The following is a 71,930-nucleotide window of genomic DNA, read 5'->3' on the forward strand; positions in this document are numbered from 1 at the left end:
CCAGGGTGGAAGCCTTGGAGGTGATGAGAAGTGGTCAGATTCAGGATATTTGGTCAGATTCCAAAGGTAGGATCACTTGGAATTGTCCATGGATGGACATGGGGGAAAAGGAGAAGACAGGAATTAAGAACAACACCTGGGCTGTGTGCCTGAGCATTGGATGAATGGCGGTACCATACTCCAAGTGAGTGACACTGAAGGAGGGACAGGGTGTGAAGCGTAGATTTGGGTGATGATAAAAAAAAAATCTCTAGAAAGGATAAAATTAGGATTGAAACCTCTACCTCTTTTACAAGACAGTGTTACATGGCCTCAACAAGCGTGGAACTCATTTAAAAACGACCTGTTTGCTCCAGACCCTCTCTGTTATTTGTTGACTGACACTATTTAACTTCATTGATTCAGACTTGGGTGTTTACTCCATGAGGCAGGCTAGCAACCTTGAAGATCTGGAGTTTCCTCTGCTATTCTTTGGGTCAAAGTTCTTTTTTGCTTCTCCAAGCTGTCATCTCTAGATGGTTGGTGACCCCTATGGAAGATGGAACTGTTCGCATAGCCTGTATCCTAACCTGTTCACAGGTCAGTGGCCAGGAGTCATGGGTTTCTCAAAGATGTTTGTTTATAAAGGGAATGTTTATAAGATGTTGGTTTATAAAGGGCACCTCTTCCAGAAACATCTGACCTGATTCACCATCAGGTTCCTCTAAGAATATGTAAGCTACCCTTGACCACAAGGAAACCCAACACAGGCAAAGAATAAGAAAGTGAGTATTTATTCCAGAGAAAATGAGAAAGCCTCATTTGAGATCACACAGGCAAAAGATATATTTGTGCTAGAATGTTCCACATGACCTCCAGTATTCTCCAAAGAGGTTCATAGCAGTGCAAGATTAATGTGTGTTCAATGAGATCCCACCTCATACCAGTAAGAATGGCTAAAATTAACAAGACAGGAAACAACAAATGTTGGTGAGGATGTGAATAAGGGGGAAGCCTTTTGCACTTTTGGTGGGAATGTGAACTGGTGCAGCCACTCTGGAAAATTGTGTGTGGAGGTTCCTCAAAGAGTTAAAAATAGAACTACCCTATGCCCCAGCAATTGCACTGTTGGGGATTTACCCCAAAGATACAGATGTAGTGAAATGAAGGGACACCTGCATCCCAATGCTCACAGCAGCAAGGTCCTCAATACCCAAACTGTGGAAGGAGGCTCAGTGTCCATCGAAAGATGAATGGATAAAGAAGATGTGGTTTATGTATACAATGGAATATTACTCAGCCATCAGAAAGGATGAATACCTACCATTTACATCAACATGGATGGAACTAGAGGGTATTACGCTGAGTGAAGTAAGTCAATTGGAGAAAGACAGTTATCATATGGTTTCACTCATAGGTGGAATATAAGAAACAACTCAGAGCCATATAGGGGAAGGGAGGGAAAACTGAAGGGGAAGTCATCAGAGGGAGAAACACCACGAGAGATTCCTAACTCTAGGAAACAAACTGAAGGTTGTTGGAGGGCTGGGGCGATGGAGTAACGGGGGGGATGGGCATTAAGGAGGGCATGTGATGTGAACACTGGATGTTTTAGGCAATTGATAAATCATTGCACTCTGCATCTGAAAGTAAGTATGTACTTTATGTTGGCTAACTGAATTTAAATTATAAAAACACAATACATCAAAAAATATTCACGTGTGTTTTCATCTCTCTTCCTTTTCTTTCTATTTCATAAGCTCTCAATCTGTTGAATTGAGGTAGCATTTACTTTTTATTTTATTTTTTTAAAGATTATTTATTTATTTATTTATTTGAGAGAGAGAGTGAGAGAGAGCACCAGAGGAGGGTAGGGAGGGGAAAGGTGGAAGGAGGAGGAGGAAAAGACTCCCTGCCAAGCAGGGAGCCTGACATGGGGCCTGATGAGGCTCTATCCCAGGACCCCGGGATCATGACCTGAGCTAAAGTCAGACGCTTAACTAACTGAGCCCCCCAGATCCCCAGTGTTTACCTTTTCAATCACTTAACTATAGCGAGCATCTTTCCATGCTGATAAATGGCAGTGACACTATTGCATGGCATTTGCTGGGTACAGGTCTATGTCAAATTCTCTGCCTAAGCATTTTCTAGTATTGTCTCATTGTTTCCTTGCCCAAACCCTATGAAGATGGTATAATTGTCTTCATCTTACAGATATGGGAACTGAGGCAGAGAAACGTGAACCAGCTTGCCAAGGTCACATGGGCTTGTGAGTGAAGTAGAAGCCAGGCTGTATGATTCTGAAGAGTGAACACTTTTAATAATTATTATTTTACCACTTAAATATACTAGATCCTTTTTGTGTGATTGTATCATATTCTGTTGTAGACACACCATGAATTATCTCACCAATACCATAATGTTGCACACTTTGATTGGCTTCAGTTTTCACCACTGTAGACTGTGTTGCAGTGAATGATCAAGTTTGTTTCTTTTTTAAGATTTTATTTATTTATTCATGAGAGACAGAGAGAGAGAGAGAGACAGAGACAGAGACAGAGAGAGAGGCAGAGACACAGGCAGAAGGAGAAGCAGGCCCCATGTAGGGAACCTGACGTGGTGGGTCTCCAGGATCACACCCTGGGCTGAACTGAAGGCAACGCTAAACCGCTGAGCCACCCGGGCTGCCCCCTATGATCAAGTTTTTACAGGTTCTATCATTTCCTTAGATTGATAAGTCTGTCTTTCCTGTATCCATTTCTATGGCCTTGACACATACCACCAAAGTTGCTTTTCAGAAAGGCAATACATACCCAACTGTACTATAAAAAAGATCTCTTCACCGTCCACCTGCAGCATTGGGTCTCATCCACTTGTAAATCAGTGGTATTCTAAGAAAGTATTGATATCCCATTATTTTTAATTGTGAGTTATAACATTTCATTGCACATTTGCTGTATTTCTCAGGTGTATCTCAAGTGCTATCACACTTTGCTCTCTGAAGTTTGTCTTTTTCTTATAGATTATAGAGCTCTTTATAGGTCTTATTTTTGGAAATTAATGAATTTATAAGTAAATCTAATAGACAAAAGTAGACTTATTCTGTGTTTTGGCCTGCATTTTTATATCTTCCTCTTCCTCAATGTTGATTATAAACCCTAGGGAATGACTTGTGTGGCCAGCAGATGAAAGCTTATGCATTTTAACAAAAAGTCACTTGGAAGCATTCTCCTTCTCTAAATGAAGCCCCTACCATCTCTCCTTGGTCTTCAGTCTCAGAGGAACGGGGCCTATCAAAGTGCCAAAACTCCATCAGCAGTGGGCCACATGATCAGAAAGCTGGCTTGAGGGGCACCTAGGGGGCTCTGTTGGTTAAGCATCTGCCTTTGGCTCACAGCATGATCTCAGGGTCCTGGGATGGAGCCCTGCACTGGACTCCCCACTCAGCAGGGAGCCTGCTTCTCCCTCTCCCTCTGCCCCTCCTCCTACTTGCGCTCTCTGTCTCTCTCTGTTTCTCTGTCTTTCTCTCTCTCATTTGCACTCCCTCTCTCAAATATATATATATGTATCTGGCTTGAGCAGACTCTGTGCCATCATTTGGTGAGTCAAGAGCATTCAGGCCTGGTGTATGAGTTCTGGACATAACTCAAATGTGGATAGCCTGAATTTATTTATACTTCTTTTCTTTTTCCTGACATTGGCATTATTCTTGATAATGCCACAGTTTTAAGCTGGAATTTCAGTGCCACTAAACTTGAGCTGTTCAGTTGCACACAGTTGATTCTATACAGCTTTCATTTTCAAGTGACCCAGGTCTGCCAGCATGACCAACCCTGGGGATGTTGAGAGACCCTATTATGGGTCCAGTGGTTCCCAAAGGCTGGTGACAAACTAGTAGTGGAGATCTGGGAATGCAAAGCTTAGGAAGGTTGCTGTTCAGAGTCAGTGGGCTGAGTGAGACCAATGGCTCGTTGCTTGTACCTTAGGTCTTTCTTAGAAGGTTGACCTCCCATCCATGCCTAGATATGGGCAGGGTTTCTCAGGGCAGGAGGGTTTCTCAGGGAGCCGGCTCTGAGATGGAATGTAGCATGCCAAATGTTCATTCAGGAGTGCCCTTGGGACTGAAGTGTGTGGGAGGGTAGGGAAGGAAATGGGAGTGAGCAGAGGGAAGAATGGAGCCCTGACTCAGGTCCAAGGATGGCCTCCGCCAGCTGACAGGGAGCTAGCTCCACAATAGGAGAGTCTTTCTGAGTTGTTCCAAGATGGTATAGATGTACTTTGTACTTTGTACTTCCACGGTAATGGCCATTGGGCATGGGGCATAGAATGTGGGGCAGCCAAGGCAAGTGTGTGGATGGGGGCAGGCAACTCTCTGACCCAGACTCAAGTCACGGTGTTTACCACATCCTCTCCTTCCTCTCTGTGGCTGTCTCTGTTCTGGGTCTATGTTTTCTCTATCTCAGAGAAATCTTTGCTTGACTCTTGCTCTCTCTCATTCTTTCTGCTTCATATATGCCTTCACTCTGACAGCATTTTGGCCTCTTGCTATCCAGTTTCTCCTTCCATTCCACTGAAAATATTTCCCCAATCACCAAAAGGATGGGTGTCCATACACCCCAACACTCCTCTGACCTCAGCTGCAGCTGGAAGAGACCATTGCTCACCCTCCCTAGCCTCAGCACCAGCTGTGCCTCCCAGATTTTGTGCCACAGGTTCTCTCCTGGGTCAACAGGCAGGCTATGGCTCCATCCCTTTCCTTCTTCCTCAAGGAAAGCAAGCAAGTTTCACAAGCTCAAATCTGCTCTAGTTTATGAAGAAAAGTTGCTTATTAGAAACTTGTCAATATTTCAACAACTATTAGTAATGGAGTCCTTGTGACAAACCTCTAAACTGATACAGACCAAAGAGTGTGTGGGGCTGGCAACAAGTTATAGCACCCAGGGCAAGAGAAAAATGTGGGAACCCTAACTGGGAGCAGGGAAGTTGATGTTCCTTCCTGCTGGTCCACTGCCCAGCCCAGAGCTACTAGGTGGACCCCAGGCGATTATAACCACCACAATGCTGGGACATGGTGGATCAGCAGTGGGCAAGAGGCCCTACTAACATACACATCCAATGCACGTGGTGCTGCCAGCCTGTGGTGTGATGGCTGCCACTTTGCCCTGCCCTGAGACACCACAGAGTGGCACATCTCATCCTAACCTCCCTTTGCCCAGGCTCCAGTTCCTCCTGCCTGTTGAGACCAGGTCAGTGCCTTAGGCAGAGGGTCGCAGGAGCCAGGGGGCAGGGAACGGGTGGCCAAGTCCCCATCCTAGGAAGGTGGGGAGCTATGGGCTGGGGAACTACATGCGAGGTAAAGTTCTCAGGCTCTTTTAATCTGATTAACCCTCCCTGCACCTATCATCCAATCAGATTTTTGTCGTCTATCTATCACATGGGAAAGGCTGGACAGCTCCTTCCAGGGTGGTGTAAAATCCTTTTGAGGGTGGTTTCTTCTTAGGGAAGGGCCCCTTGTCCCTGCTGGCCTGCCTTCCAACTGTCTTTCATCATTCCCCACTCTGAAGAGGTAACCCTAATTGCTGTTAGGGAAAAAGAGCGATAGCCGATTGTAGCTGCGTCCTGGTGGTCAGGGCTGTTGGTTGGGGTGGCTGTCAGGGTTCCTCCCGTCCTGACCTATCAAGGGGTCCTCTGAAGATGTCCGGTTTGACCATCCTGTGAAGCTCCATCTGAACCACCATTTAGAGTTTGATGACCTTTATTCTGGAAGATATAAAGTGGATTAAAGGCATTTAGGAGGCAAAGCCCAAACAATGTAAGATCGAGTATAGTCAGGGATCCTTGCAAGAGAGAGGAAGTTTTACTGAACTCCCCACATACTGTGAGGAGAAGGTGGGTGAAAGGAATGCAATAAGGATTATGATTTTGATGGGATATAGGGAAGGGAACTTTTATGAAAACTTACCTGTGTCTTGACTTCAAGACTAGTTTGAGGTCCTCTCTGGGTACACAGAGGTATTTCAGTTCCTTATTGTTAGGCCATACGGGGGACCAGGGTTTGACTCTGGAATGGTGGATCCAGGCTTCAAATTTAAGCACTCTGACTGCTGTTGGAGTGGCTAAAATCATTGTATGTGGGCCTTCCCAGATAACCTCTAAAAAGCACTTGGTCCTCAGGGGTGAAATGGGACAGGCTGGTTATTTTGGGGGCTGGCAGTTGGGAAGCTCCTTGCAAGAGGGATGAAATGATTTATTAAATCAAAGACTTCCTTGTCTATCAGTAGGTCATTTATGGGGAAGGGTCTCCCATAGAAGACCTGGAAGGGGCTCAACCCCTTTTTCATGAGGGTGTTCCTAATTTGGAGTAAGGAAATAGGGAGTAGAGACACCCAATTTTGACTTGTTTCTTGTGCTTCTTCACTTTTCCAAGGACTGAGGTCTTTAGGTGCAGTGTAAGTAATAGATAAGGTCCAAAACCTTGGAGCTTCCTCTGTTATCACTGAAGGGACTAGGGGAGGTCAAACCAAAGGATTTCCCAAGTGCCTTTATCACTTCTGAGTCTTTTTCAGTTTTACAAGGGCTTTAAAAGCTTTTTCTTACTCTGGATTCCACATTGATAGATGGGTGCCAGCCATCTGGGTGTCCTTGATCAATGGATAGAGTGAGCATGCTATTTCTCCATATCCTCCTATCCATGAGTGGCACTGTCCTGTTATGCCCCAAAAACCTTTCTGACAAAAGAAAGTTGTGGGATCCTTAAGGTGAGCAGTGACCAGAACCCCACGTTTTTCTGCTTCAGTGAGAGTCTGCTTTACCAGTCAAGTTTGGAAAACTGTGAGGTCCTTCCTCATCTCAGGTCTTATAGCAGCACCTCCTCTGGTCTCTGTTCGAGCGCTACCTGTTCTTGCAGATGAGAAGGCCCTCGAGGACTGGCAGAAGTTTCAGGATAGAGCAGGACATGTAAGGGGACCTAATCTTACCCTAAGAAGGATGGAGCCAGGGGTGGAGATTCCCCTGCGGACTCCATTTGCTTATCTACTTTTGATGTGGGTGTGGTATGCTCCCCACCCTAGGGGAAGAGGGTCCAGAAGAGAGCAGCCAGGAGGCTGGTATCAATCCTACATTGCTGATATCAAATCAAAAGAAAATGAGCCAAACCAAGAAGGCAAAGTCCCTCAGATGGCCACGTCTCATCTCCAACTTGTATTATGGCCATGCCCCAGAGCAAAAGAAAATGAGTTCCCTTCGCCCACTTAAAACCAGGAAGACATCCAAGCGATTGAAAGATTTATGGGTCTCATATCCTTCCTCTAGCCTATAGTGCCAGGAAGGGACTTTAAAGGAGTAAGGGTCTTGGTCAGGGAATTACCCATCTACAAGGAGACAGGAAAAGGCATCCCTTACCTCAGTTTCTTATAGATGATCACACAGATTTGGGAAGAGAGGAAAAGGTGTCCCCCCCCCCTCAGTTCCTCACTTTTTTTGATATGCAGCCCTAGCTACTCATGTGACTGACAGCCAGAGCCCCTGTCCTCTCTGTGAGGTTGGAAGTAGTCGTGCTTTCCCAGGCTTGCTCTACCTCCAGAGAACAATTCCAGTTTCCTCACCCTCAAGACTCTCTAAGAAGTCAATGGATACACTAGACTATAGTTCTGTCTGGTACAACCACTTGATCATCTTTTAGAATTGTTCTGTCTGGCAGAGCTACGTGGAGGGATAAGATGAAGCACCCAGGGAAGGGAAATCCACCTGGAATAAGCCCGGATGGTGGAACCGAAAAGTTGAAAATCCCTTAGATCTTAATTCTTTTGCCCTGCTTGGCCAGTCCTTCACATAGGTGGTGTAGCCAGTCTGAGTGGTGTCCTAGTAAAGCCCGGGATAGGAGGAGTCAGAAACAGGAGACTGTTCCTCACTGTAACAGAGAACTGTGAGTGAGATCCCTCAGAGGCCACTTGAACCACTCACAAGAGAATGTCCAGGGGACCATCCTGCAGTTTCCCATTAATTTTCCTAGGGCAGAAATCAGCCAAGAAAAGGGTAGTAGAAGGGTGTCTCTGATTCCCAGATGGGCAAGTAAGGAACTAGGTCCTTCCAAGAGCCTTTGGATGTCCAAAGGGTAGCCTTGGTCAGGCCCTTCTTGGCTTTCTCCAGGTCCTTCACATCCAGTGATCTGTCCTGAAAGGAGTTCTGAGTCCTTACCAAAATGACATTCCCAACTTCTGTTGGGGGATCAGTTGGAAAGGAGCCCAGAGGGCCTGTCACCCAATACTTGAGAATGGCAACTGTGCTAATCACTCTTACATGGCTGAAGGGTGCCCATTGTTCCATCAAACAAAATGAGGAGAGAGAGAGAGAGAGTTGCTGCCCACTACTCCTGGCTAGTTGTCCTCAACAATGGTGGAGATCCCAGACGAGCCCCCATAATGTTACAGGACTCTTTCTCCTTCAGTGTCCGCAGTCCTTGGTCACGTGGCTTTGAAGAATGAAGATGTAGACCAGACAGAGCAGTAGGCAGTCAAACAAGGTTTATTGAGTGATAGCAAAGTGATAGTACAAAGCTCCTGAGGAGGGAGGGGACCCAAGAGGGTTACTGGAAAAGTCACATTTGAATGGTATGATTCACAATGTAAGGTGGTGTTATGATTATTACTAGGAAGAGTTATCAGTGTGGGTACCTATCCACGTTGAGAATGTAACTTCAGCTATTGGGTGGTCTTTGTGAATGTATCAGCAGCTCTGCTCTTTGTGATATCCTTCCAATTCTGTATCAGGATGGGTTAGGATCATTACAAGAATGCCAGCACAAAGAGTCAATGTCCAGCTTTTGTCAGATCAGGGAAGATGGTTTAGTTCCTGACTCTAATACTGAAAGTTAGGCTTTGGCGGGGGCAGGGGGCACAAATATTTTCTAAATTTCTTTAGCTCCATCAGCATATCATGGGGAACATCATGAAGTTTCACTGTAAGTTAGAGCTAGAGAGGCAATTGCAAGACATACATGAGGGAAGTCTATGCAACAGAAAAATAAGGTAAAGGATGATACACATATTATTTTTTAAAGATTTATTTTTATTTATTTATGATAGACACACACACACACACACACACACACACAGAGGCAGAGACACAGGCAGAGGGAGAAGCAGGCTCCATGCCGGGAGCCTGACGTGGGACTCGATCCCGGGACTCCAGGATCGCACCCTGGGCCAAAGGCAGGCGCGAAACTGCTGAGCCACCCAGGGATCCCCGATACACATATTAGCATGGGGGCAGGGGAGGAGGCAGGTGCAATATTCTGGTTTTCTACTTCTGAACAAAATCCTGCCAAGGATGTGTTGAATATTTTGAAAGATTAAACTAAAGGCAAGAGGACTTGTTTCCTTTCCCACTCTGAGTGCCAGATAGAGATCCCTTCGCAGGGTGGCTTGGTGGCTGCAGAGGTGCAAGAATGCATGGTGCAGCAGCAGGAAGCGAGGTGGCCAGACAGATGACCCTGGCTGTGCATTTCCAATCCCCAGTGGCCTCTGCATGGCACAAAAGAAACCACAAGTCCTCATATGCCCAAGGGGGTGGCGATTGTTCCAGTTACCTGCTGTTGCCTATAAACTACCCCAAAACTTGGTAGTATAAAATAACAACCATTTTATTATGCTCAAGGATTCTGTGGGTCTGGAATTCAGAAAGGGAACCAGGTGATCACTTGTCCCTATTCTGTGACATCTGAGGTCTCAACTAAGAAGATTCAAAATTCAGAGGTGTGGAATCATCTCAAGACACCTGTACTCTCATGTCTAGTCCTGGGAAGCAAAGCTGAAGGATGGGAGCTGTTGCCTGGAGCACTTGCCTGTGACCCCTCCATGTGGTGTGGGCTTCCTCCTGACACGGCTGCCTCCAGGCAGCCAATTTCTAACGTGGCAATCTGTGCTTTTAACAGTGAGTATTCCAGTAAGACAAGGAAAAGCTCGGGCAGCCCCAGTGGCGCAGCGGTTTAGTGCCGCCTGCAGCCCAGGGTGTGATCCTGGAGACCCTGGATCGAGTCCCACGTCGGGCTCTCTGTGTGGAGCCTGCTTCTCCCTCTGCCTGTGTCTCTGCCTCTCTCTCTCTGTCTTTATGAATAAATAAATAAAATCTTTAAAAAAAAAGACAAGGAAAAGCTCTCATCATTTTTTATAACCTGACCTCAGGAAGCACATAAACCATACTTCAGCTATAATTGAGTGATCCAAGTAGCCATAAATCTGCCCAGATTCAAGGGACAAGGATAGAGAGACTGCTTCTCATTGGAAATTATCAAAGAATTTGCAGCTATGATCTTTTAAAAATATATTTATATATTTACTTGAGAGAGAGAGAATGCACACATGTGTGTGAGTGGGAGGGGGGACAGAGGGAAAGAATCTTTAAGCAGACTCCCCACTGAGCACAGAGACTGATGCAGGACTCGATCTCATGACTGAGATCATGAGATCATGACTTGAGCTGAAATAAAGAGTTGGATGCTTAACTGACTGAGCCACCCAGGCACCCCTGCAGCTGTGTTCTAAAATGGTCACAGTGATGTGTGACCAGGGAATTTATACCTAGCAAGGGGAAAATGCCAGTAAATGAGAAATATAGGGCAAGTAACCAGACCAAAGACCGATTGAGAGCAAGGAACGGGGCAAGGGAAGGGGGCAGTCCCAGCAAGAGTCAACATTGCTGAGCCAATAATGGCAGACCACCTGATTGTGGGAGAGTCAGAGGAAGACCGTGAGCTCCCCAGGAGCAGACACTGGCAGAGGACAACAGCAAGGCTCCCAGAGGGGGCCACCATGAACCATACCTCAGCCAAACCAGCTGGTGATGCCCTTAGCCTCACCACATAATGTTAGGTAGGAGTTGAGGGAGATCTGTCTGACTACCCCATCCCAGATGACATCTTGAGAAGGAGGCAAGGAAAGAAATGGTGAGTCCAAATTTGGACTCTATCGAATATTTCACTGAAAGAGGTTCTTTTAGATAGAAAGTGATTATAATAGCATGGGGTGTACCTGGAGCACGAACACAGTAGCAGAGGAGATTGCCATATGTTCTTTTCCTGCTTACCACTTCCTATAATTTTAAGGATTCACATTCATGTTTAGACTAGTATCTATTTAGTGTACTGTAAACTTCACCAGGGCAGGTATGGTGGTTGTAAAACATGGTCAGATTTTTATTTTTTATTTTTTAAAGATTTTTATTTATTTATTTGAGAGAGAGACAGAGAGAGCACAAGCAGGGGAAGGGCAGAGGGAGAGGGAGAAGCAGGATCCCCACTGAGCAGGGAGCCTGACTTGGGGCTCAATCCCAGGACCTTGGGACCATGATCTGAGCCGAAGGCAGACACTTTACCAACTGAGCCACCCAGGAGCCCAGCCACAAATTTTTATCTATCTATCTATCTATCTATCTATCTATCTATCTATCTATCATCTATCTATCTATCATCTATCATGTATCTATCTATCTATTTATTTCCAGCCACAGATTTTTAAACTCCTCCATGGAGAGGTAAGGTCTGTGTATTCTTCTCTGGAACCTAGGTGGGCTTCTGACTTCCTTGTAATCTACAGAATGTGTGAAAGCGATGCCATGGGACTTTTTTTTTTTTTTTTTGGCATGGGACTTTTGAAGTGAGGTCCTGACAAGCTGTGCAGCCTCCAACCTGTGCATTGGAACACCTGGGTCTTGAGCCATGTATATGAAGTCCAGACCTCCTGAGGCCGCCGTGTTGTGAGGAAGCCCGAGCCACAAGGAGAGGCCTTCCCTGGGCCTTCCAGTCAGTTGCCTTGTTCTTGGAGTCACCCCAGTCTGGGCAGCACACTCAGGAGTGACTACACCTCCAGAAGATTCTAGTCATTTGAATCCTCCTGGCTGAGGACCTAGATGTAGAAGGGTAGGCACAGGCCACCTTCCCCTTGCCCTGCCCTGCCCAAATTCCTGACACACAGAATCCCTGAGGAGAATCAGTCGATCCACAATGGATATTGTTTCACACCACTAAGTTGTGGGGTGAGTGCCGCACAGCAATAAACAACAGAACACCAGTAATGCAATCATCCTTTATAGGGGGTTCTCAATCCCACAGGATACCTGGGACGAGATGTCCAATTAGTAACTGGGAATTTGGACCAATCTGTTTTCATCTGAGCATTGAAAAACCTGAGCTACTCTACCTAATGGAGGCCTATTATTGCTTAGATGCTGCCTTTAGTTTGAAGGCATTTGTCAAATAAAGTAAAAATGCCACAATGCCATACTATGGATAATTTCTTTTTCTAAAATTTAAATTCAATTAGCCAACATCTAGCACATCATTAGTTTCAGATGCAGTTTTCAATAATTCATCTGTGTATAACAGGTGGTTATAACAGTGCTCATCACATCATATGCCTTCCTCAATGCCCATCACTAAATTATCTATCATCCCCTGCCCACCTCCCCATTAGCATTGTGGATAATTTCTGATTGACTTATTGGGAGGTCAGTTTTCTTATTTTAAAAAATCATGGGCTTTGGTAACCAGGAACTCAAAGCAGACACACACACACACCTCCGAGGTCATAACCTCTCTCTTACTCTAGCCCTACAGGAACATATTCATCTAATGTGACTACAGTTAGGTGAAGTAATAACTGAAATTTCTCAATAAGAAAGTCTTCTAACCCAGATACCTAGGAGAAAGAAACACAGTACTGAAAACCTGTCTGAGGTAGCCTGTCTGCCTTGGTGTGTCCAGGCTCTGGGTGCCCCCATCCCTACCACTCCCTGGTGGCCTCCCGGTCCAGGTCCTGGGCTGAACTCCTTACTTGCCTTCCCCCACATCATTCTTCAGTTTGGAGAGGGATTTAGGGGGTACAGGGCCTGCAGAGACTTGAAGGAGAAGCCTGAGCAGAGCAATTGGTGGGATGTGAGTCTCGTGTGCATGGTGGGGGCTGTGGGAAGAAGGCTGGTGGGTGGGATGGTAATGAGGGACCTGGGCTGGGAGTGATGATAGAACTGGGCCAACCCAATAGCAACCCCACAACACAATGCTGAGAACAATTTCCTGGAACTGTCTTTGAAACTCTAGTGAGATTTGAGATTCCAGCATCCAGAGAAATGTGATAAGCAATGAGCACAAGTTCCCCCTCCTCTCCTAAGCTGGGGAATTTTGGTGAGGGAGTCTGCAGTCCTGAATAAGAGTGTAATGTGTCTGTTAGGGACCTGCCTTTCATTCAGAGTCAGCATTTTTAGGCATCCCAGAGTGCTTCTGCCTGAGAGGCACCCTCCTCCGCCTTCCCATTCCAGTTGAAGAGTGGGAGGAAAGGTGTCCCTAGGTAGGAATCCAGATGTCCTAACATTATGAAGCCTTTGCCTTGCCAGCTCTGTCTCCACACAAGGTGAGTGGGCATGTGTGGTTTGTTAACCATCCTAAAGGGGATGTCTGCCCAACTGGCTTCCTGTCTGCCTTGGAGCAAAAGCTTTTGGGATTTTCTCCACTGGCCCTCTCTTTGGTTAGACTTTTCCATTGAAAAGCTGCCTGAAGTAGATGCAATCTTCCCTCTCCTGACCTTTTCCAATGTTATTTTCAGTGTGACTGAATCCAGACATGGATTCATGGAGGGTACATGCTATTACCCTCCTTTTACAGATAAGAACACCTAGGCACAGAGAGGTTAAGTGCTTTCCCCAAGGTTACACAGCTAGTAAGTGGCAGAGCAAGATTTGACTGGACAAATTCATCAAATTGTATACATTAAATACATGCAGCGTTTTTTTTGGGGGGGGAGTCATATAAATTGTATGTCAATAAAACTGTAAAAAGAAAAAAAAATATTGGAGTACAAGGAGTGTGGCTTTAACATTCATGCTTTAGTCAAACATCAGTGTTGTCATACAGCACCATCCAGCTGTGCTCATCATTTTGATTTTGAACTTGTTTTGCTACAGGGTTAATCTAATTTGCTCACAAAGGCTTTTCCCCACCCCACACCTTGATTAACTTCCTTTCCTGATAGCTACCTTTTTTGGGGTAATATTATTATTTATTTTATTTTCCCTGATATCTATTTGTTGTTTCAAGAAGATGATGATCATTCCCGAGACAGTACTTCAAATATTGTTTTTCAGCAAAGACATTCCAACACCATCCCTGGCTTCTACTTCTCCAGGCACAAAATGATCAGAAAGGCAATATCCGAAAGAACTGTCATAGCCAGAGACTTCCAATATTTATGTGTGCTTCTTGAAAGAAAAGAAGGTACATTCTGGTTAGGATTGTGGTTACATGACTATGCATTTTAAACTCACATAACAGGGATCCCTGGGTGGCGCAGCGGTTTGGCGCCTGCCTTTGGCCCAGGGCGTGATCCTGGAGACCCAGGATCGAATCCCACGTCGGGCTCCTGGTGCATGGAGCCTGCTTCTCCCTCTGCCTATGTCTCTGCCTCTCTCTCTCTCTCTCTCTCTCTGTGTGTGTGTGTAACTATCATAAATAAAAATAAAAAAAATTTGAAAACCTTGTTTTAAAAAAAATAAACTCACATAACCATATACCAAGATGATAGAATTTTCCTTAGATATGTGAGGTAGAACATTTTAAAAGTTAAAATGAGAGGGTATTTGTACCAGTAATTCAAAAGGAGAAGAGGAATGTTCAGAGTCCTCTTAGAAGTGTCAGGCTACAAAATACTATTAATGTCCTCTCCAGTATTCATAAAAAAATTATACCATATGCAAATTCATCTTGTATCCTAGGAGATCTATGACAACCTTACCATTCCTTACCTACTGAAGGTGTGAGCTTCACTAAGCACATTTAGTCTAGTAGCTCTAGACCTGCCCAGTGTTCCACATTGAACATGGCTTTCCGTTCCCCTTGGAAAAATCAAGGAGAAATAGAACTGGAATCATACTGGTAACAACGTGGAGCTGTTCGGAATTCAAGTGTGAAGGGTATTGTCATGTCACCTCAGATGAGTATTTCCAAGCCACCTGTAGTTTGGTTTCAAAGAAAATGACATGTACAAGTGAGCAACATGCCTCTGAGTCTTTAGAAACTGCATGGGGAAAAGATGCATTTATTTGTGGCTGTGATGGCAAAATCCATGGCCTTGACCTTTGTCAGTGAAAGTCCTGAGCGGCCCTCAGGAGACACACAGTGTGGAATCTGTCCAAGTCATTTTCTGGCAACCCTGGCCTCAATTTTCACTTTGAGTAGTAGGAGAAATGGGATTATAAGAAGCAACTTCTGATTAGGAATTGACACACAGACATTGTCAAAGAATGTGAAGAGAAGCAAATTATTTCTTTTTTTTTTAAGCAAATCATTTCTACAACCAACATTCAGAAATAACTTCTTTAACATTTCACCAAAACAGAATTAAATCAAACTTACTTTAATAATTTGCTATGAATATCATTATCTGCCTTCTTACCCCTGTGTTTAAATAAAAGTTATCAAGTACACAGAAAGGTCAAAAGAATTTACAGATGGTAAAGACCTGTGTATCTACCATTTATTCTATAATTAACTTTTTTCCTGCATTTGTATTGTTAAATATTTATCCATCATTCTATCCACCCATCAATCTTTTTATTTTACAGATTTCAAGTAAGTTGAAGATGACAGTACACTTCTCGCCTAAACACCTCAGCATGCATGTAACTAACTAGAGGTCAATATTTGTTCATAGTTCTTTAAGGAAATTTACATGCAGTGAAATGCACAGATCTTAGGTGAACCATTCATGGACTTTTGACAAACGCATATGCCTGTATAATACAAACCCCTACTAAGGTGTAGGGCGTACTACCAATCTATAAAGTTCTCTCCCGCCTGGTTCATCCCTTACCCCACACCCCCAAACCAGCACTGTTCTCATTTCTTTGCCACATATTAGTTTTCGGATATCATTTTTATTGGTTGCAGTTTATTCCACTGAATGGACAAATTACAGTTTGGTCAATTTCCAATCATTGGACACTTGGGTTGGTGCCATTCTTTCACTGCCGGGGGTATGCTATATGGACATTTTTGTAGCTAACCTAGTGGGCACCTGATTCTGGGGGATGGTATAAAGTCAGTGTAAGAGACTCTCCTAAGTCAAAGAGGAGGCCAATTTTCAAACCTTCAGACATGCTGTCCAGTTCCTCTTCCAAAGGCTGGACCAATCTACCCTCCTCCTGGCAATGTTTGTGCACTGACCACCCCCCTTTCATTCACAGTTGGCTTTGTGACTTGGCCTTCATCCCAGCTGCTCAGCGGGCACTTACATCAAGTATTCACCAAGGCTGCCTGAAGAATGGGTGGGTAATGTTATGGATCCAAAATGCACCATTCAACAGGGAAGGGAAGCGGTATGGTGGTATAGAATAATGTCCCCTCTAGACCCCTCTACAGCACCACAGAAGAACAGACTGATGTACGGTGCCTTTTTACAGGGTGAAAACAGGAAACAGATTTATTTGTTGAGAATGAAAGAAATACTGAATTCTCTAAAGTTTTAAGACACTAGAATGGAATAGAGAAATTCGTATCACCATCATGAAAAAAGATGCTCCATTTAACTATATTTCAATATCCTCGACTTATCCATATTTCCAGAGTTTGAGCTTTACTCTTTGAAAAATCCCATGTTCTGGGGATGGAGGTGGTAGTCATTTTGTATCATAAAAATATATCAGGTCAACATGTTACACACCTTAATTTACACAATAAGTTAAAGTGTCAAGTATACTTCAGTAAAAGTGGGGAAAAATATCCTATGTTCTGTTGATAGACTAGGTCTATGATGATGATTTTAAAGCCCAGTGACCTGGGATGCCTGGGTGGCTCAGTGGTTGAGCGCCTGCCTTTGACCCAGGGTGTGATCCTGGAGACCTGGGATCGAGTCCCACATCGGGCTCCCTGGAGCCTGCTTCTCTCTCTGTCTGTGTCTCTGCCTCTCTCTGTGTGTGTGTCTCTCATGAATAAATAAATAAAATCTTTAAACAAAAAAATATAAATAAATAAATAAATAAATAAATAAATAAATAAATAAACCCAGTGACCTGTAAATTCTTGCAGCCATCCTTCTGCTTCCATGGGCGCTGCGTTGGTCCCATTTTACAGATGAAGATTAGAGGTGCTGGTTGTTAATAATGTGCTCAGGGAAAGCTTGGGGGTGAGTGACAGGGATCCTGGAACACTATATCCCCTTGCCTCCCTCCCAAAGAACGTGTAGATTTTTTTTTTTTAAGAACATGTAGATTAAAATAAAATGAACCTGACAGAGGTTTTCTGAGTTCTGGACCATTGCCTCTCCCTATAGCACCATCTTTGAAGACAGCCACCTCCATGGGAAGGAAATTGTCGGGTGGAGGGCGGGGGGCAGCTAGTTACAGGAATCTGCTCCGGTTACATGAGAAGCCAAGGTGAAGACATTTTTGCATTAAAATAATTTCTGCTTTCAAAACCCTCTGGACATGCTAAGTAGCCCACCCAGCAAATGCACACAAGGATGACCCTCATCTGTCTTGCAGATGAGACAGCTGGGGAGCGGAGAGAGGGCTGCAGCCCAGGGGCGTGGAGCCTCTCTGCTTTCCTTGAAAGTTATGGAGATGTGCATGCAGCCTGTTGAGAAGTCCCTTCTAGGGTAGTCAGTCTGAAAGGTGCTCACACACATGCTTTTCTGGGGCCTGGAGCTGGGAGGGGGCTCCCTGGATGCTGACGTCTAGGAATGTCTCAGGCAGCTGATGAAATTTGCTCTCTGATTCCTCCTTCTGCCACTTCCAACTTCTTCACTCTTGGATCTACCATCCAGTTCAGACACTTGGTCTTCGGTAGCTTCTCCCAAGCCAGTTGTGTGTGCTGGGGAGGGCTGGCCTGGGCCAGGATGGTGCAAAAACCCAGCCTTGCCGCTGCACAGTGTTCTCACTCCCCCCAAGCAGTGACAGCCTCTTGGCCCACTCTGCCGGCAACGGCTGCCTTAGGGTTCCACCGATTCATCACATCTCTGAAGTGCGGTGGCTGCAGGCAGCAGGTCTCCTGGCGCTCCACTGGGGCTGCTGCATTTGGAAGTGATTTGGGATTGAGAAAGCCTACAGAATGAGGAAACTCAGAAGGGCTGCTCTCTTCTCTCTTCCATTTGTGGCCACCCACTTTCTGAGCCAAGAAAGCAGGATCTGGCCAAGTTGGGGTGAAGCAAAACTGTCTGAAGTCAAAAAAGATGGTATTCAACATGATGGGAAGGGGTGGGTGAGAATCTCCTCATCTTTCACAGTTTAGTGGACTGTCAACTCACACGCCTGGGATGGGGCTTTGCCAGCACCTCCTGCCATTCTGTCTGCTGGGCCTGGCATCCGTTTTCCACCTTAATATGATTGTTTTCCCTGAGCCCTGCAAGGGCCTGACACATCTCCTGCTTCCACAGACATCATGATTTCTAAAGGTGGCCATCGATTTGATTTCCTTGCGGCCTAAAGACCCATCATCTTCTCATGAGCTCACGTGTCCCTTTGCCAAATGTAAAGAGAGGTTCTTTGCAATCCTCTTTCCCTTGAGCCACTGTCCCCTCTTTCAGTTCCTATTCCTCAAAATCAACTAGATGTTGAACTTTCCCATCCTGTATTTCAACTGCACATCACCAACTGCATGTGAAATGGTGATGTTAGAAATGACTTTCCCTAATGATCCAGAAAAAGTCCAATTTTTCATGAAGTTTTTCTCCCCAACCTAGTTTTACATATCATTATTGTTTGCTATATAAAGCCCAAGTTTTTCAATCAATCATGCTTCCTTTCTGACAGCCCCTCCCTGAGGTGCTGTCTCCCCTTCCATGTTCATCTGCCCTCCCCCACCCCCGCCCTCTGTGGACCGTGCCAACAGTGCAGCAGGAGGAATTTATGGAAGGAGGCCAAATTTGGCTTCAGATCATTTCTCTTCAACACACACTGGCCTCTGAAAACCAGATTCTGTTTGTCATTTGGTTTGCTCCCCCAGCATTGTGTCATTCCGATGGTAATGCTGATGGATTTCAAGCTTGCCTGGTAGAGTAACGCACAAGGTTTTCATAAGCACATTAATCTTAAAAGAAAAACTGTCAGATGCAAACAATACCCATATGACTGATGTTGTAAAGACACAAACTAACTCCTAACATCCATTCCCAAAGAATATTATCTTACGGGGGCCTTATGTTGGCTGTAACTTCCTTCATACAACCGTACCTGTGTGGCAGGGGTTTGTAGCACCTAAAAAGCTTGCTTTCCACACCAAAAGGCCAGGGATTTGTGGCATGTCTGTTCATTTGCCAAGTCCAAATAATAGAGGCTCGGTCACATGACCATGTAAATAAGACCACGATTACAAGAAATAAGTAATTTCATTACTTTTCACAAAATGTAACATAAGCAGTCCTTATGAAAACCAAATTGGAAAATCATTATACCACAAGTAAAGGGACTCTGGTCTCCTTGAAACGCTAAAAGCTCATTAGTAGATGGGATGCGCTGCACCTACCCTCTCCCCAGTTGAAGTGTTCCTAACTCACAATTGGATTTGTGGAAGGCATTTTCCCATTTTGTTCTGAAGTTAACAAAATGTTTGGTATAAATTAAATATCTGATATTGCTGTAAACGTCATTTGGAAGTATGCCAGGCCACAATCAAGAATGAACTAGTAGCTTGTTTTAATTTAATGGTGTTGAAGAGTTCCACTGTAATTAAGCATCTGAAAATTAAATAGAAACAGTCATTAGACTTAGTGATACAAAGCCTCCAGACCAAGGAATATATATTTTTTCAAATAGAGAACCCTGAAGCATTATGAGGTCTAAAAGGGGATTCTTCAACAGGGACTCGATTGATCACTGGACTTTTGGGCCATTGAAGTGAATGAGCATGGGCAGTTCATTTCAGGGTTGCAGCTGTTGCCAGGGAAGCCTGAGTGTGCAAGCAGTGGCCTTGTATGGTTAATAATTTCTGGGCAAGGTTAGGCCCAGCCCAGGTAGTGTGACTCCATCTTACTCCTCCATAGTCAGTGTGAATCATAACTTGGGATTGAGCCATGGCCAAGCAGGATGACTCCAGAAGATGAAGGAGACCGAGTCTTTCACAATCCCTGTCATGCCCTCAGCACTGAGGATTTCCTTTCTCTGCAGCCAGCTATATATCACAGCTCTTGGGTCACTGGGGAGTCCAGACACCTTGCAATCTGAGAAAACAGTAGTGTTTTCCAACTTCCAACCTAAGTAAGGACAAGTGAATGTCTTTCCAATGCCCACCTTTCATGGAAGTGAAAGATCTATGGGGTATTCAGTGAGGCAGGATGAATTCTTGTCCTTCATCACTCTACAAAGCTTAGGGCAGCTTTGTGTATCAACTCCAGAACACTCACAGGGTCAAATTACTTCCCAAGGCAATTACATATTTTTTAGACCTACAACTGAACCACTACGGTTGGTAGGTAAGGCAGATAGATATTGTTATGCTCCTTCACAGAGAAGCTGGCTGAAACTGAGAAGTACAAGACTATCCTTGGGACACAGGCTGGTCAATGGCTAAGCTGACATGATAACCTCAGTCTTCAGATTCCAAGTTCAATGGGTTTTTGAAAAGGCTAAGTTGACTCCTGGTAAGAAACAATAAAACTTACTGTGCTACCCCAAGGGATTTTTTTATTTGCCACCAAGCTTATTTCACAATATACTTTCATTCATCCACAAGTTTGAATAACAAAGAAAATAATGATTATAGATTTTTTTTTTAGGTTAACCTCTTTGACAATATAATGAAAACCAAAGATACTCTCCAAAGAAAATATACAGATGCAGTTTCCCAATCAATCTTAGGGGTTTGTGGACCTGTTGTCCATGGGACCCAAGACCTCCAGTTAGAAAGTAACAGATGTATAATGGAAATGTTCAAATTATCCCAGGTCTTCACTTTATAAATCAACTTCAAGCATCTTCTCTACCAAATAGTTTTGAAACCAGGTTTAGCCAAATTTCCCAATTGCCTACCATCACCTGGCTTCCCTCCAGCCACCTCCCGTTGGGTACACTGGTGAGCAGTCAATACATCTCCAGATGAGAAGAGGGAGGGTGAGGGGGGTGGGGAAATTGGGGTGTGGGGGTGGGGCTGCGCAGGAGACACTCAGGATATGGATGGCCTACTGGCCAGAAATCAGTCCTGGGGAATTCTGAGCGGACTCTGTAATAAAATCTCAGAGGAGGGTTGAAGCCTCCTGGATTGAGAAGAGAGTGTTCCTCACTCTCAACGTTTCCATCTGCAGAGCATGGCAAATAAACGCACGCCCTGGAGGCAGATGCCATGTTGAAATCCTGGCTCAGCCACTTTCTGGTTTGTGTGGCCAGGGGCACATTGCCCTCTGCGTGTCTCAATGTTCTCATCTGTACAATGGGAATAACTCCACATTAGTTTAGTCTCCAAAGGCTGTTGTGAGACTCATAGAAGATAATATGTACAAATGCTTAAAATAATGTCTGGCATAGAAGAGGCACATAGAAAAGGCAGAAATGTTCTCTCTAAGCATCCTTTTAATTTAAAAGCACCTCATCTTCATATTTTTATTTTTTCATTTCTTGTCAGTCTTTTTTTCAATGTTAGGAAGCTTTTCAACTCTTAGGAAATTCAGAGTTCCAAGTCCTGAATTCCATGACTTGAATTGTCAGTATAATGCAATGCAGGGTATTCCTAACTGGAATATTAAAGAACATCTCCCCCCATCCCCCCACTGTTCCTGGGACTGTTGCGAAGCAGGCTTACAGGAGCACACTTCATTTATTGGGTACCACTGACCCCCAGGACACCCAGCTCGGTGGCTCTTTCTCAGAGGGTGCTCTTGGCTAGGGCAGCTCTGGTGTGGGAGTGGAGATGACCCAGGACAATTACCGTGCACATGAAGTGAAGCATCAGGAAGGAATCTGAGGGCTGCTGACCTGAAGGCCTGGTGCACAATGGCATTGCTATATCTGAGCTCCATACCACACCATTGTTGCTGCCTTCCTTCACTGTGGAGCAGTAGGCAGGATCTGCTTGTGCTTGTCAGGACTAACATGGTGCTCTCTTGGCTGTCCACCATGACCCATAAAAAATTTGTGAGCCACGAGATAAGGTATGCACATGAAATGGGATGGCTGATGTTCCATTTCAGAGGAAAAAAAATGTACTCACAGATAGTTGTTTTACACAAGACTATTAACAAGAGAGGGAAGACTTCCCCCCAGATACCAGACCATCACTCATCTTTGTCTTCCATCACATCAACATCTGACTTTGTCATCATCATACCCAGTAGAGTTTGGCCACTACTACACATATCAAGATTTTTTAAAAATTCAACATCTTGGTTTTATTTTATGGTAGTGTACAAGGGCAGTCAGGGTGGCTCAGTGGTTTAGCACCACCTCCAACCCAGGGTGTGATCCTGGAGACCCAGGATCGAGTCCCATGTCAGGTTCCCTGCATGGAGCCTGCTTCTCCCTCTGCCTGTGTCTCTGCCTCTCTCTTTCTCTCTGTGTCTCTCATGAATAAATAAAATCTTTAAAGAAATAAAAATATGGTAGTGTACAATAGGGTTCCATATCAAAAAGACCAATAAAATAGCAAGGTCACAAATGGTTTATGATCTAATTGCCCCAGGCATGCCTGGCTGGCTCAGTTGGTGGACCATGAGATTCTTGATCTGAGGTCATGAGTTAAGCTTCAAATTGGACCTAGAACATATTTTTTTTTTAAAGGAGGGCTCCTAGGTGGCTCAGTAAGTTAAGCATCCAACTCTTGATTTTGGCTTAGGTCATGATCTCAGGGTTGTGGGATCAGGCCCTGGGTCAGCCTCCTCGCTCAGTGTAGAGTCTTCTTGTACTTCTCCCTCTGCTCCTCCTTCCACTTCTCTCTCTCTTTCTTTCTCTCTCTCTCTCACTAGCAAATAAATAAATAAATAAAATCTTAAAAATTAAAAAAGAACTGGCTTGTTTTCTCTCCAATGCAGAACTGTAGAACCCATCCTGTTTTCCCCAAATTTTAATGTTCAACTATCACAATTATATTGGATATATTTGCTGGAGCATTTATTTCCTTTTGGAGGCAGAAGGGCAGAAAGATTCTTAAGTAGGCTCCATGCCCAGCACAAAGCCCAATACAGGGCTGTATCTCACAATGCTGAGACCATGATACCAAACCGACTCAGCCACTCAGTTGCCCTAAAGCAGTTCTTTAAGAAAGGCAAATGGGGAGTGGGTCTATGAAAAATCCTGCCCAGAGATATCATACAGGGAACACTGATGGATAAGTTTTTAGTAATCCCCATGGTGATATGATTAAATCAATACTAGAAAAGTATGCTTCATATTACATGTATAGACTTAGCCTCAAAATTTAGATCTATATATTGTACATGAGCAGGAATTATAGATCGATAAATTATAGGTGAGCAGGAAACTGACATTTAGAAGGAGGAGCAGAAAAATTGACTGGCCATTCTTTGGAGAGCCATTTGAGTTCAACCATGTTTGAGAATAAAACAAGTTTTAAGAACCATTTGAGGGATCCCTGGGTGGCACAGCGGTTTGGCACCTGCCTTTGACCCAGGGCGTGATCCTGGAGACCCAGGATCGAATCCCACATCGGGCTCCCAGTGCATGGAGCCTGCTTCTCCCTCTCCCTCTGCCTGTGTCTCTGCCTCTCTCTCTCTCTCTCTCTCTCTCTCTCTCTCTCTCTCTGTGACTATCATAAAAAAAAAAAGAACCATTTGAAATTGACCACATAGGTTTTTTTTTATTATTATTTTCCAGTGCCTCAGACACTTAGGAAGAGGTTGGTGGCTCTTGCTACCACTTCCCAAGCTTTGGTGAGAAAGGAGACTAGGTATTAAAAATAGATTTGACAATGTCTTCAATAAAAAACTAAGAATGTTGGGCAGCCCCGGTGACTCAGTGGTTTAGCGCCGCCTTGAACCCAGGGCCTAATCCTGAAGACCTGGGATCGAGTCCCATGTCGGGCTCCCTGCATGGAGCCTGCTTCTCCCTCTGCCTGTGTCTCTGCCTCTCTCCGCATCTCTCATAGTAAATAAATAAATAAAATCTCTTTTTTTTTTAAAAGAAAAACTAAGAATGTCAATTCTCACCGAACTATCTGCATCTTATCAGATTCATGTGATGACCCAACTTGCCTAGAGGTAACCCTCATACTGAGGGACATATTGAAACTAAGCTATGCTCCTATGCTCATGTGACCCTGTGCTGGGAAAGTTCAGCAAATTCCTCCTGGAAACTCAATGCTTGAGGGCCCCTGGAAGGATGTAGGCCTTGCCTGTTGACTTTGAACATCTCCTGATGTAGTTAGAAGTCATGGGTAAGAAATGTACTAGGGTACAAGTAAGTGTGTTGGACTGTATTAAAGCCAATCCCTGATTCCATTTTATCAGTAAATGTTTTAGTATATACAACTGAGAGATGAAGATTTTTAAAAAACGAAAACACCATTATACACCTAAATAACTAATTTTCATGATTTTCATGATTGATCAATAAACGGGTTTTTGCAGTTGTTTTCTTTGAATCAGGATTTGGTCAAGATCAGCTCTTTCCATTGGCTGATATATCTTTTTGGGCTCTTTTATTTATCTTAATTTTTAAATCTATTTTATGTTCTACTCTCTTTTTAATATTTTATTTTAATTTTAAGTAGGCTCCATGCCCAACATGGAGCTTGAATTCATGATCCTGAAGTTAAAAGTCACATGCTCTACCAACTGAGCCAGCTGAGTGCCCCTATATGTTCTCTCTTTTTAAAACTTGCTATCTATTTGTTGAATAAATTGGGTCACTCAAATGTGTAGAATTTCTTACATTTTGGATTTGACTAATTGTATCCTCATGAGGGCATTCAATGACAATCTTTATCTTTCATGTCCTATAAGCTGGTAATTTGATCTGGACTTTTGATCAGACTCAGGTTCACTAGGACTTCCTACAGCAACATATTGAGGAAGACAATGTCTGGTTGCTCCTCTTTTTGTGATATGATTGGTTGTTGGGTTCAGGTGCTGTCAATCTTGTCTATAGAGAATTTTTCACCTTTCATGAAAGGCCTGCAGACAACTTTTGAACTCTAACATGTTTCAGGTAGAGTTGACAGCCTAGTATCAAAAAATAAGGACACAAGGCAAGATGAAGATAGAGGATAGGGACACCTGGGTGGCTCAGTGGTTGAGCATCTGCCTTTAGCTCAGGGCGTGATCCTGTGGTCCTCGGATCAAGTCCTGCATCGGGCTCCCCGCAGGGAGCCTGCTTCTCCCTCTGCCTATGTCTCTGCCTCTCTCTGTGTCTCTCATGAATAAATAAATAAAATCTTAAAAAGAAAATAGAAGGAAGCACCAGGCAATCACCTAACATGGGAGGAATGGCATGGGATAACATTGTCAAAGAGCACAAGTTAGGAAGCTTCAGTCATCATCAGGCCAGGAATTGTGCATTGTCAGCTCAAAGTGACATTTCTGTGAGTGGATCCTCTCCCAGGTGGCCTGCTGGAGAAAGATAGACCCACACCTCACACCACACACTCAGGTTAATGCCAATGGATCACAGATTAAATGTTAAACATGGAGCCATGAAAGTACCAGATGGACGCATGAGAGATTTGTATCATGGAGGGAAGAAACCTTTCCTAATGGTGACCAGAGTCCTTACAATTAAAGAAAAAAAAAAAAGAGTAATCTAATTCCTGAAAGTCAAGAATCTCTATGTTAAAAAAAATCACCATAAGGAAACTCAAAGACAAGTGAGAAACTGGGGGAAAAAATCTGCATCTTTGGGACACCTGGTGGTTCAGTTGGTGAAGCATCTGCCTCAGCTCAGTTCATGATCCTGAGGTCCTGGAATCGAGCCCCAGGTCTGGCTCCTGGCTCAGTGGGGAGCCTGCTCCTCCCTCTCCCTCTGCCTGCTGTTCCCCCTGCCTGTGTTCTCTCACTCTCTGTCAAATAAATAAATGGAATCTTTAAAAAAAATCTGCATCTTATATTACAGATAAAGTGTGAATCTCCCTAATATATTAGGATTTCCTAGAAACCGAGAAAAGAGCCAAGAACCCAATATAAAAATGAGCAAAGACATTTCACAAAAAAAGAAGTGCAAAATGCCTTCAACATGTGATAAGATGTTCCATCTCGTGCATATGAAGAGAAATGCAAACTATAACCGCAATAATACACCATCCATCTCATAACAGATTGGCTGAGAAAAGCTGCTTTGGGGAGTGCAATATAGCACAACCCCCACGGAGGGCCATTTGGCAGTATTTATCAAGATTACAATGCATATATCCTTTGGCACAGAAATTCCACTTCTGGAATGTATCCCACAGATGCATACCTGTGTACCCACAAGATAGCCAAAGATTGGACATAATTCAAACACTGAATAAATTCTGGTACTCTGATAGTGGAACACTATGCAGCTCTTAAGAAAAGAACATCAGGCTCTTCATGTGCTGAGATAGAAAGATATCCAAGATAAGTGAAAACAGCTAAGTGCAGAACAACGTGCCTGCACTCTGCCTTTTGTGGAAGAAAAGGGGGAAAAGACTATGTGTTCTTATTTGCGTAAAAGGACACAAAAGCAAATGATAAGAGTGTGTTCCTGTACATTTCAGGGAGGGAACAGGACAAGATGTGGGTGAAAACAAGGCTTCCCTAAGGGAAGCTCTTTATATCTTTTAGATACTTGGGTCCTATGAATGTCTTACCTATTGACAAAAAATAAAATCAAATGTAAATTTATTTATTTATTTACTTATTTACTTATTTAGAGACAGAGGTCACGTGCATGGATGGGAATGGGAGGAGAGGCAGAGGGAGAAAGAGAAAGAGAATCTCAAGCAGGCTCCATGCTCCGCACAGAGCTCCACACGAGGCTGGATCTCATGACCTGAGATCATGACCTGAGCTGAAATCAAGAGTAGCTGCTTAACTGACTGAGCCCCCAAAATTGTTCATGAGAAACACAGAGAGAGGCAGAGACACAGGGAGAGGGAGAACCAGGCTCTCCAAGGGGAGCCCGATGGGGAACTCGATCCCAGGACCCCGGGATCATACCCTGAGCCGAAAGCAGATGTTCAACCACTGAGTCACCCAGTCGTCCTTAAAATCAAATTTTAAAGAATGAGTAAAGTAGACCATGGTCTCAAAGGTCTATAACTTCCTCAGGGAAGAGACCTGTGTACTGGTAGGTGTAGGTGGTCCCACCCATAGGTCTGGCCCATCAATCTCCAGGGAGGCCCTAGACATGATGCCTTTGCTTCCCTCTAGTCCCTGGACCCTCCAGATTATATGAAAGCACCAATTTGCTCTCCAATGGCTGCTCCCATTGCTGAGTGTTTTGAGGTGGGACTCGGGGTGGAGGGGTGAGGGTGGTAGAGAATGTTGTGAAAGCATACCTCAACTAAAAAGGGTTTTTAAAATGAGGTTTTGTTTTTCTGGGATAAACATATTGGAGGCCAGCAGGCCGAGGCTTGCAGAAATTCTGCCTTAGTGAGTAACTAAGATTGTTTTACAATGAGCAGAACTGCTGCCTGCCTGGGTGACTTTGCTCTCTGGCATTCCCAGCTCACAGTTCACCTGGCTTCCCCTTGATTTCTTGAGAACCACCCTAGCCAGTATATATCACACTAGAAGTGTCATATAACATTATAACCAGTAATTGTTACTATAGCATTTATTGAGCATTTGCTATGCAGTTGGCACTTTACTAAATGCCTTATCTTCTTAATCTCATTACCTCCTGATGTCCTCAAGGAATGGGTTCTATTGTGATCCTATTTTCCAGATGGCAAAACTGTAGGTTTGCTGCCTTGCCCACAGGAGGAAAGTGGTAGAGCCAGGAGTCCGCTTCAGTATGCAGAGTCTAAATTCTGAAGCCAGTGCTCTTTCCCCTGGGACTCGGGCCTCAGCTCAGCAGCTTTCCCTCCCTGGGGCCCCTTTACTTATTTCCCAATGCCCCCACTGCACAGCCTCAATCCCCTGTCCTGCTTCCCCTGCCACCCATTTCCAAATGGGGCCCCACTCTCCACCCAAACCAAACTGGTTACTCTTCACCCCTGCTTTCCCATGAAAGCTTACTTTGCTCACTTAGCTTTCATGGAAAGGCCCTTCCTGCTCTTCCTTCACCCTCTGGGCCTCCATCTGTCAAAATCCACTCACCCTTTAAGATTGATCTCAGAAGCTAACTCCTTCCTCAAACGCCCAGTGGCCCCTGGCCATTTGTGACCTCTTCCACCTCGGAACTATTCACTCTGCCTGCAAGTGGGGCTCAAAGGTTTCTACCACCATTTTCCTCCTGGTGCCCAAGGGGAACTCCCTGCCTACCCAGAGGCTCCAGGGTGACATCTTCTATTTTATTCTTCAAATGGGTAAAGAGTTTGAATCCTATGCCATGAAGAATCCATGCTTGTTTTCTTTTTAAGGAAGGAAATATATATATATATATATATATATATATATATATATTCAATTTTAATTCCAGTATAGTTAACATTTAGTGTTATATTACTTTCAGGTGTACAATATAGTGATTTAATAATTCTATAATCACCTGATGCTCATCACCATTAGTGCCCTCCTTAATCCCCATCACCTATTTCCCCCATTCCCCACCACGTCCCCTCTGGTAACCAGCAGTTTGTTCTCCATAGTTAAGAATCTGTTTCTTGGTTTGTGTCTCTTTCTCTCCCCTACCCGCTTTGCTCATTTGTTTTGTTACTTAAATTCCACATATGAGTGAATTCATATGGTATTTGTCTTTCTTTGACTTATTTTGCTTAGCCTTATACTCTCTAGTTCCACCCATGTAATTGCAAATGGCAAGATTTCATCCTTTTTATGACTGAGTGGTATTCCCTTGTATATATACACCACATCTTCTTTATCCATTCATCAGCTGATGGACACTTGGGCTGCTTCCATAGTTTGGCTATTATAAATAATGCTGCTAGAAACAAAGGGGCCCTGCTTGTTTTGATATAAAAATAATGTTATTTTCCAAAATCATTGGGTGAGATTGACATTTCAGAAGGATGTGCTTTCTCATGACTGGAAGCTCCCTCTGTCCCATACCAAGCATCAGTGGAAGCTCCCTCTGTCCCATGGCCAATCACCAGCTGGAAATGCATGTCCAAGTTTAAGAAACAGGTCACCAAAGCATAAAGTCTATATAAGGCAAAAACTACATCTCGATCCCAAGCCCTGAATCACCATTCATGTGTTGATTATAGAAAGAATTTTCTATTTTCACAAATGAAGTACCCATTAATGCAACCCTTCTAAAGAGTCTGAAAGTCATTTATTTTTCAGTAGATATAAGTTTCCCTTGTAATTGAAGCTGGTTGATTAATTAGCTCAATGAAGCTATTTTTTAGAGCTGGTACAGCCCACCAACACAGTTCATATTATCCAATTCTAATTTGTGGAGTCCCTAGGAGTTCTGCTGTATTTCCACTCCAGAAATTTACATATATTGGAAACAGAGCCAGACCACATTTTTAAATCACTGCCTTTGTCCCAGAGTCCCCTCCCCCATGCCTCCATACTTACTGCCTTTCTCTTGCTACTCAGATTCTAAGAGCCTTGATGTTAATCTGGGATGGTCCTGCTAGAGCTTCCCCACCTCCCTCCTAAATAATTTTCCTTCTCTGAGAACTGCCACCTGCTTCGAGCAGTTCCCTCGGTTGGGCAGAAAGATGGTGGGGCAGCTGGAAGTCAGCCACCCTGGCTTCCATCTCTGTATGATTTGGTGGCAATGATTTTCACTCCAGGCCTCCACCCTTCATCTCTGGAACAAATCCACATGATTGGAAAAGGAGATAATATACGTCATGGACTGGGTTCCCCAAGAAGCAGACTGAGTTGGGATTTGTGGCAAGAGGTTTACTGTGGAGTGTTTTGTGGATTGACACCTCTGAGGGATGAGGGCCCACTCCTAGCAGCAGGGGTGACTGTCACAGAGCTGGAGGGCAGAACGGGTGAGGGATCTGGGCAACATGCAATAGTGCCCACCATGGTACATAAAGTGCCCATCCTACAGTAAACAGAGGCCATCATCAGAACACTAAAGCACTTGCATCCATGAATAAGGCCTAAATAACAAGGAGCCTGATTATCTCAAGGGTATTGACTTTTAAGAACGGAAGATGCCAAAATCTTGGAACCGAGGCACTTTGGGGCATTGGGAAAAGTTAAAAATGTGGGGCAACTCAAGAGAGATGTGCATTTCTGGGGAAAAAGTGATAATCTTGGGCAGGTGAGGGACTCAAACCTCAGTCTCCTTCAGCCAGGGACATGCCTTCACAGCAGGGGCCTGCATGGGGAGACAACCCCGTTCATGCCAAACTCTTGGATTTGGTTTATAAGCCACTAGGCCTAGGCCCTGAGGGAGCCCCCAGTGCTTCCTCTGGGATAAAGAACAGAGAGGCAAGGGAAAACCCTCCGCTCAGGACACAAGAGTGGGAAAGTAAACACAGAAATAAAAGACCTTCTTATCTCAGACAAAGGAAGAGAGTGACATTATAGCTGGTAAAGCCACAACAGGCCTGGATCCTGTTGGCACAGGGCCCAACACTTCCAGATGAACTGGCTCCAATAAAAACCACAGTTCTCTAAAGTTATTGGAAAACTCTAGCCAATCTATTGATTTTCTTCTTCCTTACTTTCCTCAAACTGGAGACTTTACAGCTGCCACTCAACACTTCAGCTACTTGCCTTCCTTTGGCAGTAGACCCTGTGTCCCAGATGGGTGTCACTTCAGTGCCCTGAGCCAGTCCTGTGCGGTCCCTCAGAACCACCGAAGAATGTGGCAAACAAATAGAAATTCAGGAAAATGCTTTAAGCTGTTTTCTTCTGAAGACACAATTTAATACAACTTGATTTATAAATATTTCTATTAGCAAATCACCCACTGCATGTCTAACAGATGTCCTATAAAAGAGACAAAAATTAAAATGTATTAGTTTCTTAAAAATATGGAAAAATAATGTAATGAGAACAATGGCCACTGATTAACCACCTCCTGTGGTGAAGGATTTTCCATGGTTGGAGCAGTTAATCCTCACTGTGACCCTCTCTTGTAGGTGAGCCCAGAGAGACTCAATGGTGTTAGGGCTCAGTAAGTGGTAGAGCCTGGATTCCAAGGGGGTACTTTAGGACTAATAAGGGGCCCAGACTCATCAATATTGTGCTTTCCGTAGCCAGGTCATAAGTGCATGCGCATTTTTGATCCAAAAGATAGTGAGGCTTAAAGAGGATGTATAGACTCTCTGTGCCAACTCTACAATTAAAAACACACGATCCTGCCATGAGTAGTAGCTCTAATCACATTTGATAATAAATTACCCCCAACCTTCCCATCAGCTTAAATATTAGAGACACAAATAAAAGCTCTAATAGCATAGTGAGAACAGAGAGCCATCAAATTACATCCCCATTCCCTCTGTGATGAAGGGCAGTGTGAGTAAAGTCCCAACTGACAGGAGCACCTCAAGCCTACGGTGCCATTAAACCACCATCAAACTGCACCTAAGGCTATTCATCCAAATTAGAGCTCTGCTGGTCCCCAAGCCCCAGCCAATTTCACCACCCCCTTCCAGAGTTACCTACGCCTCAGTTTAAAGAGAGACAGAGATGAAAGTGCCAGATTCGTTCTGCCCAAATCAGTTGCCTGACATTGCAAACACGAACACATGTCCTGCACATGCAAAGACCCGCTCCTCGCAAAATGACCTGGGTTGTATTTTGTGAAACGTAATTACAAAACAGACATGAAACCGAGCAGAGTATTGGCTCAAACAGAGGTGTTATTACAAAGAGAGAGGTGGACGGCATCTCTGGTGCTGCCCCATTACAGGGGAGCAAATCTCTCGCCTGCTGGCCTGTCAAGAGGCAATATTCCAAATGCTGAGTAATTCCCAGTCAGACAGCTATTAATTCAGTTATCCACTTTGCCAACGTCTCAATGCTAGAAACTCTGTCAGAATTCATTTTCTCCGCATATCCGTTTGTAGGTCTTACAGGTCTGTAGCTGTCTGTGTTCAGCATCTGTTACTGCCTTTTTAGGATCCTGTAACCTTTAAGCTTCTGGTTGTGGCTGAGAAATGCAGGATCATTTGAAGGGCATTTCAGTTTTCATTGTTACTATTATTATTCATTTTCACGTACCTTTAAATGATTTCAACATTATCTTAGAACAGTATAAACAGTGTCATCTTACTAAAGTAGATGAATATAAATAATTTTTTGCAGGGCCTATACTTTGTAAAATATACATTTTTAAGATCTCAAGAGGCACCCCTGTAAGATTTTTAAAAACAAACAAGACCTAAAAGCCCCACCAGAATTAGTGTGCTTGTTCTTTTAGCCATATCGGTGACTTAGGAAAAAAAATTTATTGCCAAAAAGGCTCTTTAAAACCTGCACTTTAAAAGTCAAGGACATTTAGATCCTGCAGCAATGGACTTACTTTCAGACTTTCTTCAAACCTGTTTAAAAATGAAATGTAGTTTATATTTTGAAATATGCATAAGCTTATATAACAATAAAAATAAAGTCAAATAAAGCAGGCTAAATCTGAACATTTATCGCCAAGGCGAGGTGAATAAAAATGAAAAGGAATTTTCTTTTAATGGATTTCTGAGACTTTAGAGAGGATACCTGAAGTATTTTTCCTTCTTTCTCTTACCTCCTCTCCTCCTCTTTCTACGCTCCCCTCACGATATTGACAATTCTATTGTTATCCCAAGCCAGCAGTCTTGTGGGAAAAGGAACTGCTGGGATCTAAAAGGCAACACGTCCAGAGCCTTTGTAAAGAAGCTGTCCTACCTTAAATGCAATGGCAATCAATTAATGCTAACCATAAGAGCAATGATCATAAAACCTTGAAACGCAGATTCAGTGTTTCTTAGATGCTACTAGAAGCTTAAGGATTTTGCCTGCCCTGCTATTAGGTGTCTAGGATACAGTGTTAGGTGATGACGTCAAAAGTCTAGCTGGACTCCCACCTCCTTGGACAATGCAATCATTCTGACCCCATGTGGGCCCCCGTTTTTTATTCATTGCCACCTCTCCCAAAGTCCATCTTCTTCAATAGGCATGGCCTGGCTGTCAACCGCTCGCTCCAGGGTGGCCCCGGTTATGCTTAACCAGGAGGCTGTGATCACCTGTGTGGGACAGGGAGACAGGGTTCTTGTTGGGTGGCGCAGCAGTTTGGCGCCTGCCTTTAGCCCAGGGCGCGATCCTGGAGACCCGGGATCGAATCCCACATCGGGCTCCCGGTGCATGGAGCCTGCTTCTCCCTCTGCCTGTGTCTCTGCCTCTTCCTCTCTCTGTGTGTGACTATCATAAATAAATAAATAAAAATTAAAAAAAAAAGAAGACAGAAGCTAACCTAGAACAGCAAAGGGACTGAGAAGGCAGCAGTTTCCTTTCAAGCTGTTTCTGACAGCCAGAGTGACACCGTGTAAAAATGCACAGGATGTTTTAAATGTGGATTTAAACATATTTTCAGGGACTCCTGGGTGGCTCAGCAGTTGAGCCTCTGCCTTCTGCTCAGGGTGTGATCTTGGAGCCCCGGGATTGAGCCCCTCATTGGGGTCCAGGCAGGGAGCCTGCTTCTCCCTCTGCCTATGTCTCTGCCTCTCTGTGTGTGTCTCTCATGAATAAATAAATAAAATCTTTAAAAAAATAAATAAACATGTTTTCATGTGTTGTGATCCCAGAAAACAGTGGCAAAGTAAGCATCACATTCTATCGTCCCTTCCCTAAGGCAGAGATTCCAAGACTTTACCGCACATTAGAATCACCTGGGCAGCTCTTCAAAACTCTGGCGTCCAGGCTGCACCCCAACAACGAACCAGAATCCCTGGGGGTAGGGCTCAGGCATCAAATGTTTTAAAGCTCCCCCTACCTCCCTACCTCCTGGTGATTATAATGTGCAGGCACTTGGAGAAGCGGTGTTTTCAAGAACACTTTTTGCATTAGCAGGACTGGCTGAAGTGGTCTTTATTCAAAGGCATAAAAACTAAACATTGTTTCTAGATGGCTGTGCAGTCGGCTTATTGCAGCACTAGGGAGGAGCCCTCAGATCGTGATTGTGATGCGGGTCTTTGCCTGCATACAATCTGCAGACCCTGTCTAATATTTTCCATACCGGGCAATGAGATCACAAACTCCAAAACACTAAATCAAAACCGGAGGCATTACGGGTCTTCAATAAAACTCCACAGCCCATACATAGGGGAGGAGGGGCGAAAATCAGAACCATCACCAAGCTGCGGACATAGCACTATATATATGTATACACAGCAGGCATCGGGATATTGCGGCAACCAGACAAAAGAGTTATCAAGCAGTAATTAGCTACAAGTGATCAGTAAAAAGTTACAAGTAAAAATCCCACTTGTGCCTGAAAGAAAGCTCATCATAAAGGACACTTGATTTCTGACAAGGAAAATTATTTAAGTGGCGTCTCGGGGAGAAATAACATCAGAGTATGCATATGAAATATTAAATGAACCCAGAGACCCTGCTTTGAGAATGCGCAGTTCCAGAGGCCTTCAAGACTTCTGAGCTTGTTCTATAGACAAACCCACAACCAGGGAACAAAGCTTTTATTCCAAAATAGCAATGTTTCTAAATACTACAGGGGATATGAAAAATAAAATCAGTAACCTCTAGCTAAGAATGATAACCTTAAGCATGCAAAAATAGGTAACCAAAAATGGGCACAGGATTCCTGCTTCACTGTCCATCTGCCTGAGGGCAAGTTGAGAAACATTTGACAGCAGGTTTCTGTGTTCTTCTCTCTGTGCCCAGCTTACTATCACAACAATCATTCTGCAAAACCTCTTCACTATCCAGTTTCCAGCGCTTGAATTATGGCTCTGTGTGTGTGTGTGTGTGTGTGTGTGTGTGTGTACGCACATGCACACAATGAAGCCTGACAAGGACTCATCTTTAATAAGAAATCAGACAAATCCAGGTAAACTGGACTGGCTAGGCATTGCCGTTAATTCAAGAAAAAGGCTCTCCTCTAGTCCTTCGGTTTCCACATCCTTATTCATATCCAGGTTCTACGTTCAGAGGATGAGAAATTTCCAAAGCATTCAAGGGCAGTTCACTTCAGGATGGTTCCAATTAGGCTGGCCAGTGTGAATGCCTCAGACGTGTCAATATTTGCAGCAGGGCATGTCTGATTCACAAGGGCATCCTCTGGACAGCAGGAAACCCTTGCCCACTGCTGTCTACGTGACTCATCTTGTAGGCAGGCATGCCTTCACCCTGTCGGTTCCCTTCAAAACTGTCACTTCTATCTTTTGTCCCCATGTGGCTACTCCTGGATCTCTCCTTTTTCAAGCACCCAGACTCTACAGGAGATATGCCCCATGGACGTTTTAAGTTTCCCAAATATTTCCACTTTAATATTGCTGTTTAGACTTTAAGCACTGTCACATAAACATTTTTGAGAGCTCACTGCAAAGGTGGAATTTTGACCTGTGCCTGAAGCCCGTGAGGATTTTATGTTGATGGAATAAAATGAAATAGATCTAATTAAACAGTATATAAGTCCTTCTATAGGGGAAATTGAAGCTTATCTGACATGATCACTGCCAGGGAAATCAGGGAGATTTAAGAATAAAGGAAGCCATGGATTGGGCACCTATTTGAACACATGCAAGAATGACAAGGACGCTGCTCCTACAGAAAGGTTCAAAGAAACCGTTCCTTTCTGCAAGTGGCACCGTTTTCCTATACTTTATTTTTATCACCCAAATGCAACATTTAAAATGTTTCTACTCCAAAAGGGATGCTACAAATGCAGTAGTCAGATCCCTACATCACAGGATAGAAAGTATCTTGCATCTTCATTTGCCAGAATCAATTTATCCGCGTTTGTTTCTTGTGGGAGAGTTAGGACAGATGTTTTTTGATTTTTTTTCTCCTACCTCTTTGAATCCAATGCGGAAACTGCTTTGTTATTCACACAGAAAATACTCATCTATTCTTTCATTTTAGAAAAGTGACAAAAATTACCTTTCTCTCCTCTTCCAGCGGCAGCCAGTGTAGGCAGACATGGCTCTCCACTCCGCTCCCCACTACCAACTTGACCTGTTTTCCATAATAAACATTTCCAAGATAGCAAATAAAATAGGCGGCTAGTCACAGGACTTCAAGCCCATCTTGGTCTCCAGCAGGCCAAGTGCAAACAAACCTCTGAACCGTTTGAAGATGGTTTTTGTTCTTGGGTGCTCTTTAAAATTTTCAGCACCTTCATTTGGATTTGTGGAGTGTGTCCCAAAGTGGAGCGGCAGGTGCAGGGCGCGACTCCCCCACCCGCCTTCGCAGTGAGTCCCCTTGGCGGGGAGGTCGCCGCAGCCCGGCACTCCGTGGGCACCACTCGCAAAGGGGCCGATATAGCCTCGAGTCCTCCTCCCGCTTGCCCCCCCTCCCTCCACCACAGCGGCCGCTCCAGGTGGCATTTCATTACTTTATCTCACGTTCCCGGTTCCTGCGAGCTAGTTTGCTGCTCACGCGTTCCAGGAGAGTTTGCAATTCCCTCTTGGGGTCAGCTCTTCCTCCAGTGTGTCTCCTTGCAGCTAGCCATTTCTTACCATTAGCATTTTTTAAAGTGTGATGCGTGGGATCTTTGCAAATCTGTGTGTGTGTGGGGGGCGCACAATATAACTTGGGGCATAAAGGGCGTTGTAGCCTGCGCTTTTTTGAAGAAGGAAAATTAAGATTCGGTTTGACTTCGATTTCTGAACACACGACGCATCGCACAGTGCTCTTAAAATCACAGCAGAGACTCTGGGACGGGGCTGAACCGGGACCCAGGCTGGAGCCACTGCTGCTCCGCAGGCCGAAGCACGGCTTTCGGAAGGAAGACCGGGATTCTGGGGCTGCTCGCTCGGAGCCCGCGCGGGTTCTGCGCCCGCGGCGGGAGGCTGCTGCCCGAGCCGCGCGGGTCCTCAGGCACAGGCTCCGAGCTGGCCCTCGCGGGAAGCTGCCTGTGTCTCCTGCCCTCGGGTCCTCCCTGGTAGACTTGACATGCAAGCCGGGGCGCGTCTGACCTCGAGGCTGCTTCTCCAGCCCTCGGGACCAGAGTCGGGCTTTCATCGGCTCCCGAAGACCATGAAATACGCGGCTCCCGGGAACACCCCGCCCTACAGCGACCAGCACGTTTCCTTGGCATCCTAACGGCTCCCTGAGATAGTCCCACCAAAAATTAAAACGACGCAGGATGCGTAAAGTAGGTGTGATCGTCACTCCAGGGATGACCCTGAACGACCCTTCCCACCGCCGCCAGCGCCCAATCCACCCCCCCCCCATTGCCGCGGGGAGCGGGGGAGGCAGGCACTCTTTTCCTGCCTCATCTTTAACTCACGGTTTTGGCCCGAAGTCTGCCTCTCCTTTCTCTGCTTTGGGAAATGTGGGTCAGTTCCCGGGGGCCCTTCGGAGACCTTCATGTCCGTCCTTAGCCCTCAGGGCGTCCAGCGCTCGCTGGACCCGTCATGTCACCAGTCCCGGCGCGCGCCTTTAGCTCGGCGGCTCCCGGGCCCCTGGGAACCGTCCTTCACTTGCAGCGTGCGCCCTGGGCGCTCAAAACCACCAAACCAAACCCAGTCCGCTTACACGTGGAACTGAGTTTTTTTTTTTTTTTTTTTTTTTTTTTACCTCTGCGGGTTCAGAGCCAACCATGCCGCCATCCTTTGGTCGTATAGGGACCAAGCTGCATCCCAGGGAGTAGAAGAGACGTTTCCTTTCCTTCCTTGCCTTCGACAATCCCACCTTTGGACCGTCTCGTCCCCAGCCCAGCCCGCCAGGGGAATCTGCAGAGTCTGGCCGGAGGCCGACAGGGGGCGACAAACTGTAAGCTTTTTCGGGGGCCCGGCGGTGAGTAGGCTGCGGCTAGCGCTGTGTGGTCCCCGCAACCAGCAGCCGGCTGCTGGAGGGGTGGGGTGGGGTGGGAGGAAGATGTGGGATGTGAAGTGAGGGCTGGCGGGCTCTGCCACCATAAAGAACTCCTGGGCCCAGTCTTCCAACCACCTCCCCAGCCCCAACGGCCTTAGCCCAGGGGAGTGAACAGAAGATGCTCTCCTGCGCTGCCCCTCTGGGCACCTCCTTGCCAGCCGCCAGCGCTCTACTAGCAGACGCGGAGTGATGTTCCCCTGACAGGGCAATTGCGAACCAGCTCGCACAGTGGCACTTCTGACTTTATTTGCTCTTCCTTGAGCGTGCACGTCGACTCCTCTCCTACAGGAGAAAAACAAAAAATGGCTTTAGCTGCTTCACTTGGTCTTGGGGGTGCACTGGGTTATGGATGCTATGGTTCCCACGTCTAGGAACCCATCTTTTTGGTCTCCAGCACCCGATTTGAAATTCAGGCGATGAAAATCTAGATCAGAGGCTAACAGGTTCCAAAGGACCCAGGAAGAACTAAGGGGAGAAGTGCGCATGCCACTCCCGCAGCCTCTGAACACTCCACGTCCTGTGTGTGCTCAGTTCTCTGCTCCGTGCCTTTGCAGAGCTCGGCGCTCAGGCGTGCCCACCTTAATCCAAACCGCCCCCTCCCCTACTCCCGACCGTAACCCGACCCTGACGGTCTTAAACAGGCTTCCTCTTCCAAATAGTTCCACCCCACTCTCCTCTTGCTAGAGCGCTGGCTGTCCTCTTCCCCGTCCCTGTGGCCTCCCCGACGCTCCCAGAGCCCAAGACTGCACTATGTTCTCCGTGCAGCGGAGGGGAGAGTCCTTACCTCTTCTGAACCTGGGTTTTCTTTTTCCAAGGGTGACTCTTGCCTGGGCCCCTGCCCCAGCCCTGCCGAGCCCCTCGCTCTCTGTCCGGAGAGGCCAGGGTATAGGGCGCAGGCCTTCCGGACACATTTCCACAGGTCGATTAGGAGCGATTGGATGCTCTTTGGTCCGGTAGCGGAGGGTAAGAGGATCGCCGCTACTCCCCGGGCTGCGCTGGTCGGGTGCATTTGTGGCTCCCGCAGCAGCTCCCGCAGCGGCGCCGAGCGGGTGCAGTATGCAGCTCTCCGCCGGCTCCCAAGTTCTAGACTCTTCGGGGACGCAGGACCAGGGACGCTTCTTGCCTCCGGAGGAGAGCTGGGAATCCTGAGAACTGAGCACTCCCTCGTAGGTGCCCCCTTCCTGCTCCTGCTAGTTCCGCCAATGCCCTTGGTGCTTATTGACCCCCAGCTCGGAACTCCTACATCTCAGCCTCCTTTTGTCAGTTCCGTGCAAAATCGGGAGCTTTCTCCCTCCACCTGCTGTCTCTTGGACCCCACTGGCCTGACTCCCTCTGGGACGATCATGGTTGGCGACACAAGCTGGGAAGTCCAGAACCGGGCGTTGACTCAATTAGAAATGGAGAAGTGCTGACAGGCAATGCTAAGGCCAAAGAGTTCAGGGTTGTGCCAACCCTCACACAAATAAAGGGGAAAGGACCATTCCTGACTTAACAAGACCCCCGGAAGCCACAGGTGCTGGGTGGAAGATGAGGCTAGGCCGCGGGGAGGGGGGGGGGAAGGATGTGGGCTTTCTGGCCTGATGGAAAGGAACTGTCTTTTAGGCCTAGAGTAGAAGCTGTGGTGTGTGACCTCCCATAGGCCAGGCCACCAGGACAAGCCTGGGGTCTGAGAATGAAGGATCTCTGTTCCTGGGAGCAGCAGCCCACAATTACTTTCTGACTGGTGTCCTGTGCCACCTATCAGAAATGAGTTCCGGTGGGTGGACGTGTCCAGTGACAGACAGAATCTAGAATGTGCCCTTTTTACATCACTGAAATCACACCACTGTCCCAATGGAGTGGGTGGCAGTTAAGTATTATACAAATTTCCCTGAAATCTGGTTTGGGGTGTCCTCTGGAAATGAGGCACTCAGGAGTCTGTTCAACCCCAAATAGCTCTCCCGGACAAGCACCAGGCACCACGCTGAACACTCACCACAACACAGCCACGACCGGAGCTGGGTTACTGGCACCACTCTCTCCATGCCCTGTGAGGAGAGGGGCGGTAGAGGCAGCTATACACTAATGACCTTGCTATGATCAACTTTTACCCACTGGTATCTTAGCGGTAATGTTGGTGCAAGTAGTAATAAAACTAAAAGCAAAACTAGTACTAGTACTAATAGCAGCACTAATAAACACTCATCAGTTTGTTACGACTACCCCATCATTCTCAAAACCCGAGGCATAAGGGGCTTCAAGGGGAGCCAGGAGAGTGGAAGGTCCCAGGTCCCGCTGGGGTTAGGGTCTGTGTGTGTGTGTGTGTGTGTGTGTGTGTGTGTAGGGGAGATGGGTTGCGGAGGAGGCCGAGGGGGGAGGAGGGCAAGGGGAGGGGGTAGAGTTTCAGGCCTGGGAGGGGAGCGCCGGATGCAGTGACGGGAACCAATGAGCTGCCAACTCGCGCGTCTCCGGCGTGACTGCCGAGATTGACGTGGAGGACACGTCAAATTGATCTCCGCACGCTGCAGCCTCCCGGTCAGACGAATTTCTCCTAATCGGATGAAGTTCACTCTAGGCCTGGGGTCGCGGGCGTGGAGAGTGTCCTGGGAGCGCCCGGCGGCGGGGGCGGGCGGCTGCGCGCTCGGCGGCGGCGCACCGCGAGTTTCCAGCCCGCGGCCCGGCCGCCGCCGCTCTCGGCTCGCGCGCGCCCTCCCTCTATGCCTCTCCCGCGGCGGCGGCGCCCGAGCTCTCCCGGACTGCGCCGGGCCCAGCCCCGGCCGCCTCGGCGCCAGGCAGCTGGCGGGCCCGCACGCTATGGGTAAGGGGCGGGCGGCAGGCGGGACGCGGGTGAGCAGACGAGGCGGGTTGGGTCCCGGCGCCTCCCTTTCCTCCCTCCTGGTCCCGGGTCCCGGACGAGGCGCGTCCTCCGCACGCCCCCAGCCATCTGGGGTCGGGGTGGGGGGAGGCCGGCGTGTCGCCCCGGGGGATGTCGGAGGGGATGTACCAACTGACGCGGCAAAGGTCGAGCCCGGGCACGCAGGGCTGAAGCGCGCGGCGCCCCCTCCGCAGCCCCTTCGCGGGCGCCCTCTCCCACGCGCGGACCCGGTGCGTTTGCTCGCCCTGCGAGACGCTGAGGACCCGCCCGCCGAGCACCCCCGGAGGCGCGCCTGGTGCGGCCACCCTGCTTGGCTAACCCGCCGGTGTTCTCTCTCCCGCCTGTTTGCTCCCGTCCCGCGCGTCCGCAGAGCAGACATACGGCGAGGTGAACCAGCTGGGCGGCGTGTTCGTCAACGGCCGCCCCCTGCCCAACGCCATCCGCTTGCGCATCGTGGAGCTGGCGCAGCTGGGCATCCGACCCTGTGACATCAGCCGGCAGCTTCGCGTATCCCACGGCTGCGTGAGCAAGATCCTGGCGCGCTACAACGAGACGGGCTCCATCCTGCCCGGAGCCATCGGAGGCAGCAAACCCCGCGTCACGACCCCCAACGTGGTCAAGCACATCCGGGACTACAAGCAGGGCGACCCTGGCATTTTTGCCTGGGAGATCCGCGACCGGCTGCTGGCCGACGGCGTCTGCGACAAGTACAACGTGCCCTCCGTGAGCTCCATCAGCCGAATCCTGCGCAATAAGATTGGCAGCCTGGCGCAGCCCGGGCCCTACGAGGCGAGCAAGCAGCCGCCACCGCAGCCCGCGCTGCCCTACAACCACATCTACCAGTACCCCTATCCCAGCCCTGTGTCGCCCACGGGCGCCAAGATGGGCAGCCACCACGGGGTCCCGGGCACAGCAGGCCACGTCAGCATACCCCGTTCGTGGCCCTCGGCGCATTCGGTCAGCAACATCCTGGGCATTCGGACGTTTATGGAGCAAACAGGTCAGTCTGGGTGGCCCTCTGTAGCGTTCCTGCAAGGGGCAGAAATGGAGATTGGAGGTGGGGGGGCGTGGACATGCGGGTAGAGGGTCACTTCTTCCTCGGACCAGTTTTGGCTCAAGGGAGGGTTCAGGGCTGGCCAGGGAGACTGAGGGTCTTGGGCCTTCTGTGGGAGTCCTCTGACATCTTGAACATTTTATGACAAATATGGAAAATATTTCCCAAATGGAAGAGCAATCGCTGACCACAAAATCGGAGGCCTGAAATTGTGCTTTTTCATTCTTGCAAAAAGTATGCAAAACCCTATCACCAGATCTAAGCCAAACAAACCACAGAGTCAATCCTGCGACCTTTTCTTATGATCCTGATCTTCTGGGTTCCCTTAGCATTCCCCAGAGGGTTCTGTTCCTTCCAGGGCCAAAGAGTCTTTTGAGTAAAAGGGAAAGGGGAGCTGTCTGGCAGGTCCTAACGAGGGGCCTACATCTCCAGCAGGCCCAGCAGCCCTGCAGCTCCTGGACCTGGGATCTTCCAGTCATCCTGGGGGGGGGGGGGGGGAGTCGTAAGGATTTGCCCTTTGCCTGCAGTTATAACCTGTCAGTTCCTCTTTCTTCACAGGGCTGGGAGGCAGGGGAGGGAGAGGGAGGGAGGTTTGGGGTAGCCTTGATTTAAGGCTCAGAAGGAACTTACGTGGGTTGGGATGGAGTCCCCAGTCTCTTCACAGTGTCCCCTGCTCCCAACAACCAGCCAGGGAATTGCAGGATCTTAGATGAGCAGACTCAGGATGGGGGTAAGAAGCAAAACTCACCTTATCTCAAGAGAAAGGAGGGCCGGCTGGAAGGAAACTGAATGCTTAGCTCCAGTGGCAGTAAGGTGCGCCTCCAAGGCAGATGCCGGGTACAGCTTTGTTTCTCCGGGTGATTCAAGCCAGAGCTGTGGCTAGTGCTGGGCCAGAGCTTCCCAAGGTGCAATCAGTTGACTGGGAGGAGACCTCATCAGGTCTGCACTCAAACCTGGAGTCTTCTCTTGGTTACCCATGCACACACACGCTCCAGGAGCAGATCTGTGCCTGGGACACACAGGGGGCTCTGGGTTGTTGCCTCTTTTGGGAGATCTGGGCTGTATCCAGAGGCAGTTCTGCATCGCCTTCCACAGGCTTGTTGAGACTGAGAAACCCATGTAATTCCCATGAGCCTGCTGTGGATTTGAGCTTGGACTTTTGGGGGCACAGTCTCCAGACAGGTTAAAGTCGGCTTGGCTGAGTGCGCCTAGCCCTGGCCCCACAGGTCACCGGCCACCAGAGTCTTACTGTTTCGCGGGAAGCGGGAAGCGGGAAGCGGGAAGCGGAAGCGGGTCTGAGGTTGGGAGGAGCGGGGAGCTTTCTTCCCTCTGCCCTGTTGGGAGTGAGAGTGGAACCGGTACCGCCACCCCTCCGCCTCCCATCGTTCTCAGAGCCTTTGAGCGCCTCAGGAGCGCCGGAGACCCTCGGCGGCCGCGCGGGTACCAGCCCAGGGTGTGTAGGCTTGCGGGCCCAGCGCAGACTGGGGCGCCCCGCTAATTCCTCCCGTGTCCCCGCAGGGGCCCTGGCTGGGAGCGAAGGGGCCTCCTACTCCCCCAAGATGGAAGACTGGGCTGCGGTGAACCGCTCGGCCTTCCCGGCCGCGCCCGCCGCCGTCAACGGGCTCGAGAAGCCGGCCCTGGAGGCCGATGTTAAATACACTCAGGTAAGTAACCGAGAGGCCGGGGAAGGAGGTGTCTTCACGGGGGAGCAGGGGCCTTGGTTGGCGGGTGCGGGAGAGAAAGAGAAGAGAAGACTCCGGGGCTGGGGAGGCCGCCCAGCGCGCCAGGTCAGCGCCTCATATTCATTTCTTTTTTTTTTAATAAATTAATTTTTATTGGTGTTCAATTTACCAACATACAGAATAACACCCAGTGCTCATCCCGTCAAGTGCCCCCCTCAGTGCCCGTTGCCCATTCACCCCACCCCCCCATATTCATTTCTCTCTTGTTCTCAGGCACACTAGTGGGGGGGGGGCTGTCCAGGGGATTGCCTTGCTTTCTGCCAAGATATTTTGTAAGAGAAAAAAAGAAGCTGGAACCCAGAACCCACCCAGAAGGGAGAGGACTCCCCTCCTCGGAATCCGGGTTGGCGGACACCACGAGCCCCCTCGCCTCGCCTCTTTCTATTGTCTCCAACAATTTGCTTGGAAATCACTTTGCCAGAGTCCGGACTGGGAGAGTCGGAGGCCAGGCGGCGAGTGGGGGACAGTTGAGCGGACGCAGGGGGAAACGAGGATTCCCTAGCTCAGTGATTGCGCGCGCCCGCGAGCACGGCCGGACTGCCTGCTGCTGATGGTCTGTCCCTCTCCGTCCCTCCAGTCCGCCTCCGGCCTCTCGGCGGTGGGCGGCTTCCTGCCGGCCTGCACCTACCCGGCCTCCAACCAGCACGGCGTCTACAGCGCACCGGCCGCCGGCTACCTCGCCCCGGGCCCGCCGTGGCCGCCCGCGCAGCCGCCCCCGCTCGCGCCCCCTGGGGCTGGCGTCACCGTGCACGGCGGGGAGCTGGCCGCAGCGATGACCTTCAAGCATCCCAGCCGGGAAGGTGAGGGGCCTGGGTGCGGAGGGCGTCGGTGGATGGCCCTAGGGCAAGGAAGGGTGCAAGGAAGGAGGGTAAGCACGGGACAAGGTGGCGGAGGGAGAGACAAAGAGGGGAGAGCTGGAGGGCTGGAGTGGGTCCCAGGCATAAATCCTTCCTAAGCCTTTAGCTTCTTGAAGCAGATTGATTTATAACAGGTGTATGCCCTGTTCTTAGAAAGGCAGGCAGAGCTTGAGAGAGGCGGGGGGGACTGTCCCTCCTGACTTGCACTGAGAGAGAAGGAGGAAGAGGGTCAGTTTGGCAAACAGAGCTCCAGGTTTGAACCTGGTTTTGTGTCGTTGACCGAGTCATTGCTCCTTTCTGGGTCTCAGTTTCTCCATCTGCAGAAGGGTTCAGAAGCATCATCCAGGCTCACCTTTCTTCAGCTTGCAGAGCTTTGCCTTCTGTGGTGGACTACACCTGATTCTTCTGGGTACCTTTCTCTCTTCTCCTTTGTTCCTCTCCTTCTCTCTCTCCTTCCTTCCTTCCTTCCTTCCTTCCTTCCTTCCTTCCTTCCTTCCTTCCTTCCTTCCTATCCCTGGTCTTTGATTCATTTGCTTAACCATATGCTTTGGGAATGGAGAGAGCATTTCAACCTTGTATCCCCAATCTAGACCTTTGAACTCTGTGTGATTGGGGGTCCTTCTTTCTGTGGGAAATGGAGCAGGAAGTTCTCCTTCCTCTTCTTCCCTGATAAGTCCAGTAACAGACTTTAGGTATTTATTTCATTGATGGTCAACAGTGTGAGGGGCGTCTTCCTGCATTGCCCTCAGGCTTCTATTTTTCCCCTATAACTTGGGAAAGGCTCACCTGCTTTTGAATCTCATTTTCCTCATTGGCGAACAAGGGCTGGATTTACTAATTTCAAACCTTCCTGCATGTAGGTTCTTCTCACCAGAAATGTGCAGCTTCCACAACTCTATAGAAGAGGAAAAGTCACCATGGGGCAGGGGTGGGGTCCCAGCCCCAGCAGTGAAGGAGACAGCACAAACCTGGAGGGCAGTATGGGGAAGAGGATGTTTTAGATTACAAAAGGATTTTCACCAACTGATCTTCCTCACACCTGCCAAGACGGACCTTAGTCAGGGGACAGGCCGGGCCTTCCATCTTTGTGACATTCAGGCAAAAAAACTTTATTTCCCTGTAGTTTCGGTGAGCTGCAATAGCATGATCAGGGAGAGAGAAACCATTAAGATGCCATCAGTAAATAACAGTCAAGTGGAGGGAATTTTTTTTTTCTCTTCACTTTTTCTAGAGTATAAACATCTTGGGGCATAAATCTAAAAAAACTGAGAATTAGAACTTCTTAAAGCTTTACATTTCAGGACAGATTGTGGTGGGAGGGGGTGTCTCATGGTGAATGCTTTTGCTCAGTGTCTTGTTCTTGGCCTTGGATCTACCTGCTTCCTTAAAAGAAGTTATGTGCTGAATTAGGACTAGAAATGGAATTTTCTCCATTACACAAGTCATTTAACTAAGCAGGTCATTTGAATTAGAAAAGTATATCCACAAATTGCAATGATTTCCACCCCCCTCTGGTGTGTGTGTGTGGGGGGGGTTGCAGAAAGCTCTTTATCTCCAGAATAGTGCGGTTGTTTGCTAACCCAGCCACTTCATCTGGAGACATTTCCGACTCTACATTAGAAACAAAATATGACGTGTAGGTAACAATCCGAAGGGAAAACACACAGTTCAGAATTCTAAACTAACTCTAGTGAATTGAGGGGGTGAGAATCTGTTCATGGTTGATTTTCTTTAGAAGATACTTTCTTTCTGAAATACAGGGCCATTTAATGGCTCTGACATTCAGGTTTTACCTGTATACTTGCTTCCTGTTATGAAACGTCCCACCCATTTTCAAGATCCACAGCAATAATTAGCTACCTTAGTTATAAAAAATTAATACTCGTTTCCTGACTCTCACAGTTCTTGAAAGATCTAGATAAAAGATCATCGAATAAATCAGGTCCATCACTAAAATGATTTCTCAAGCTGGCATACAAGTGTTAGTGTTTGGACAGGAACATAAAAATCATGAGAATTACATGCCTATTTGGGTCATGGAGTTTTACCCTTCTCACTGGCAGAAAAGTGGACTTTAAAGACTCTCCCCTGCCCCCCCCAGCCCTCCCCACCCACTGGTCTTTGAAAAATTACAAAGTAATAAGAATCACTGCCTTTATTTTTTTTCTAATCTTTTCTTAAATTGTCTAACCCTAACTAATCCCATTTACTATCATTAATTGTTGTTCAGTTTTTAAGAATAGTAGGAATAGGGATCCCTGGGTGGTGCAGCGGTTTAGCGCCTGCCTTTGGCCCAGGGCGCGATCCTGGAGACCCGGGATCGAATCCCACGTCAGGCTCCCAGTGCATGGAGCCTGCTTCTCCCTCTGCCTGTCTCTGCCTCTCTCTCTCTCTCTCTCTCTCTCTCTCTGTGTGTGACTATCATAAATAAAAAAAAATTAGTAGGAATAACATTTACTGAATTTTTTTTCAGTAACAAAAATTTTCTAATGAAGGCAATTTAATATTATGAATGCTCAGTAAAAAAGCAAATACTTTTGATCATCTGGTGCATACATGCACAACACACATATGCTATTATATCTACCTGTCTATCTGCACATCCATCTATTTCAGTGCATCCTCCAAACTAGGTGCAAATGAACATTAACTTACCTAACTGAGGGAAGCCGAATCAAATGTCAAATTTTGCATTGCTGCTCATTATTTTTATCTTGGTAAAGAGGAGCAAGGCTGGGCTCCCTACCTAACTTGTAGATGAGAAAATATGATTTATGTTTTCCATCTGTGAAAGGAAACTTTGATTCTTGGGGCCTGAGAGAAAAGGAAAGTTCCACCTCATCTACTTTTGGAAGGTACCTGATATTCTTGGAATCTCAGTATCCATCATATTTCTGATTTCTTGTAGCCAGCACAGGACTGTCTCCACACACCTCTTTCCCACCTCTGGACAGGTGACAGGCCTCACTAGAGGTTCCCGCAAGACAACTGGTATTTACAATTACACTGTGTTTTCAGAAACCTTCAAAACCTCATGGTTCTAAAATCCTTCCCAGAGGGGCTTTGGAAAAACTATGGATTCGAGTATCACTCGAATATCAAATCTAGAAGATATTGCATATTCCTCAAAGAAAATATGCTTATATTTGTTAAACTGAACTTGAAGCTTCAGTCCACTCTTCTCTGCTTGTGATTAGTTCTTGAAGGATTGATCCTGAAAGCAGACTTTGCCAGAGAGCATTAGGGTGCAGGTGTTGGCCTGAGAGATCCAACCACCTCTTGGTTTCATTTGACCTGGCCTGGAGTCCCCTACCTAGACCCCACCTCCATCTGCCCCAACCTTGGTCCCAGTGACCCTGCAACCACAGTCTCAATATTTTGAAAACCCTCCCTTGTCTCCCCTCCCACCCACTAAGATGAAATGAGCTAGCAGGGGGCTTAATGTGGGCTCAAGCCTCTGAAGCCCCCACGACACAGTCACTCATGCTTCCCCGGGGCCCTGCGGGTGGGAAAGGAGGGGAGGAGAGGTTCTATGGCGAGAGTCTGCCGTGGACAGAGCTAAGAACATAGCAGCAGGAGTCTCCCCTGTCGAATGGGGTGGAATCTGTCTCTTGGCCCCTGCGGTGTTTATTTTATACTCGTTCATTTTCTCCCTGGCATCTAAGGCAAGCAGCCCATAGCTGAGAAACCTTCTCCTGTGATGTTTTCTAAACAGGTCCTCACCTTGAAGTGAGTACAGGGTGGAAAGCAAGGGTCAGAAGACTTGGTTGAGCCGCCACAACTGTGTTTAGGAAAGAGAGCTGAGAGGTGGGGTAGAGCAGAGTGGTCACTTGGCCCTGGAAAGGTCTTTAGAACCCCCTGAAAACCCCTGTGAAACCGTGTGTGTGTGTGTGTGTGTGTGTGTGTGTGTGTGTGTGTGAGGTTTCGAACCAGGGGTATCCCCCGTGGCTCCCCGCAGCCACCGCAAGTTGCACCTGGCCTGGGCAGCTGCAAGGCAAGAAAATCCAGAGTTACTCCTGATCCCAAAGTGAAGCGCTTCGAGCACCCCCCTTGAAGAAGGAGTTGCAGGGGAAAAGAAGAAAGCTGAAATGGGCACCTTTAGGTATAAACAACCTGAAGTTCCTGCAGGAGGAGCTGAGCGGCCAGGGGCTGGGAAAGGAGAAACAGGTTGCGCCTTCGTGGCGTCACTTTGCTGGTTTCCAGAGGCAAATCTTGGGCCCCTTCCCAAAACCCTAACTAATAGAGCAACGCGCAGAGAGCCGTCTGATCTGTCACTTAATCTGGAGGCGATGGGCCCCGGGGCGTGCTGTGCCCGCAGGGCGGACGCAGCTGGCCTCTCGGGCCGCGGGGCACAACGAAGTTGCCCGCCCACTTACAGCCGGGCCGCCTCCGGGGTCTTAGGGAACCGGGCCGCCGCGGGCCGTGCACCAGGGGCGGCCTCGGTGACCCGCCTCCAGCTCGGTCCACCCTGCCCACCGCGAGCGTCCCGAGCCGCGGGGGACGGTGGACCTGACGGGCCGGCAGCTCCCTGGGCCCGCGCGCGGCTAGAGACTGGGAGGCGGTCCGAGGAGGGGCGCGGGGGTCTCCGCTCCCTGCCTCCTCCCCTGCAGTCTTGGTCTGAGAAGCCTCCCCGCCCGGGGGCGCCGGGTCGGTAGGGCAGGCCGGCGCCCGTCGCTGCCTTTGCTGGGACGGTGCGGGGCTGCGGTCAGGGGGCCTTGGCAAAAGCGCCAGAGCTGTGCTCGCGGGTGGCTCCCTTAAGGGCATCCGGACGGGCGGGCGCTAGCGGGCGCGTGGGGCCCTGGGCGAGCGGCCCCGGCTTCCTTCTTTAACCCCCGGAGCGTCCACCCCAGATCCTCGCGCTGTCACCCCGTTTGCGGACGTCCGGGCCTCCGGGGCTCTCGCCCCGCGCCGCGCCAGCCAGTGGCCCGACACCCCTGTGCTTCCTCCCGCAGTGGCCGATCGGAAGCCGTCCAGCCCCGGCGGCAAGGCCGCGGATGGCCTCAGCAGCTTACACGGACTGCCCATCCCGGCCTCCACCTCCTAGGGGCAGCGCTGCCGCGAGCGCGAGCGCGAGCCCGGGCCCGGAGCGAGCGCGGACGGGCGGACGGAGCGGCGTGCGCGGGACCCAGGACAGCCGCGGAGGTGCCCGGAGCCAGCCCGCTGCGGCCAGCGCGTCGGCCCCCAGGCCACCCGCCCACCGGCCCGGCGGCCACACTTCCCTTACGGGCCAGGGTTTTTAGGCTTTTCTGACCTTTGGCTTTAGACTGTTTCACCCTCGTCCCGATCCTTGCTCCGACGTGGCCTCCCTCGCCCCGCCAGCCGCAAGTGTCTTTTCCTACCTCTCCCAGGGTTGTTCGGCACCTTCCCTTCTTCTTCCCTTGCTCTCTCTCCCTAGCGTCCTTCCTGTCTTTGCTTCCTCCCTCCTTCCTAACCTGCTTTTCTTTCCTTCTTCCTGTTCCCCTGCCTTCCTTTTGTCCTCTGAATTTTTCTCCCGTCTTCGTTGCTTCCCTTTCTCCTCCCCTTTCTGCGCCACCGTGCTCCCTTTCCTGTGGTCCTAACCTCCCTTCTCTCTTGAGTGTCTTTTACAGCCAGGAAATCGGTTTCTCTTCATTGCTACTGCTTCCCTGACCTGCAGTAGGTCTTCCAGGAGAGCTCCAGACTGGGCTCCTCCACCCTGCGTCCATGGCAGCTGAGACTCTGGTGTCCGTCTCTTGGAGCCCCCGAGCCCCAGCCCGAAGGGAGGGATCTGGGACCTAGGGCATGGACAAAGAGACCACGGCCTTTATTTTATATTTTCATGTTAATGAACCCAAGCAAAGCCGGATGAACTGTCCTCTCCCCCCACCCCATCACATTGTCTGATAATCTGTATGTTCTCAGCACCTAGTGGCTGAGGTTCTCTTTGCTTCCTTTGAGATGATGTCACCCCAAAGAAGATTAGGGTAGGAGTAGAGGGCATTGGGGTCATTGGTATTTCTCTATTTTGAAAACTGCATGTCCTGGAGGTGCCCCTTCTCACCCCTCCACACTTAACGGGAGGGAACCTGACACAATGGAAATGCATCAGCACTGTTTTCAGTTTTCAGGGGTCAGCACATTTGTTCAGTTAAACCACACATTGCTTCTGGGTACAAAGGTGCAATCTGGCTTCTGGTTTGCAAGGGGATGAGGGTCAAAAAAACCCAGAGAGTGTCTTCTAGAGCTGGACACAAGAGCTGTTCACTGCTTCCAGGTTCAGGCACACTAGTGGCGGGACCCTGGACATAAAACTTGTGATTTTTGTAGTCATAAAAATGTCACCGGTGAGAGTGTCTCACTTGTTAAATGTGGCTACCTTTGAATAAAGGAAAGCATCTGGAGAACGCGTTGTAAGGGTGAGCAAGTCTGTGTCCAGCCTGCAGGGCTGTGTAGGTCTGCCTCACCTACTCTAGTCCCTGACTTGCCATCACAAACACTGTTCAGATGACATTCCTGCATCAGTTTATTCACTAGCACTCACTGTCCTGGGGCTGGGCAGGAGGTGGAGGAGAAGATGAAGGAGGAACACTTTCAGGGCTCTGCCCCAGGAAACTCCAAGGGCAGCCTGGAAGAACCAGGGCAGAGAAGCACTGTGCAGAAATCATGCTAACAGAAAGCTGATTCTTACAAGAACGAAAGACAGTGAGCAACAATGAGGACCTTTCCGGAACATTTCTAATGTTCTGAAAGCGAAAGAAAATTATCCCAGGCTACCAAACCATGTAGGGATTTCTAACTACACAGAGGTCTCTGGCTAGTTGTTTTTGTTTTTTTTTTTTTTTTCCTTTCCATGTTTGGCTTTCTCAAGACATTTTTGAATTGAAAGTTTTGCTTGTAGTGGAGCTGCCTGTTTGGACTAATGGAGGCAACCAGTGAGGAAATTATTTTTTATTATAACTCCTTGCAGTCATACCCACTGAAGGTATGAACTACAAAACGAGATCTGTTTTTGTTTTTTTTTCATGTAGAAACTTTGGTTTCCAGGTTTTCAAAGGCTCTTGCCTTAAAAAAAAAAATCCATTTTATAGCTAGGAATATTGGGGACCAACTATTGGTTTCTTTTCTCTGGGCCATACAGCTAACTACAAATTGCAGGGCCTAGGCACAAAGACTAGATGACAGTGTCTCATCAGAGAAGCAGGAGACAGTTATTGAACTCTGAGCCTGGGGTACTCAGCCTTCTGTGCCAGCGTTTCCTGCAGAGAAGCTGGTCTAAATGGTAATAGGAATAAGATATGAAAAGGAAGCATGTTTTCCAGTCACTAGTCCTTTCTGCCGATCTTGTATTTACATGAGCTTTACATGCTTCTGATTTTCATGAGTCCATGCTTGCTGCCTGGAGGAGGACAGGCTTGCCTGGGCCAGGAAGAAGGCATCCCCCCTGCCTCCTGAAGAAATGACAAGACTCTACGTGTTTAGCTGAAGTCTCCAAGTTGCCATCATCCCCATTTCCCTGACATTTCCCACTTGTGTGTTTGTGCTCCCCAGAGGTCAGGGTAAAAAAGCTGGGAAAAGCGACCTGGGAAGGATGGAAGACACCTAGTGTTGTAAATGCCACCTGGAAAGGGCAGCACTTGCCAAATCTGTCCCTAGTGGTTCCCCATATCCTATGGCTGGAGATGGGCCTTTCAGAGTTCCTTGGCCTTGGTGAGCCAGGGTGAGCTTTCATGGGGCATGGACAGCTCCAGGCACAGTGCCTGCCAGCAAGCTTTGACATTGCTGTGTGGGATATGCAGGGACATTCCTTCTCTCTTGAGGCTTCGGGCCATGGGAAGTCACTGTGAGTTTGAGTTAAATCTTTTCTCCACTGTACTGTGACTGACGGAGGCCTGTGACCTCTGAGCCTCTGTGGTCTTGTCAATGAAATACACCATCCCGTGTAGTGACACCCATAGTGACCTGGTCTAGAGGAAGACTGACACTGGTGTTGCTTCATCCCCCTGGAGATGATTTTACTATTAAAAAAGGATAGGAGAGTCATTTTTAAGAGTTGATGGGGGACCATAATTTTAAACCTTTTTTCCCCCCAGAACATCCCATTGGAACATTGCCGTTTCGGTTTCTGTGCTTACGGATCTGTGGAGGTACTGGGGATGTAGGATGAAATTAGGTAGTACCATGCTAGGTAGAATAATTTAAGAAAAAAAATTGCTCCTCAAAAGCGATTTGGCTTTCTAGCACTTGCCTCTTATTTTTTTTTAAATTTAAGAATAGTATTTCTTTTAACATAGAGAAACACTAAAACAGAAATAAACAAAAAAGATATAATCCCTTAAATAACCTTTTGGATTTTTTTTGAAAGAATGAAAGTAATACATGCACATTGTTAGAAAATTCTAGCAGTACAGAAACATCGAAATGAAAAGTGAAAGTTTCTTCCTATCCTCATCTCTGTTTTTAAAGGTGAACACTGTTACAGTCTTTTATGAATCCGTCCTGGAAAAGAAAATGCAGACAGTAGAATCTGTCTCTATCTGTATATGTGCTATTTAACAGCGCACACCAAGGATCTGTGCTCTATACACACAGATAGGGTCTGGAGATCTGATCTTTGCATACCAGCAGCTTCAGCTCCACTGTATTCATTTTATTCTTTTGAATGGATGCATATCAACAGGGTTTATTGAAAACAGAGTATTTGTAAAGAGGGCCAGCTTCGTGCTTTAAGTGAGCAAAGGCAGGATTTTGTTGCATTCATTATTGGAGGAGGTGCTTCGAATGGATTGTAATAACTTCTCTGGGAAGGGTGGCTGCTTGTCAGCAAGGAGGAAGGGAAGGAGACAGAGGGACAAGAGACCTGGAGTCCTTCTTGAAGACACTCAGACTAGTTTTCCAGATCACCAAAGGGCATTCAAAGTGGCTAGGCACTGGCAAATGCAGTTATCCTTTCCTTTGAAGAGAGTCCATCTCTCTACGTCAGGAAAGAGACAGAGGCAAAGGGATGGCGGGAAAGAATATTGGATAGGAATAAAACATAAATATTCAGCACTGGCACAAACTTGCTTCTTACGTGTCCCATATTCATTGGGATCTCTGTGGAATTAGCCTCCTGACAGATGAACCTCACTGGTAGACAACTGCGTTTTCCCATTTGCTTGTTTCTTGCCTCCTGTTCCAGAGGATGGGATCTATTTCATTGGGTGTTGGTTCAGGTTAATGCAGGCTGTGGGTTTCCTGCCATCAGCTTCCCTAGCTGGGGCTACATTGGCCTGGGTCTCTTTTCAAAAGAAACTCTACCTGCTTCCTGTAATGCTGGATAATATGAATTTAGGATCTTGCCAAAATGTGCCTGAGGAGCTCAGTTGAAAGGACTGTGCACCCAGACAGGCTATGTAATGAGAAACACTTGATTCTCTTCTTTTAATGGGCAGGAATTATGCGCAAAATGTTATTTGGTCTTCACCTTGACCTCGCTGTCTGAACTATAGCATCATTCACTGAAGAAATGTCCCGTGGCTGAGATAGTTCTAGCCAAGCGATTGGATCTCCACTTAGGAGAAAAAACAAAAACAAAAAAACTTCTGTTTTTGGATTCTTCTTCTTTCTTTTTTCTTTCTTTCTTTTTTTTTTTTAAAGGCCAGAGCGAGGAGGAATCACAGTGCCTCTTTTTCAAGGCATTGCAACCAGAACCACACATTTAGTCAGAATCCAACTCGGGAATTCTAAACACTTGGAACAATTATACTCAATTAGGCAAGTCTCTTCTTTGGAGTTGAAACTGGTTGAAACCCCTGTTTCACTCGAAAGAGCTCTTCTCCAGGAGGAGCAGTCTGTGATCTTGGTCGGAACACACATCTGTTTCTGGGCTGGCCAAATCCAAAAGTGGAATCCCAATTACAGTTTTCATGGCTGATGGAATTTCAGCTGCACTACAGTTGAACCACCTGGGCTGCCTCCACTGTCTTTTTTCTTCTTAAGGATGAAATAAGCTGACCGAGTGTTCATTCAGCTCTTAAATTACATTTCCATCTTGTAACATTTTATTTCCTTTTTCTCTGGTGAGATATATTGACCAATGGATTATCTCCAGTTTCTTAGACCAGCCATACAATGTCCACTTTTGGGAGTTCTCCTGGGCACTGGTGGATGTGGTTTTAGCTTCCTAAGATTTTCTTTTACCTCAAACAACACACACCAAAACAAAAATTCTTTAACTAGTTGGTTTGGATTTAACAAGGAATCTCTTGGAGGAAAAAACGAGACAGATATTTGAATGAATTGAAAAAAGCTGTTTTTTCTTTTTTTTAAGAATTGAATTGAAACCTAGAACCTGCGAAACATTTAAAAAAAAGAAGGAAAAGAAAACGTTCCTTTGGCAAACAAGGGGTAAAAAGATTAGCTTGATGATCTAAGAAGTCAAACATATCATTCTGGCCACCAGGGGGAGCACATATTGTTCTGTGAGGATGAAGAGGGAGAACCAAGTTAACAATCTACAAAAAAAAAATCCATCATTCTGGTGAACCTGTTCAGGTTGTGACAACACATGTTTACAAGAAGAATGCTTTTGTTGTTGATGTCATTGTTGTAATTGATAACCAGACGCTTTGATTCTGGAACAAAGAGGACCAGCTGGGCTTGTGAAAAATGATTTTATTGGTTTATCCACATGGGAATTATCAAATAAGTTAGCTGAGAAGTCAAGAATCCCTTATAAATAAGTTTCACTTCTGACTTTGACTCTGGTAGATACATACATCCAATTCTCTGAATACAGAACGAGTTAATATGGGTTTGAAAAAGCAACCTAGGGGCACATGGGTGGCTCAGTCAGTTAAGAGTCTGCCTTTGGCTCAGGTCATGGTCCTGGGATCCTGGGATTGAGCCCCACGTCAGGCTCCCTGCTTAGTGGAGAGCCTACTAGTCCCTCTACCCCTGCCCCCCTGCTCGCTCTTTCTCTCTCATGAATAAATACATAAATAAATAAAAAAAAAGAGAAAGAAAAAGCAGCCTACTCAAAACTGACACTTCTAGGAAATACGATGGATTTTATCTGTATTTGTGCTATTTTGATGTTTTGATTAATTTGGGTTTGAATTTCAATTTTAAGCAGCATATCCATTTTTAATAATTTTTGAGGTTCTTGTAAAGTCACAATTCACATTTACAGCAAGGGTCAATATATTACAAAGAGGCAGCAAACAGCAAAGAAAAAAAAACCCTTTTATTTCCTTATTTTTCTATTTATTTTAGTATAAAATCCTAAAAAGGTGTGTGTGGGGTCTCTCTTACTATTTTTTCCTCTCTTATCATTTTTAACCTGTACTTTTATGTATATTGAATTCATCCTACTAGCTGTGGATTACCCCATCTGCAGAAAGTAGCCTGGGAGGAGATGGGGTATGTGGTGGCTAAAAGTTGCTAGAGCTAGCTAGGTTCAAACCTCAGTTTTACCACTTGGCCACTGTGGAGCTTTGGGTAAGTTCAGATAAAACTTACCAGCCTCAGTTTCCTTGTCTTTTTAATGGGACTAATATCTCCCTCAGAGGGCACTTGTGAGGATTATATGTAAATCATATGTAAAGAGCAGAGACTTGCTTTGGGTCAGTTGTTTGTGATTAGTTTTATTATTGTCTTTTTCTTCCTGTCCTTTGTGCCTTCCCACCAATATTTTATAGTGAATTCATACATGTCACAGCCCTGTAGACCATATTTTCTATATATCGGATTTGTGAAAAATACAGAGGCCATCAAGACTGCTAATGCTACTCTTGGAATTTCCTGAAACTTTCAACAGCATCAAAGGGAGTGCCACTGTCAGCTACTAATCAAAGCTGGTAGCCCTGGGACATTCACCAAACTTTAGGAGTACTTGATGATTTTATGGCTAAACTGGTGAGGATTAATGACTGGCCAGGTTGCCATCATTACTGCATTGAAGTAGATTTTACATGCCAAGTGCGATTACTTAGATCAACGTCATGTGACCATGCTTCCTGTCAACTCAACAGACCAGAAAACAGAGACCTCGTCCTGCTCTGTTCACCTTAAGGAGGCCAAAAAGTCTGTTGCATTTCCTGCTGGGGGTAGCATGCGGATTATTGGCAGCCATCTTGCACTTTGGCTTTTGTCTTTCTACTCTACACTGAGTAAATGAGTTTTCTTAAGATAAACCACCCTCATTCCTGCCTTCTCCCTCTGGCTGGCTGCCGTTGGGAATGCAACAAGCACAGAAGTCTTCAACTCTGGGGGAAAGGCCTCTTTGGAAGGTCCTAGGAGATATCAGGAGGGGAAATGACCTGTCCTCCTCAGGTCTCCATTTTGGAGCTTGAATCGTGGGTGAGATCTTCATATGTTGCTGAAGCTTAATTAGAGGAAATCCACACATGCTCAAATTTGTGAGACAAAATAGCATTTAAAAGATAGCTCTAGACTTTACTATTTTAGTGACATTCATATGCATCCATTTAGATCTTTTTACTTAACAATGCTTCTTTGCTCCGGAGGGAGTCCATGTTTTTTTTTTTTTTCCCCAAATGTTTGTAACCTTATCAGTTGTGTGTGAAAGGTGCATACTGATTGAATATGGCAGTTGGGTTCTGACTCCAAATTATTTGGAATTTAGTCTCACAGAACGGATGCTTTCAAAAGTAAACAAAGACATTAAAACATGTATAAAAGGACTGTGTCACACATTGTGAAGTGCAAAGTGTAAATGAATTTTTATAAGCATATGGACCTCATTTCTCTTAGGATATGCATGAATTTAAAAATTAAAAGAAAACGTGGGGGCTGCAATGTGTTTTTAGTTCACATTAGACTTGAAAAATAATCAGAGGTGCCTAATATATTCATAACGGAGCAGACTCCTTCATCATTTGAACCATGGGATAATGATTAATATTACCCCCAAGAGTCTTTCTTGAAAGAAGCTCCAGGGTGGTTCTGTTTTTAAGCACATTCTACAGTTTATGGCCAGACTTCTTTCTTCTTGCACAAACTTCCACATTGCCGTGCTCAGCACACTATCACTATCATCTAAGTTTGGCTAACACCATAGTTGAGTCAAACACTTTGGCTTCGTAATATTTACACTGAAGTGGAAGAGGCGTGAGAGAGGAGAAAAAGTGGAAGGAAAGCAATGTTCAGCCCCTGTGGTCACATGGAATGGATTCTGTCAAGAATGTAAAATAACATTTGTATCTAAGTTGTGCTCAGAATCGGTAAGAGATCTACAGTCCAGTCAAGAATGTAGCCAGCGTTTTTAATTTTAATTGTCATGATAACATAGCCACAGAGAATTATTCAGGTTGTATTAAGCTCAGCATCAGAAGAAATTTTGGCTGCAAGAATTTCATTCTGTTTAATTAAACGAAAACCAATTAGCATGAAATTTTTTCTTGCAAGCTTCACTTTCAGCTGTGATGTTGGCAATTGCTGTAAGAGTGATAACCACTGATCCAGTGATATTTCTTTTGAGAGTTTAATACATGTGAAAATAAGAAATGGTCTAGTTGACTTCCATCTGTTTTGATCAATGTAGAGCCTTTTAACTCCGGATTCCTTGGGTAAAAATAAAATTTTCATATCCTCATACATGTAAAATATTTTTGTTTCAATATAAGTATTATGGCTTTTAAAAAAAAGAAGTGATGCAGGAGAAAAAGTTCTAATCTTGAAAGAGCCATTCTCTCCCCCGTACCCCATGTAGATGGAAAAATGGAATCTCTTGTTTGTCCCAAGCTTTTCTCGCAGAGAGAGAAAGACATCATATCAGTGACACGTAATGTAGTGGCTATACTTTTTAAAGCCAGGGTGTAGGAAAACAGGGTGCATGAACATTGGCTGTCATCTTACATTATTAAATTCACTCTTACCAAGTGCCTAGGCTCCCTCCATCCTCAATAACAAAGGCTAATATTACGCTTTTACTAGATGCCATGTATGTTTCAAGATTGCTTAAGCATATTTTTTAATTCAGTCCTTACAGACCTCGGGGTGGGGGTATACTATTTCTATCCCAGTTGGGAGATAAAGAAATTAAGGAACAGAGAGGTAACATGACTTTTCTGAGGTTATTCAACTAATAATGTCAAGTCCAGTGCTTGTGTCTATACACTTTGGCCTCAGAGTTTATGCTCAATCCCCATGAAACTAAGAGATTCTTATAAGCCTCTCAGTGATTTCATCCTTTCCTCTTCCTGACCACAAGTGGAGAGTCTCTGCCCTTCAGGTCTTACCTATTTCTGATGCTTATATGATGTTACATTTGGAAAGTCCCTACATTTGGGATTGGTTCCAAGGCAATGCAGAATTATCATCTGTATGTGACATTTGCAACATTATAGACTAGCCATTGCTGTGTAACAAACTGTTCCAAAACATAATAGCTTAAAACAATGATGATTTATTATATCTCAGTATTCTGTGGGTTGGCTGGGTGGTTCGTCAGCTGATTCCCACCGGCTCATTTACGCAGCTTTATTTGGCTGAAGTTTGGCTGGGCTGGAAGGCCCAAGGTGGCCTCACTCACATGGCTGGCAGCTGGTACTAATGGGTGCCTGGGGCTCCTTGGGTCTCTTCCATATGGCCTTTTCTCATCCAGTAAGCTAGTCCAGCTTCCTTACCTTACAATCCTAGGGTAGCAGTCTAAGAAGGCCAGAGTGGAAGATGCAAGGTCTTTTAAGGAATAGTCTTTTTTTTTTTTTTAAGAATTTATTTATTTATTAGAGAGAGAGCAAAGGGTAGTGGCAGAGGGAGACAGAGAGGGAGAAACAAACTCCTCACTGAGCAGGGAGCCCAGAACACTGGGATCATGACCTGAGCCGAAAGCAGACACTTACCTGACTGAGCCACCCAGGTGCCCATTTTAAGATATAGTCTTGAAAGTTGGATAATGTCATTTCCACAGACTTCTGTTGGTCAAAGCAAGTCACAAGGCAAACTAAGACTCCAGAGATGATAAAAGACTCTGGTTTTTCTACTTCTTTATGTGAGAACAGCAAAGTCACATTGTAAGGGCCATGACTACCCAGATGGGGAATTTATGGTCAAGTTTTGCTGAGTTATCAATTTTTAAATAATCATAACAAAATATAGTTTTCACAATGTTTACAATGTTATCTTTAATGGCTTGGAAGTCATTTCAGCATCTTACTTCCAGGTGCTCATTAAGACATTGACAATTATTGTGTTAAACAAATGTTAGCTATAGAATTGGGAGGCACTTCTAGATTGTTAGTAAATCCAATATGAGTGAGAAGAGTGAACAAGCATTTTTCTGGTTTTTTTTTTTGTTGTTGTTTTTCGTTTGTTTGTTTACCTTCTGTCCAGTTGTCTGCATCCTGGGGGAAACATGCAAAGTAGGAAAGGGTATAGATGTTTGGTATTTTATTTTGATATCTATATGTAAATAGTAAACTGAAAAACTGAGAAAGTGAGACATCCTCTGATTTTGGCTTCAATCATGTAGACGATTCAATTCCTGCTTTCAGACTTTGCTCTGGGTCTGGAGGCACCTGTGAGAGGACAGCAGACACACAGAGTGCTGTGAACATGTCACTTTGGCTTTGTTTCTAGCAGGATCAAAAGCAGAGGGCTAATCAAATGCAAAAGCCTATATAACTGCCACTTTTTAAACAAAGTTGGGTGAAGGCAATGCTTAAGTGAGGAACTGGAATGCCAGTGATATACATGGAACCTGAACACTTAGGTTTTTGAGATTCATTTGCTGAATCCTTAATGTTCTACATAAGGATTTAAATTTTTTATTTTTTATTGAGGCTTGGCATTCAGCTAAGAACTAGGAAAACAACCTGCTGTTTATACAGAGAAAGAGAAAAAAAAATCCTTGTCTTTAGCAGAAAATATCAGAGCTTCACCTCCCTCAGCCCTGAAGCCTCAGTGTGTGTGTTCACATCTGTTCAGGAGATTCTGGTCTTTCATAAGCATGAGGCCCGTTTTAGGCATGTGAAGTGCAAGACCACCATGTGGACTTGCCCACAGTCTTCCCAAATCCAGAGTTTCACTTGTGTTTGTGGAAGGTAGGGCTTGTGATTGCAGTGCCAGAACAACATGGAAACCAAGAGGGAGGCTCTGGATTCAGATCTAAATTTGGGCCCCTGTTTGCTGTTGATGGGCTGTGTTAACTTGGGAATTTACTCCGTTTCTCCTAAGACTCATATTCTTCATCTGTGAAATGGATCTGTATAGTGCCTGCTCTGTGTGATTGCCACGAGGGCTGTAAGAAACCTTCCTGTTAATGCGCTTAGCCCAGGGCCTTGGAGGATGATCATTATTGGAAGTTATTGTTGAATTTTGGAATTATGACTTTGGGATCTTCAAAGAGCTCACATTTCAGGTTTTCACTTTAGATACTACCCCCAAATTGCCTGGAGGACTTGCAGTCTGATAATCTCCTAGCTTTTTCCTCTGGTAGCATTGCAGTCAGCTAATTTGGTTAAAAAAAGAATTCAGTCACATCCTTTTTAGAAACTCATCAAGTGAAAACCTCATGGAACATTTTGTGCCTGGCTTAACTGGTCTATTTGGTCAAAAGAATTGATCTGGGGGCACCTGTGTGGCTTAGTGGTTGAGTATCTGCCTTTGGCTCAGGCTGTGATCCCAGAGTTGTGAGATCGAGTCCCATATCGGGCTCCCCATGAGGAGCCTGCTTCTCCCTCTGCCTGTGTCCCTGCCTCTCTGTGTCTCTCATGAATAAATAAATAAGAAAAATTAAACTAAAAAAACACAAGTCACAAAGGAGAAAGCTGAGAGATTTTATTGCATACAAATGAAAATATCAGCTATTTGAGAGTACTATAAATCTAATTTGAAGACTAAGAATACATTTGGGAAGCTACCAGTTAGTAGGGAAAAGATGTTCACTGTGGTAGAAAAATGGACAACTGGAAAAAAACATTTGCATATCAGTCACAAAGAGCAAAAGCAAATGCCCCGGAAGCAATGAAACAAAGCCACCCTTGTGTTCGTAATAATCAAAGAAAGGCCAAATAAAACCAGTTACTACTTTTCCTTTGCTCACTGAATATACAAAGATTTTTTTCAAACATCGGAGGGACTCATAGGGTTAGTGGGCTTGGTGGTCTGCAGAGGAGGAGAATTTGGTGCTGTTGTTTCTGGAATCTAGCAGGTCAGTGTGGCAGAGCAGGATCCTCAGCAAGCAGACTGCACTGGAAACTAGTGTGAGTTTTTCCCACTCATTTTCTCTCCTTTCCCCTATAATCCCTTTCACTATTTTTTATATTCCCTGTATGAGTGAAACATGAGAGACTCCTAACTCTGGGAAATGAACAAGGGGTAGTGGAAGGGGAGGTGGGCGGCGGGGGGGGGGGGACAGGGTGACAGGCACTGAGGGGGGCACTTGATGGGATGAGCACTGGGTGTTATACTATATGTTGGCAAATCGAATTCCAACAAAAAATATACAAAAACAAACAAACAAACAAACTAGTTTGAGTTGTGCTGTGGGATCTGCGGGAATGGCTGGAGGGCAGCAGGGCTATGATGCCCGGGAGAGAGTTCTGGAGGTTAAATGGCCCTCCAGGGATGCACCAACCTGAGCGAGAGTGTGGGGACTTCACATCCCTGAAGTGGGCAGCTGCTGCGAAGGAGTGGCAGGCAACCCTCTGCAGCTAAGGCACTCCTTAAAGGTGGCATGGATTGTGCACTTGTGGCACTCCCAGTAGCTACGTGGAGGTTCCAGCCTTCCAGCACATTCTACACCATCAGATGTGGAGAACAGAGCGTCTACCAGGTGAGGGACATTTGAGCATAGATGTGGCTCCCTGGTACCTTCTTGAGCGTCCCAAGGGCAAGTGCAGGGTTCAGCAGTTGGGATGGTCCAAGGAGTGCAGACCTGGGGCACCCAGCTTCTCCCATCCGTGCACTGGGCAGCAGCTGCATCACCCTCTACTATGTACCGTAGTACCAAAGGCCACCCTTGCTGCTCCCTGCTGTGATTTCTCTGTTCCATCTCTTGTAGCCTTACCAGGCCTCCCCATGAGGATCAGTTTACAGTATGCTTACATTTTTATAAAGTAACTAATTTCTATATGCTAAGTGAAGGTCTGGAAGTAGATATGTCAAAGTGTTAAAAATGCTGCCCAAAGCGGCAGCTTTTTAAAAAATTTAAATTCAATTTAATTAACACATACTGTATTATTAGTTTCAGAGATAGAGTTCCGTGATTCATCAGTTGCATATAACACCTGGTGCTCATCACATCATGTGCCCTCCTTAATGCCCATCCCCCAGTTACCCCATCCCACAACCCCCTCCCCTCCAGCAGCCCTCAGTTTGTTCTCTAGAGTTGAGTCTCTTATGGGTTTTGCCTCCCTCTCTTTTTCATCTTATTTTATTTTTCCTTCTCTTCTACAATTTCACTCGTATGTTGAATTTAAGAAACAAAACAGATGAACATAGGGTTTTTAATTTTTCCTTAAATCTTTGTATTTTGAAATTTTTCTAGTAAAAATCATGTTCATTTAATAAGACAAAGTATTCTCTTCATTTTTTTTGCAAAAAATGATGTGAGAAGATGAAGAAAAATGTCAAAACAGAACACTTAAGTATAAGACATTAAATAATGTAGGGCTTTGGCATTGGGGTTAAAGGAAGTTATGAATAAAAAAGAAATTAAAAACTCAAGCATAATAGAAGAAAACAAAAAGAATCAAGTAAGGAGGCTATTTAAAAAGCAAGAAAAGACAAGAGGTTTGGAGAGAGGTATGGTAAGTGAAATGTAGAAAAATAACTATTTGTGAACACAATTTTTCTTCTGTGAAACAGGATATTATCTTAGAAAGCCAGAATTAATTGAGAAAACATTCAGAATGAGAAAAAAATGAATCCAAAAAATTTTATACAGCATTTTAATCAATTTAGTCAATTAAATCAATTTAATTCAATCAATTAAAATCATACAGATTTTAATCAATACTGGAATTTGAATTATTGAAAGGGAATTACTGATTTGCAAAAGAAATATATTTCAGAATTTTGTTAGAAAAATCGAGGCAAAATGTTCTAGTCTTCCACTATTCAAACATTTGTACCATCAGTAGAAACTTAGGACAATAGCATTTTATTAGTACAGGAGCAGGAAAGCGATGAAATGGAAAATATAATTTAAAGTAGAAGGTAAACTGGCCAGCTTAATTTTATTAAGAAGACAGAGGGAAAAACCACTCGCAGCAGGAATGATTTTTAGCTATGTTAAAAAATGTCCCAGCTGTCTAAGTCATTGGTTTTTCTTTTCTTTTTTTTTTAAGATTTTATTTATTTGAGAGAGAGAGAGTGCATTAAGTAGGGGGAGGGGCAGTGGGAGAGGGAGAAGCAGACTCCCCACTGAGCAGGGAGCCCAACACAGGGCTCCATCTCAGGATCCTGGGATCATGACCTCAGCTGAAGGCAGATCCCTAACCCGCTGAGCCACCCAGGCACCCCTAAGCCATTGATTTTTCAATATTTTAAGTTGGAGAACTGTTTTATTTCGCCAAAGGAAATGTTTCACGAAGGGTCATGAGGTGATGATGGTGGCATGGCTGGTGGTGAGGACTGTGCAGCATCTCCTTCTGCTGTTACACAATCGCCTTTCTCTTCTTGTCTCCTTCCAACATTTCCCATTTCCAGCCCAAAGCATAGATACCAGTACCTAGTCACAGATCTGAGTGCCCTTGACACCCGCTGTGCAGCCCCTGTATCAAACAGTCCCTTTCACTATTAAACTTAAACTCTCTCCACCAGCCCAGAAGATGCCCTTCAAATCAGGGAGAAGCCCATTATATCATGGATAATAAGCCTAAGACATACCAGCATTGCCCCCTACCTAAAGATTTAAATTCCCAAGGGAGATGAACAAATGACATCACTCAAACTTGCATGTTATAGGTTGAATCGTGTCACCCAAAGTGAATTGAAATCTTAACCCCTGCTATCCAGGAACGTGATCTTATTTGGACACAGGGTCTTTGCAGAAGTGAATGAGTTCAAAGGATGTTACTGGGGTGTACTCCAATCCAATGGACTGGAGAAGAAGAAGAAGGGCTGTGTGAAGACCACACAGGGATCGCAGAGGCAGAGATTGCAGTGATGCAGCTACAAGCCATAGAATTGACTGTCACTCTCAGAACCTAGAAAGAGGCAAAGAAGGATTCTATCTAGGCTCTCAGAAGACACTTAGTCCTGCCGATATCTTGATTTTGGATTTCTAGACCCCAGAGCTATGAGCTATTTTATTTCTGGTGTTTTGAACTACTCAGTTTGTGATAATTTCTTACCACAGGCAATACTATTTTAATCCTGAAGAATTTCTCTCTTTTTAAAATTTTTATTATTTTTTAAAAAGTTTTTATTTATTTATTTATTCATGAGAGGCACAAAGAGAGAGAGAGAGAGACAGAGAGAGAGAGAGAGAGATAGACAGAGACACAGCAAGAGGGAGACGCAGGCTCCATGCAGGAAGCCTGATGCGGGACTCGATCCCAGGACTCCAGGATCATGCCCTGAGCTCATGGCAGGTGCTAAACCGCTGAGCCATGCAGGGATCCCCACCCCTCTCTCTTTTTTAAAAGTAATCTCTAAGCCTAGCATGGGACTTGAACTCATGACCCCTAGATCAGTTGTCATATGCTCTACCAACTGAACCTGCTGGGTGCCCTAGAATTTATATTTTTAATAATAATTTGAAAAAAGTAGGAAAAACATTTATTCTCAACATCTGAAGGTGAGCTCCTCAAAGACAAGTATTATGCCTTATTTATCTTTCCATTCATGCAGCTTGTAGAACAGTGTCCGGCACTCAATAATTGCTGGATGAATAAATAACGAATGAAGCTAATGGAAGATTCTAGAGACAAGTCCTGATTGACCCAGGGTGTTTACTTTGATCTGCATAATGCTGAAACCATCATCTTGGAAGGAGAAATTTCTGTCAGTTGTCTGTAATTTGGGGCTTGTGTGACAGTAACTGTTTTCAGAGCTGAAACAAGGAAAAACTGTCATGGGGAGCTTGTCTCTATACTGAGACTTTGGTTAATAGAAGTTATGTCAATGTGGCACCAGCAACATTTTAGTAAGGGTTTATGCAATTTAAATTTTGCTTTTAACCATAATTTAAGTTCAAGCTATGGTAGCAGTTGAGGAATCCCAGATTCCACCCCCTATTTTTAATCTGATCTCTAGAAGGTACAAATTCATGCATTTTTGCCTTTAGTTTCAACTTATTCCTTCACTCATTCCTATTCATTTAAAAATGCATGAATGAAAAAACAAATAAACAAGATTAAAAAAATTAAAATGCATGAAAGAGCAAATGGAGTTCCTTCTGTTTCCTTAGGCACTTTGATGGGTACTAGCAGCTTTCGCATACGTTTATTATGTATTTTTTTTTCCAATTGCAGGCTTTTTTATTGTTTTCCTTTTCTTCTGTTAATTTTCAGTTTGTGATAAGTGAACTGAAATTCATTCATTCATTTTGAAATTGAAATTTCAAAATAATTCTAGACTTGCAAAAATGTTGGAAGAATGATACAGGAATTTTCTATAAACACTTTAAGGACCTCAGATTTGTGTCCAAATATTTCAATGTGTATTTCCTAAAATTGAGGGCATTTTCCTCTGAAACCACACCATGATTAGTAAACTCAGGAAGTTAACATTATTCTATTATCTAACTGATGGACTTTGTTCTGATTTTGCAGATTATTCCCTTTATCTGGCCCAGGAGCCAAACTGGTGTTGGACGTTGCATTTAGTTGTGTATTTGCTTAGCTTCTTTTAATCTGTAAGAGTTCCTTGGTCTTTGTCTTTTATAACCTTGAGACTTTTGAGTACAATTCAGTATTTTGTAGAAATGCTCCAATTTGGATTTTTCTGACTTGTTGTCGTGATGAGATTCAGGTTATGGGGGCACCTGGGTGGCTCAGTGGTTGAGCGTCTGCCTTTGGCTTGGGTCGTGATCCCGGGGTCCCTGGATCACGACCCTGTGATCTGCCTCTCTCTGTGTCTCTCATGAATAAATAAAATATTTTATTATTTATTTATTTATTTATTTTTAAAGATTTTATTTATTTATTCATGAGAATACACACACACACACACACAGAGAGAGAGAGAGAGAGAGAGAGAGAGAGAGAGAGGCATAGACACAGGCAGAGGGAGAAGCAGGCTCCACACAGGGAGCCCGACGTGGGACTCGATCCCCGGTCTCCAGGATCATGGCTTAGGCTGAAGGCGAGGCCAAACCGCTGAGCCACTGGGCTGCCCATAAATAAAATCTTTAAAAAAAAAAGATTCAGTTTATGAATTCTTGGCAAGAATGTCACAAATGTGATGCCCATTTCAATTTATCATAGGATGAGGCAGATGCTGTCCAGTTGTCTCCTTATTGCTATGTGTTGTTATGGGCTGAATTGCGGCCCCCCCCTTCATATGCTAAAGTCCTAACTCCCAATATCTCAGAATGTGTCTGTATTTGGAGACAGGATCTTACAGAGGTAATTAAATTAAAATGAGATCATTAAAGTGATCCCTATTCATTTTGACTGGTATCTTTATAAGAAGAGAAATTTTAAACGCAGACACATACAGAAGGAAGATAATGTGAACCCACAGGGAGATAACCACCATCTACAAGCTAAGGAGAAAGGCCTGGAAGAACAGATTCTTCCCTCAAGCCCCTCAGAAGGAATGAAACATATTGACATCTTGATCTCGGACTTCCAGCCTCCAGAACTGTGAGAAAATTAATTTCTGGTGTTTAAGGCATCCAGTCTGTGGTACTTTGTTATGGAAGCCTTAGTTAACTGACTCACATGTTGACTTGGATCACTTGGTACGGTGGCATCTATCAATTTTATCTACTGCAAAATTACTATTTCCCCTTCTTGATTAATAATATCTTGTGAGGAGTCACCCAGAGACTACAAATATCCTGCTCCTCATCATCATGTCGTGTCACTCACTTTAGCATCACTCATGACTCTTGCCTGAGATAGTGACTTTGTGGTGGTTGCCAATTGTATTAACACTAAGTCAAAGTAAAACATAAATAGAAAGTATAGAAATCAGCAACTTAGGGTTCAATGAATTCTCACAGAGAACTCACGTGGCTTCTCACCGGCTCCAGGAATGGTACATTTTCAGCACCCAGAAGCCTCTTTGCTTCTCTTCTCAGACTACATCTCTCATTTCCGCAATGCTAACCATGGTCATGATTTCCAATACCAAACAACAGTTTTGCCCAATACAGATTTATATTATTTTTTAAAAGACTTTTTAAATTTATTTGAGAGAGAGAACGAGCTATGGGGGGAGAGACAATGAGAGAGAGAGAGAGAGAGAGAGAGAGAGAGAGAAGCAGACTCCTCACTGAATATGGGGCCCAATGCAGGACTCCATCCCAGGACCCTGAGATCATGACCTGAGCAGGAGAAAGACAATTAACTGACTGAGCCCCCCAGGATCCCCTAGAGATATATATATTAATGGAATAGTTTATTGTGAATTGTTTTGCATCTGGCTTCTCTCAGTCAATATTTATTTTTATTACTGTATAATATTCCATTGTATGAATATATCACTACCCATTCCACCATTGATAAGCATTTGAGAAGTTTCTAATTTGGGGCTGCTATGCATAAAGCTATTGTAAATATTTTAAAAATATTTTCAATAATTTTTTTCATTTCTTCTTGATAAATATCTAGGAGGGGGATCTCTGAATCATACAATATGCACATTTTATAAGGAACTAAAGAACTAACAACTTTCCCTCCAAAATCGTTGCTCCAACATACTCTCTGCTGGCAGAGTGACATTCCAGATACTCCATGTCCTCACCCAGAGTCATTCTCATCTTTTTCATTTTGCCTCTTCTAGTAAGTGTATGGTGGTATCTTATTGTGGTTTTATCTGTCTTTTCCCAATGACTAATGATGTCAAATACTTTTCATATATATATTTATATATTTTCTTTTGTAAAGTGCTGTGCAATTTTTTGGCCCATATTTTAATGAGGTTGTCTTATTTTTGAAATTTAAGAATTAGGGGGATCCCTGGGTGGCTCAGCGGTTTAGCGCCTGCCTTCAGCACAGCCATGATCCTGGAGTCCCGGGATTGGGTCCCACGTCAGGCTCCCTGCATGGAGCCTGCTTCCCCCTCTGCCTGTGTCTCTGCCTCTCTCTCTCTCTCTCTCTCTCTCTCTCTCTCTCTGTGTCTCTCATGAATAAATAAATAAAATATATATAAAAAAAGAAATTTAAGAATTGCTTGTATTTCCCATATGTGCTTCTTAGCTTTTATGTAATTTTTTAGTGGTTGCTTTATGGCTAACAATACAAACCCTTCTATTATCACTGTATCAATTCACACTTTGTACTTCACCACTGACCTGATACATCTTCCTTCCCATTTTACAAACACAGTCACCTCGCAGAAGTCAAATCCCCTTAGCCTCTTCTCTGCCATTTGTGCCATTATCATAATAGTTTTATTTCTGCATACATCATAATTATCACCATTATGTTTTTCTTCGTGAGTTGTGTTTTAAGGAAATTATGACAAAAAACCCTGCCAATTTATTTCATATTCACCTAGCCATTTACCATGTCTCCTGCTCTTCACGCTTTCCTGTGGATCTACGTTTCAGTTCCCTTTAGCCTGCAGAACATTCCTTATTATTTCTCATAGCACTAGTCTGTCTGCTGAGATCATTTCTTTTTCCAGTTTTTATTTTGTCTGAACATGTCTTTAGTCTGCCCTCATTTTTTAAATACTATTTAATTTTTATTTTTTTTTTATTTACGATAGTCATACAGAGAGAGAGAGAGAGGCAGAGACACAGGCAGAGGGAGAAGCAGGCTCCATGCACCGGGAGCCCGATGTGGGATTCGATCCCGGGTCTCCAGGATCGCGCCCTGGGCCAAAGGCAGGCGCCAAACCGCTGCGCCACCCAGGGATCCCTGCCCTCATTTTTAAAAAGATTTTTATTTATCTATTTGTGAGAGACACAGAGAGAGGCAGAGAGATAGGCAGAAGGAGAAGCAGGCTCCCTGTGGGCAGCCCGATGTGGGACTCGATCCGAGGACTGTGGGATCACGACCCGAGCCAAAGGCAGACATTCAACCACTGAGCCACACGGGTGCCCAGTTAGCCTTCAATTTGAAAGGTATTTTCATTGGATATTGAACTCTGGGTCTCCCCCTGCCCTGTCTCCCAAGCACTATCAATCTATTGCTCAGTTGTCTTTAATACCTGTTGTTTATGTGTGAAGTCAGCTGACATTTGTATGTTTTTTTTTCCTATCAAGTAATGTGTCTTTTCCCTTCCCTTTTCTTGCTTTTGAGATTTTAAAAAAATATTTTGTTTATTTATTCATGAGATACACACACAGAGAGGCAGAGACACAGGCAGAGGGAGAAGCAGGATCCCTGTGGGGAGCCCAATGTGGACTCCATCCCAGGACCCCAGGACCGTGACCTGAGCCAAAGGCAGGTGCTCAACCACTGAGCCACCCAGGCATCCCACTTTTGAGATTTTCTCATTCTCTTTATAGAAGTTTCACTATGATGTCTAGGTATGCTTTCTTTGCCTTTCCTTCTGTTTGGAGTTTGAAACACAGAAAAGAATAATAAAACTAGTGAAATCCATGAAACAGAAGACCAGCATACAATACAAAAATTTAGAAAGCCAAAAATGGTTTCTTGAAAGGAGGAATGGAGGGGTGGAAGACACAAATGACCAATATCAGGGATTAAAAAAAAAGAAAAAGAATTTCTTGCATCTGAGAATAAGAAAAATAATTTCTTGGCTCTCTGAGAATTGATAGTTTTCTTCATATTTAGGAAGATTTTTGCCATTCTTTCTTCAAATATTTTTTCTGCTTCATCCTCATAGTTTTCTCCTCCTGGGCTCCAGGTATACATATATTAGATGATTTGATAATGTCTCATGGGTATCTGAGACTCTATTCATTTTTCTTTAGTCTTTTTCTTTCTGCTCTTTTGTTTGGGTAATTTCTCTTGAAGTGTCTTCAGAACAAGAAGGTCCAAGTACTGTAGATCTTCCAACCGTTTCTGTAAGATTGGCTTGGATACTGTGACCCTTTGCATTTACATATAAACTCAAAATTTTCTATACCCAAGAAAGCCTGCTGGGATGCAGACTGGAACTGCACTGGATCTATAGAGTAAATTGATGTCATTACAATATTGAGCCTTCTGTTCCTTGAACATGATAGATCTCTCCATTTATTTAGGTTTTTAAACTCTCCCTAAATAATAATGTTCTTTAGCAAAGGTGTCTGGGTGACTCAGTGGGTTAGGCTCCTGACTTCAAGATCTCAGACCATGATCTCAGGGTCCTGGGATGGAGCCCTGCCTGCTCAAACTCCAGGCTCAGTGGGGAGTCTGCTTCTCCCTCTGGCCTCTCTTCTGCACTGTGCTCTCTCTCAAATAAATAAAAGCTTTTAAAAGATAATGTTCTCTCATTTTATTTGTAGAGATCTTGCACATTTTAGTTAGGCTTATTTCTAAAAATTTAATGCTGTTTAGTGTCTTTGATATCAGTAGTACCTGTTTAAATTTTGTTTTTTGATGTTTACTGCTTATGTTGACTTAGCTAAAATTCACTTATTAATTTTAATAGTTTATAAGTTTATAAGTAAATTTTTATATATTTCTAATGTATGGCTTCATGTATTCTATGAATAATAGTTTCTTATTATTCCTTTTGTTTTTATTCTTTATATTTCCTTGCTTTATTGCCTTTTAGAATAATATTTAATAGTGAGTATTTGATCTCAGGTCAAAGTACAATACTTCACCATTACATGTCATGTTTTTTCTGGATTTTCATATATACCTTTTTTATTATTTCTGTATTAAAGAAGTTTCATAATATTTCTAATTTGTTAATACTTTTTGTTTTCTGTCATAAAGGTATCAAATTTTTTCAAATGCTCTTTTTGCATCTATTATAGAGACATATGACTTTCTCTTTAACAATGTGGCGGATTACATTTATTAATTTTTGAATGTTAACATTGCATGTTAGAAATAAACTCAAGCTGGTAGTGACATAGTAACCTCTTTATGTCTGACTTGATTTGGTTTTTTAATATTTTGTTAAACATTTTACACCAACATTTACAACTGATATTGCCTGCAAATTTCCATTTTTTTAAAGGGCTTTTTCAGATTCTGCTATTGAGGTTATACTGGACTTATAAAATGATTTAGGAAGAATTCCTCTTTTTTACTATGCTGATAGTTTGTATAAGATTGGTGTTCTCTCTTTATGCAGTATTTGGTAGATTTCACCAGTGAAGTCTCTGATTTCCTTGAGGGAGTTTTGTTCTTATGTATTCAATTTATTTAATGTTTTCTTCATGAAATATTATAAAACTATTCTATTTTCATCTTCTTCCTGTATTATATTGGTAGGTTGTTTTAA

General features: G+C 45.3%; 1 protein-coding gene across 1 annotated transcript; it reads left to right on the top strand.

The window, feature by feature from the left end:
• The first annotated feature begins 40,529 nt into the window (after positions 1 to 40,529).
• PAX1 (paired box 1) lies at positions 40,530 to 49,624 on the top strand. The gene is made up of 5 exons (XM_055303293.1): positions 40,530 to 40,788; positions 41,216 to 41,845; positions 43,418 to 43,563; positions 44,219 to 44,441; positions 49,451 to 49,624. The coding sequence occupies exons 1-5, from the start codon at positions 40,530 to 40,532 to the stop codon at positions 49,540 to 49,542; spliced, it is 1,350 nt and encodes a 449-aa protein (XP_055159268.1). The 3' UTR covers positions 49,543 to 49,624.
• Positions 49,625 to 71,930: the final 22,306 nt, after the last annotated feature.

The sequence above is a fragment of the Nyctereutes procyonoides genome, unplaced genomic scaffold (assembly GCF_905146905.1).
Source record: "Nyctereutes procyonoides isolate TBG_1078 unplaced genomic scaffold, NYPRO_anot_genome, whole genome shotgun sequence".
Taxonomy (NCBI): Eukaryota; Metazoa; Chordata; class Mammalia; order Carnivora; family Canidae; genus Nyctereutes; species Nyctereutes procyonoides.

What these genes read in the sequence shown, in the direction of transcription:
- PAX1 (XM_055303293.1), top strand. Translation starts at nt 40,530, where the DNA reads ATGAAGTTCACTCTAGGCCTGGGGTCGCGGGCGTGGAGAGTGTCCTGG. An exon ending in GGCGGGCCCGCACGCTATGG is followed by an intron (nt 40,789 to 41,215) that starts GTAAGGGGCGGG and finishes GCGCGTCCGCAG; the next exon opens with AGCAGACATACGGCGAGGTG. An exon ending in CCGATGTTAAATACACTCAG is followed by an intron (nt 43,564 to 44,218) that starts GTAAGTAACCGA and finishes CCGTCCCTCCAG; the next exon opens with TCCGCCTCCGGCCTCTCGGC.